The sequence below is a fragment of the Magnolia sinica genome, chromosome 12, assembly GCF_029962835.1.
Source record: "Magnolia sinica isolate HGM2019 chromosome 12, MsV1, whole genome shotgun sequence".
Classification (NCBI taxonomy): domain Eukaryota; kingdom Viridiplantae; phylum Streptophyta; class Magnoliopsida; order Magnoliales; family Magnoliaceae; genus Magnolia; species Magnolia sinica.
Window position 1 is genome coordinate 83,154,785 of NC_080584.1, and position 72,089 is coordinate 83,226,873.

At 38.5% G+C, this 72,089-nt stretch overlaps 3 protein-coding genes and 1 long non-coding RNA gene across 4 annotated transcripts in view; 2 read left to right on the forward strand and 2 right to left on the reverse strand.

Annotated features, from left to right (window-relative positions):
- LOC131221924 (uncharacterized) overlaps positions 1-7,419 on the forward strand; it is a 10,316-nt gene extending 2,897 nt beyond the window's left edge. Inside the window, exons 3-4 of the mRNA XM_058217229.1 lie at positions 3,041-3,130; positions 7,163-7,419. Coding sequence (XP_058073212.1) covers positions 3,041-3,130; positions 7,163-7,186 — 114 coding nt within the window. The 3' untranslated portion in view covers positions 7,187-7,419. The remainder of the gene's footprint in view (positions 1-3,040; positions 3,131-7,162) is intronic.
- A 3,696-nt stretch (positions 7,420-11,115) lies between these two features.
- Positions 11,116-20,618, forward strand: LOC131221925 (uncharacterized). The gene is made up of 7 exons (XM_058217230.1): positions 11,116-11,726; positions 12,880-12,957; positions 13,882-13,916; positions 16,002-16,057; positions 17,187-17,288; positions 18,940-19,025; positions 20,129-20,618. Exons 1-6 carry the CDS (start codon positions 11,322-11,324, stop codon positions 18,996-18,998), a joined length of 735 nt encoding a protein of 244 aa, XP_058073213.1. The 5' UTR covers positions 11,116-11,321; the 3' UTR covers positions 18,999-19,025; positions 20,129-20,618.
- Positions 20,619-28,663: 8,045 nt separating this feature from the next.
- LOC131221928 (uncharacterized) lies at positions 28,664-51,260 on the reverse strand. Its single transcript, XM_058217234.1, has 5 exons — positions 51,105-51,260; positions 45,177-45,486; positions 44,941-45,063; positions 43,889-44,179; positions 28,664-29,188 (listed from the first exon to the last, which is right to left on the reverse strand). Exons 2-5 carry the CDS (start codon positions 45,453-45,455, stop codon positions 28,982-28,984), a joined length of 900 nt encoding a protein of 299 aa, XP_058073217.1. The 5' UTR covers positions 45,456-45,486; positions 51,105-51,260; the 3' UTR covers positions 28,664-28,981.
- On the reverse strand, positions 34,242-40,771 carry LOC131221929 (uncharacterized). The gene is made up of 2 exons (XR_009159669.1): positions 36,968-40,771; positions 34,242-36,838 (listed from the first exon to the last, which is right to left on the reverse strand). It is a non-coding gene; the product is annotated as an uncharacterized LOC131221929 (long non-coding RNA).
- Positions 51,261-72,089: the final 20,829 nt, after the last annotated feature.

The following is a 72,089-nucleotide window of genomic DNA, read 5'->3' on the forward strand; positions in this document are numbered from 1 at the left end:
CTAATTTTTTAGAATTTTTCCTTTTTTTCCTTTTTTTCCCTTTTTTTTTTTTTTTTTGTTTTTAAATATGCAGTTATGCGAACAACATTTGTTGATCGCATGCAATCGCATATGCAATTTGACAACATTGCTATGAAGTTATATAGCATGCAACTGTTCTTTGGTTGTAGTTTGGAGATGAGACGTTTGTGGCATGGATACTTCCATCAACTCAAAATAATTTCCATGTAAGTAGGATGGATGTAAACATTAATCAATCCTGGTATTAGGGCAAAATTTTACCATTTATTTACCTAAGTTACTAATGCTCATTTGGATGTACTCATGAATCCAATTGATTTGGCAATTTTGGAAATGCATTGTGCTTAGGTTTGGGGTGGTGCAGAAAAGTGAAATTTCAGTACGTTGGCATGCATATCATGTTTTCTCCACCTAATTTGGAGACAACACATCCCATCCTCCTTGGAACATCCAAACAAATCCCAACTATATAGTTTGGCTATATATATCTACTAAACCAGGCATTCTAATTATGTATTTCAACAGACCTTAATTATGGATAGGGTTGTTGAGAAAATGGAGAGGAAGTTGTCAAGGTAGAAGAGTAGACACCTTTCGATGGGAGGTAGGATTACGCTCATCAAATCTACCTTATCAAATCTGCCTATCTACTTCGTGTCTTTATTTTGATGTCTTAAGTCGGTTCTTCCATGATTGGAGAAGATTCAGAGGGATTTCCTTTGGCAAGGGGCTGTAAAAAATCATACGTTCCACTTGTTGGAGTGAGGTGAAGTGTGCAAACCTTTCGAAGGAGGGGCAAGTATTAGGAGTCTGGAGCTTGTGAACCTCGCCTTGCTCGGCAAATGGCTGTGGAGGTTCAAAACAAGAGAGTGATGCTTGTGGGGGGAGGTTGTTGCTAGTAAGTATGGTGCTGCTCGTGGATTAGATAATTCTTTTTAAGGGCATCTGGATTGTGGAAGTTAGTGGCCAGCTTGGCGAGCAAATTTATGGAGGGCATCACTCTTTCTGTAGGATGATGTGTAGCTTGGAGATGTCCCACTATGAGTTAAATAGCCAAAACTAGCTAGGCTCTCTCCAATGTCGGATATCCGCATAGTTTGTTGTTGTTCGTCCTCTGGGTCGCATGCCGTGTGGTCCCCTCCTTATCAAAGGAATCTAAAGGATGAGGAGGTGGATGATGCCTCGATATTCACATCTCGGTTTGTGAAGATGATGCTATGATATGGTGTAGGAAGAATTCTGGTTCTTTCTCAATTTGTTCCTTCTATGTGTTGATCTCTTCTTCCTAGAGTGGTGTGAATGGTGGCCATACTGCCTTTGTGTGGCACTATGGTGCTCTGCCCAAGGTTGCAGCCTTCGCTTGGTTGGTCAAAAGGAACAGGGTGTGTACCGTTGATAATCTCCATAAAAGGTTGATGACCATAACCAATATGTGCAGGTTGTGCCTTCGAAATGAAGAGACGGTTGATCACCTATTCATCAATTGTCCCTTTGCCAGAATCATTGGGAAGGTTTTCTTGGCTTTGGTGATTCCGGGTAATATCAAGGTATTCTTTCTCATGTTGCATTAGGGAGGCTTAGCGAAGGAAGACAGTAGGAGTTTAGCTTTGGTAGCTGGCCTTTGGAATCTATGGGGTGAACGAAACAATTGATGCTTCAGGAATCGAAGCGGGTGAGCATTGGAGACTTTCAGAAGGCTGGAATTTGATATGCTGGAGTGGCTTCCTGATCGCATGTCTTCATAAATTCTCTTGGTTGGGTCATTTCCTTTTTTAAAAAAAGTAAATTCTCTTGGGTTTTCTTTGAGCTTGAGTTGGGCTGAGGTTGTTGGAATTTTGTGTCACAGCTTCGGCCTGGTGGCTGTGTTCCTTGTTTTTTTGTTTTGGTTTTTGAATAAAAATGTCATCATCTATTTATCTCTCTTACCAAAAAAAAAAAAAAAGAACAAAGAAAAAGAAGAAGATACAGGAGAAGGGATCAGCTGCTATCAGTTATATCTTAGTTATCAGTCCCTCTATCAACTATAAGCGTCACACAAGTACAAGATTGATCAGGGGGCATTTCAGAAATAAAGGTCTGGCTGTTAATTTGCTGGCCTCTACTGTGGATGGGCCATGCCCTAAAATCATGCTCATTAGATGTTTACAAGTGGAAGGGACAATAGCTCAATTGATGATTGGCATTCAACAGGAAAAATCCTTCAATCAAGGGCTTGTATCATCCAACCACTATGATTTGCTTTATGGCCCATCCACAATAGTGGCCAAGACAGGAGTGATCCAGATCTGGTAAATGCGTGCCATGCGGATGGATCTGGATTGCTTGATAAATTGATTACTGACTTAGCGACATGTTTTTACGGTTCATGTCCTTTGATTAGCTTGTACTTGTGATGGCTTTGCACGCCCCTAGGTCGAAGGTTTGAGGAGTCACTGCCAACATCATTAAAAAAAAAAAAAAATCTTTCATCAGATATGAGTAATGGCAATATTTGGATCAGTTCATTAAAGTTCAATACAGTTCTTTCCAAATGGTACAAGAAGAAGATGTCTGGTTATCAAGGCCTTAAAAAAAAACACAACAATGTCTGGTTGTCAAGACTGTATACTTTTAAGGGCAATGTCTTTACCTTCAGCTCGATGCATCTCCATAGGAGGGAGGGAGGGAGGGAGGGGAAAAAGGAAAAAATAAAATAAAATAAAACACTCTGCATTTTCTCAAGGATTTCAATAATTTGATTCACATGTGGTTTTGGTCTTATGTCATCGGTTCTTGCATGGTGTAGGAACTTGTGACAGAGTCTTGTGAATGTTCCAATTACTGTGAATTTCTTATTCAGTTCCATATTGAATTGAAAAAGGTTCACTCCCTTGGGGTTTTCTAGTTTTTGGAGGCTTATGTCTGGTTCTTGTTTTTGAGATGTTTTTCTTTTATTTATTTATTATTTTTTTAATGGGATTTTTTTTGTGGGGTACTGTCAATGGCACGGAATTCATGCTTCCTTTTTAATCTTTTGCAGTTTGTTATTGTCTCTTTAACTGGATGGGGGTTGCTCATATATGGAGGCTTCAAGGCCTTCTCTGGAGGCAAGAAAGACAAAAAAGAAGAGGTGATTCTTTATACTTGATGACTGCAAGGCTATGATCTATATTTCCGAACATGCTATGTTCTGATGTTAGTTATTAAAAATGCAGCCTCTCTGATTGTAAGGAGCAGATTTAGTTTATCGCTTCTATTAGCTCATCTAACTCATTGTTTGTGCTCATTAGACTTGCTGAAACAACCTAATAGATCTGTACTTGGGTTGAGTTAGTTGGCCATTCATTTTTTTTATTTTTCCTATAATCCGGAGAAAACCTGTTTTAGCATTTAGACACATGGGTCATAACTTGATTAGATGGTGCTGTGTTGCAAGTTGGACGCTGTGTTGCAAGTTGGACTGTAAGGTTGTGGTTTTGATCCCAGCTTAGGATGCTTTTCAGAGTTACTAGATTTACATTGAGTGCAGTGACCGTTGGGGGAAATTACTCGTGCTCAATTTAGCTGCTTGCAGCGTTCAGCTCTCTTGCCATTTCAAGCTGGCTTGATGGACTTTCTCCATTTAACTCGATGCAGAATTGGGTTTTGGCAAGCATATGAAAATGCAAGTTGGCGCCATTTAAATAGCATCAAAGGCACATTTCCATTTTCCACTCTTTCCAAACTGGGCACTTACCAAAATTAATGAATTTGAAATACTAAATTAGGTTTCATGAAATCTCTCTCTCTTCTTTTCTTTTTCTTCTTTTTGTTTTTTGAAAACCTTGAATGGGTATTAAGAGCATCGAATGAAGTTTTTGGTTTCTGAACTTGAAAACGTTGACTAAGTCGGGTGGTTACCTCTGGAAAACTTGTCTGGGTAATAGAAAACATCAGACCATGTCATAGGCTTTTCATCTAAAAAGTCTTGACGAATGCTTTATCGAGTTATGAGTCAATACCAATTCAAGCAATTATCGAGTTTGAGTTTAGAGTTTTTAACCTTGAATCCTCACAGCCATGTGTCAAGGACACCTTTGTTAATGTGCTGATAGGTCCTTCTAATGATGTCCTGCCCCTGATTTTCAATCGCGCTCCCACTTCCTTGCGTTTAATCTTTGCTAAAATTTTAAAACAGGCATTTCCCCGCTCCCCCACCTGGATTGTTGCCACTCTGCTTCACGCTTCATGCAACCATACGTCCAGTGTATATCAAATATGCATGCAGGGTGCTTCTTCATAGCTATGTGTTCTAACGTGGATTCGATCCGTTTCATATTATTTATTGAGTTGCATTCACCTATGACCTGTTGTAGGTTATCTTAACATACGAATGTGCCATGGCTGTAGGATTTTTGAACCTGCAAAAGGTGGACGTCACCATGAACACCGCCTGGCATAATTCAGGTGAGTCCAGTAGTCTGCTCGTCAGACATGCCACTCTGTATGAAAACAATGGGCGGTTTAAATGTGTGGCATTTCTGGACGGTTTTGATTTTTGGGCTAGGTGATATTCCTACTGGGACCCATCTTTTGCAAGGCTCAGTTGTCCCACATGTTATGCATTGGCATACGAGACAGGTTCAATGTTAGGATAATATACATCGGCTGTAGGTGGCCGTTTCCCTAATACATTGTTTTCTACAATTAACATGAATCCATTTATCTTAGATGCATTTTTTTTTTCTATAGGCTGCTGTGGTAGGAAAGGGTTGTGCCATGTATTTCCCTAGGTATAAAAGAAAGGTGCATGTGTCGAAAAGAGAGGCTATGAATATCAAGTTCTTTTTTCCACGTCTCATGCTCATATGAATTAGAATCCGGTTGAAAATATCTGTAAGTATCCTACAAGTATATGGTACTAGTATTCGAATCGTGTCATATTGGACATGATGTGCTAGCCATATAGATGGATAACATTGACATGCAAAGAAGAGTTTATTTTATTTTAAGGAAGAAGGAAAATGGATTTCTCAAGAGTTAACCCAAATATGCCACTATCCATCTTCAATCGCCCCACATGTGCCATATGAGCTAGTGTCTATCTTCAATTGTGCTCCACATGCGCCACTATGCCACACATGCTAATGTGCATCTTCTCTTATGTGGTTATGCCTCACATGTGCAGTGTCCCACATGTGCTAATGTGCCATGTGCCACCATCCATCTTCTCTTTCTCCCACATGTGCAAAGCGTCCCACACGGGCCATTGTGCCACGTGCCATTGCCATCTTCAACTGCTCCATATATGCCACGTGCCAATGTGCAAGTGTGCAACCATGTATTTTCGGTGTCCACGTGTCAAATGTGCTAATATATCTCTCGTCCACATGTGCCACCATCATTGTTCAGAGTATCCTTGATGATCCTTGATATTATCAAAATATCCTCGATATTATTGAAATATCCCCAATATTATCCGTGTCTCCAGCTCGATGATACTAATAACATTGGCAGTATTAGAAATTCTAGGTATTGACAATATATCGCCAAGTATCGCCAATGTATTGATATCGCCAATATTTTATACGGTGTAAATTCCAAGTGTCTCTTGTATCACCAATGTATCGATATCACCAATATTTTCGATTGTTTAAATTCCAGGCATCACTTATATCGCCAGTGTATTGGTGATATGTCAATAGTGTCGCCAATGTATCATCAATATATCGCTATCTCCAAAAATCTGTTTATTAAAAAATCATTTCAAATTTTTTTATGGGCGCATGATGAAGTGCATGTTTGTATGTCTGTATATGGATGGATGGATGCGCGTGTGCACATGCATGCGTGGATGGATGGATGGATCATGCATGTGTTTGTATGTATGTATGTACGTGCTGTCAATGATACGTGCTTTTAGGCCCCATTAAAAGGAAACTTATTATTTGATTCCTAAATATGTAAATATATGTTTTTTTTGCTATTATTTGATTCTTAAGTTTGCAAATTTGTATTTTAGCATCTCCTAAAGTTTCACTTAAAAATTCCACCGTTTTCCCATGTTTCCCCAAAGTTTCCTGGCATTTCTTGGAATCGGCGATAACGATATTGTTTCCATATCCTTGGCCAGTGAAACTTAGAGCGATACCAATACTTTGAATACTGGCCACCGTACAACTTCGAGCACCCGACATTCCACTGTTCAGCTTCAAGCACCTGCATGTGCCACTGTCCATCTTCCCTTGTGCCCCACATGTGCAAAGTGTCCTGTGGCCATCTTCAATCACTCCATATATGCCACATCTGCCAATGTGCCAATGCGTCAATGTGCATATGCGCTGCAGCTTGAAGTTCCCACTGGCTATGTGTCTCTTGTGCCACGTACAATTTCAAGCACCCCACATTGGCCACGTGCACCATGATTCAGCTTCAAGCGCATATGCATGCCACGAGCTATTATCCATCTTAAGCGTCTCATGGTACTAGGAAATTTTTCCAAAGAAAATGTTTTTGTTTTGTGAAACAAAATAATTTGGAAACATGCTCCAAAATTCTAGGATAATCTTGTTCAAAAACAAAGAAGGTAAACAACATTCTCTCACATTTTCCTAGAAATAAGGTTTCCCAAAAACACTTTCCTTTCCAATATTTTCCCTGAATCCAAATCGGCGCCAAGGGTCTTTTTGGATATACCATCAAATTGAATTGCAATAACTAGTCTAATAAACTGGAAACAACCAAACTGTAATTTACTTCCTCAGCATTCATAATGAGCGTATGGCTTCCAAATTGTGATTAAGTTTTTTGTTTGATAATATGAAAGACACACAAAAGCAATTTGAGGGCGACTTCCACACTATGATCCCTACTGTCACTGAAGGGTCTTTTACACCGTCCATGGCGACCTGGGCTAAGCAAAGTCAAGCTATTGCACGCTAAAGCTTGAATTTAACCCTGGCATGGCCTTAGGCCAAGTTTAGGTGCCTGAGCCCTGGTCCTACAGGGCTGGGCCAGGCAGCTTGACTCATTGCCACCCGAAGCTGCTCAACCCAATGCATTCACTGGGAAAGGCCATTGTTTCATGCTGTTGAATAGTTTTGTTTGTAATCTTTATGTCAGCATGGTTTAATAGTTAGAGGAATTTTTTGTAATTAGAGGATCTATTTGTTGTCTTGTGCAGAAAGTTACAGAAGCGGCCCACTAGACTTGATGGGGTTGCATGACTGGTTTTAGTTCATCATTCTCACCTGGAAATAAAGCGTTTGGCTGGGACATGGCAATCTCTTGGAAATGTTATTTCTTAGATTTTACAAGACATCAGTTTTGGGTTAGCTTATAACTTGCTCTTGGATTAAGGGCGATAAATGCTGAGATCTGTTTTTTGTTTTGCATTTCTGATATGAGAACTTTGGTGCATTGTATTTGGTTTTCTTTCAATCTTCTGAGCTGTGTTGGCAGTCTGTTTTCTTTGCTCCAATTCTCAAGTATTAGATACCCTGGGATTTGCTAGCTTCACATGCACTTATGTAACAAAAAATCAGAATGGTATGCTCATCAGGTGGGCCGTCCCTGTACAAAAAGAATAGACAGTTTAAAATAGAAATAATCAAAAGTGTTCATCCAATGTATTGGTGTGGTCGGCCTGACCTGAGGAGTAGATCATCCAGACTGTCTGCAGCCGTCCTCATAGTCTCACACATACTTGACAGGTTGGCATGTAGGGTTGCAATAACGGTGCTTGTTGGGCTAGCAAACCTTCTGATGTCCTTTTCTGTCGGCAGGGCAGGATGTTATTGGGCTGGGTCGCCTGATAGGGTATTCATTCTACGAAAGGCATGTTTTGGGCTGGATTTCTAGCTTCAGTCAAATCATGCTAGAGTTTAGGCCTGAAGCTTAGCATGCAAAAATGAGTGTTTGATTGAATGTAGAAATGGAAAACCCATGTGGAATTCTGACAAGGTGTTAAAAGGAAGGAAAGGAAGGGGGGAAATTTTTTTGAGATTTGCTATTCCATAGCCACAGCTTTGTAATCGGTTCCCATCGATTGCAGTACTCTGTGAAGGGATGCCTATGAAGTTCCTATGCCTATGCAGTTCCTGCATTGGAATGCTAGTTAGGGCTTACTGTGATGTTTGTGAGAAATCCATCCATTTTTAGAGCTCATTTTAGGCCATGCGTCCAAAATGAGGTGGATCCAAAACTCAAGTGGGCCAGTACAAGTGGGAAAACTGTGGAAAGAGTTTCTGTCGTTGAAACCTTCCTGGCATCTACCTTGATGTTTATATGCCATCCAAACCTTCCTGGCATGTACCTTGATTTTTATATGCCATCCATACTGTTTATAAGGTCATTCCCACTGGGTTGAAGTGAAAACACCAAAAACTCGGCTTGATATGAAACTTTGGGTCATGCCAATGTTTCAAACGGTGGTCGCTGAATCCCCCAGTTTCCTCCCGTGCAGCCCACTTGAGTTTTGGATCCACCTCACTTTTGGTCATGTCCTAAGATGATCTCTCAAAACAGATGCACAGTGTGGATTTCTTATAAACATAATGGTAGGCCTCACTTAGCATCCCAATGCAGGAACTTTCTGCGAAAGGCTTTCGTGGTTCTCTGCAAAGTTGGCAGTGGCTATTCGGTACCAATGAAAAAGCGTCAGATGCGCGTGTACTAGCGCGAGATCCACACAAAAAATGGGTGAAATTGTCATTTCATGGAGTCTTCACACTTCTTTTTTTTAATTATTTTTTGCTATAGGTTGTGTAGGTGGATTTTGGATTGTAAGTTACTTGTGCCTTAGTAGTATTATCTTTTTTTTTTATTATTAAATTGAAGTTATCATAAACAAACACTATCTTAAATAAGTTATATATCTATCGATGTAAGTAGAAAGAACAACTAATTTGGTGGTACCAAAACATGGAAATCTTTGAAATCCAGTTTTCTGAAAAAAAATTGAATGCCTCAGCATAAGAAGAGTTATGGAAAAAAATCGTTGTCCTCTCTTCAGCAAATGTAGGATACTAGGATTACTTACAATGGAGGGAATACGGTTTTTTATTTCCATGTGATTGGATCGTAGGCTTCTCTCTGTTCAACTACACGCCCACTTTTATTTTCGCATATGCTCAACCTTCCGGCCGGAACGGATTGGCTACTCCCCCTGCCACCAGCCAATGGCTGATGGTGGGTGCTCTGTGGGCCCCACCATGATGTATGTGTTTCATCCGTTCCGTCCATTTATTTTTCTAGATCATTTTATGGTGTGAGACCAAAAATGAGGTATATCCCAATCTCAAGTGGACCACATTACAGGAAACAGTGTTGAATGAACATCAACCATTAAAAACCTTTTGGGGGGCCATAAAAGTTTTGGATCAAGATGATCTTTGTTTTTTCCCTTCGTCTGGGTCTGTAAGACCTAATCAACATATTGGATGTCAAATAAACAGTACAGTGGGCCTTAGGAGGATTTAAATGGTGGATATCAAATCACTATTGTTTTCCTGTGGTGTGGTCCACCTGAGATTTATATCCTTATAATTTTTGGGATCAAGCCTAAAATGATCCATAAAAATGGATGAATGGAATGGATGAAACACATACATCATGGTGGGGCCTGGTGGTTGATGTTTGATTGGGCAGATCCAAATCTGAGGCAGACCGCACCACATGAAACAGTGGTGATTGAAAGCCCACCATGAGAAACTTCCCAGGGCTAACACTAATCAGATCTGCCATCCAACCCATTAGTAAGGTCAAATCAGGCCTGGATGAAGGGAAAACGCAGAGATGAGGTTGATACAAAGCTTTTGTAGCCTACAAAATGTTTTTAGTGGTCATTCACCACTTTTTCCAGTGGTGTGGCCCATTGGAGATTTGGGTCTACTTAAGTAATTGAATTGAGATCATTGATATACAACACATTCATCAAGGTGGGCCCCACATGGTAAGGGCAACATCCCCTACCCAATCTGTTTCCATATAAATGATGGGTGGTCTGAGTGAGTGAGCCAAAATTGGAGATGAATTGTAGAATTGAGTAAAATTGATGATCAATGGTCCAATTGGAAAACCATATGGTTGAATTAACATTAAAGTTCAACGGTCCAATTTAAATGATATTAAAGACCAACAATCTAATTAGGCAAAAGTTGAAGATAAGTGGTCTGATTGGACTAATATTTAAAAGCCAATGGCCTAATTGAGCTGAAATAGGAGATGAATGGTTTGATTGTTCAAGATCAACTGTGTAATTGAGTCATTGTTGAAGATTAATAACTAGAGTAGACCAATATAAATGAACAAGTCGATTGCGCTAAAATTGGAGATGAACGGTCCAATTTGGGAAATGTTGATGATTAATAAGCTATTTGGACTAATATTGAAGCTAAATGGTTGGATTGGGCTAATGATATTAAACATCAATGATCCAAGTAAGCTAAAATTGAAGATCAATGTTCTAATCGGACCAACATCAAAGGTCAACAATCTGATTGGGTTGAAATTGGAGATAAATGGTTTGATTGGATTGATATTTAAGATCAATGGTCTAATTAAGTTGAAATTGATAATCAATGGTTAGAATGAGCTGATATCAAAGATGAATGGTGTGATTAGGCTGAAATTGGAGATGAATGGTTCAATTGAGCCAATGTTGATGATCAACGGTCCCATTGGGCCGTGGGCTGGAAGAGATGGCCTTTGGTACTCATATATAATGTGACTCTCTGTACACATACACATGCAGCTAGAACTTGTACGCCTGGAATACATTTACCTCAAATGAAGCTGACCATGGACCCAAACATAAATGGGTCATGGCCCACATATCCACTGAACATACAATCATAGCCGTCCGGTTGGTGGATTTCTAATGGATGGTTAAAAGAAAATTGATTAACGGTTCAAATTCAACAAACCAATGTCCACTAATCCAATAGAAGGATCATCCAATAAATCTATTTTTAGGGACCTGCTCTCAATAAACTGAATCCCACTAATTGGACGGTTTATTTTTGGATATTAGTTACGCCACGTGTATAATATCTGTGTGCGTGGTAATGGAGCATCGTGCTCCGCCAGAGTATCAAATAACGACTCTCAGCGAAATGCATGGATGAAATGAAAATCGATGGCCTCAGCCCAAGAAAAATCAGAACGGACTCTCAAGACTCAAGAGCTCTTCCTATTGCAGAACTTAGCTACAGAAAACAGAAAATCAAACACCTAAGCTACAGAAAATCAAATCCTCTGCAGAAACCATCTGCCATGAGCTCCCCAAAACCACCCCCAAAAACCCAGTTTTGAAATTTTGTTTTCCCACTGCAATAGCTGCCATGTCTACTGCCTTTCAAATCTCCATCCACTTCTCTGTTCTCAACACCATCTCTGATGACCCCACCAAGAGAAAATCCTTTTTTGGGCTAAAATCCCAGCAACCCATCAACGGTTTCTCTCCCCCAAGAATCAAGTTGAAAGCTTTGGGAGGAAGATGCTCTTTATGGAGGGAGAGCATTGAGAAAGATGGGTTTTTGATGGGGAAGGAGAAAAATCAGAAGAGGGTGGTTTTGGTTAGAGTAAACCGAGGGTTTGGATTTGGTGGTGGTGGTGGTGGTGGTGGTGGGAGAGATAACAGCAACACTGCAAGGGTGTTGGGGAATCTTGCTTTGGCTATTGGGCTTACCTATCTTTCAATGACAGGGCAGCTTGGTTGGGTTTTGGATGCAATTGTTTCTATTTGGGTAAGCTTTTCTATAGGGAAATGATATGTACACCCCCTTGTTTTTTTTTTTTTTTTTATAATGTACAGGTCCCTTTTTTTTTTCTATCTTTTGGTATGATGGTATCGGATAGATTTGCCTTTTGTGCTCTAATTATACCAAAACTAGAAGAAAGGGTTATTTGCATATAAAGAGAGGGTATCACTATCAGTTCCCATTTTAATGTATCTGGTTTTTTTTTTTGGTTGGCTGTTTGGATGTACGATCGAATAGAATTGCAATTTATTAGTCTAATGAAGAGGCACTGACCAAATTGTGATTACCGTTGCTAGTATCCACGTTGAGGCACTGAGATTCAAATTGCAATTACATTCTTTCAAGTTGGACTTGAAAGGAGTGCATCTGCAATTTGAGGACTGCTTCCTCTTTATCAATACCAGGAAATGTCAGTAGTTCTGTCACTTCCCCTTGATTGGACTGAATGCCAACAATTCAATTTCATGTGCATCCAAATGCACTGTTATAGATTTGATAGATATTTCTTGTTGTAATTCATATAGTGGATATGAAATTCTTCTTCTTTTAATTTGTGTTTCTTCATGTATTGCAATACATGATTTGGATACACCTTTTCCTGCACATACAACAGATTTTCTTCTTCAAGTTCTTATTCTGCATATATATGTACACCTCTTTTTCTATATGTTTTGTAATGCGTTCTTTACAGGAAATTGATGTTTGCACCCACCCTTATGGATATCTTTTCGCCCCATCCATTCTACTTTTCGGAATAAAACAGCACAACTTTATACAAATGTAGTACCAAGAGTAGAGATCATGTAGTAGTAAGGGTGCATGCAAATAGTAGCTACTACTTCTTATAGTCATTGCTCTTGATTTGCTGCTATTTATGCTTGTTCCAGTCAAATTCCCAGCCTTTTTGAAAAACCAAATCCAGGGTTTTTTGTTTCAGTGATAAATGCTTGAGTTTGTGCATGTATCTGGATAAAGTTGCATACCTCTCCTTTATTATTATTTTTTGTGTGATTCGTATACCATGTACATGACTATATCTCATGGTTGTTTGATTCATTAAACTCTTGAATTTGATGTGAATTTTATTATACGTTGGTATCCAAGCTTGCCTGATTACTTACATGTTGTATGCAAACAGCTTCTTGCAGTGCTTCTACCAATTGCAGGGTTGGGTGCTTTCTTGTGGTTTGCAGGACGAGATATTGTTCAAGGAAGTGTAAGGACTCTTTTGTCCTTTCTTTTTTTTTTTTTTTACTTTGTCTTTTCTTTTTCTTGTAAGGACTCGTTTTGTTGTTGTTCTCTCCAAGCACTTCAAGGATGCTCAATGCATGTGATTAAGATCCATGAATTATTCTAATTTATACTTTATTTTATTTTATTATTACATTTATTTCAGCCAACCATAGAATTGCAGTTCACCCTTTAAAGTACGGTTTGGTGCACATGATTTCTATGCCTTCCTTTCCTTTATATGACCACTTTATGTACCTCTCTCAATGTATCATACTTGCTGCACTGCTAAAAGGTGTTAGATCATGCATATACATATATGACATGGATATGTTTTCTAGATTTACATGCGTTAATGTGTTTCTCCTAAGAGAGGGCAGATTTGAAAAAAATACCCCTAAAAAATCATCGAGAACATTCAAATTTTAATGATTTCTTAAGTAAAATATATGGACGCTTGTGTATATCCATCTACATGAGGATGCATGGTGACTAAACACTTCCCATCTTAAGGACTCTCTAATTAATGGAACCTAAACAACCATCATCAAGATTACAGGACCTGCACTGTTAGTTCAGTATCCGTTTGGGTCCATAATAACTTACAACTTTGTAAATTATCACTTCTTTTGCTTTATCTGGTCATGCTTCATTCACAATTCACAACTAACATTTTTGAAGGTTCTATTGATTTCTAGTAAATGGTATTAGTAGTGGTTCTTTTGGAACTTGGGAGTTTCATGTAGATGTCATATGGACAATTACATGTTTAAGTTGTAAGCATATGTGCTCATACCTCAGACATTTACCTATTGTATGGTATGTTAGCGATGGTAGCACTTAGTTTCATCCTCGTGATCATCATAGATTGATTGATTAGTTTTCTTTACTCTCTATGGTGTATGTGCAGTGTCCGAACTGTGGAAACGATTTCCAGATTTTCAAGTAAGTTGTTTAATAGCTGAATTCCTTTATGATGCAAAACTAGATTTCAATGCCGTCTCTTCTTTCTAACATGAACACTAGGGACTGGTTATTTTGGCCAAAATCTTGCAACAGTGTCCATGTTTTCTTTCATCCTCATCCTCCGAGGATTGCAGTGTCGTACATATGTAGCCACTTTTTTTGGATAAAACATTAATTTTTCTTCAAAGCGATGGAAATTTCTAGAGCTTTGCTAAGCCCAGACGCATGTACAAGTTAGTTAATGCACACATCACCACATATGCCAGTGTAGCAGACAGGTGAAATATCCAAGCCATCCATCAGGTGGACCTCACTTTGTAGATCTTACTGCCCGAAGATAAAGGTGGTCCACTCAGTAGGTGTGCCAGTGATATCAGAAACAGTGTTTTAAATAGCGTTAGCGTGTTGCGTAGCATTCAACCCTTTGTAGGGTGTAGCATAAGCTACATGATACTTCTATTTTTTAAATTTAAATATATAAAAAAAATATGATAAATAATAAGAAAAAAGCAAAAAATATAAAAATATGTAAAAGATGATTCATTTTTCAAGTATAAGCATATTCTAGTAAGTTATTAATTATCATTTATCAAAAGCCAATCCACATATAAAGTCATAAACCAAATCAAATAATTATCACATCAACAACTTTCTAAGCAAACTACTTTAATTTTTTCGAATCAAACCACTTTAATTAATAATGTCTAATTGAAACCACAAGTCACAACTCACAAGTATGAAAACAAATAAAAATCCCACAGGTCAAGAGCATTAAGTACGATACAGATGTCATTTATACAAAGAGGGGTTTTCAAAAAACCCCTTTCGAAACCTCTTTTTTTTTTTTTTTTTTAAAGTTTAGTTTTAAAGGTTTTTTGCGTGTGAGTTCTACACCAACTTTAACAAAGGATCACCACAATTTAAAGTGAAATAAACAAAGAAAGGTTTGTTTTTAACTTTACATTTTAAGTTTTTTATTTTTATTTTTATTTTATATAATATGAGTTCTACACTATTTTTAACAAAAAAATGTTATCATCATTCTTAGAATAAAAAAAAACATTGCAGCATACGTTGCAAACATCACCACATTTTAATGCACAACCCCTGTAGCATACACTACAGGGGATTTATGTTATTTAGTTACGCTACGTAGCACTATGGCTACACTACGCTACGAGCGCTATTTGAAACACTGATCAGAAATAAGCTGAAAGGGTTGAAAACTTTGGCCAATTTTTTTGCAACCTTACATTTGTTAGGTTGATTTTGGCCCACCTGACTAGTGGACCAACTTGATTCTTGGGATGGGGAATCTACATAAGGCTACCTTTTTGATGGATGGGTTGGATATTGCACTTGTCCGCTACTCTAGCATATGCAGTGGTGTGTGCATTAGCCAACTTGTACATGCATGTGGGCTTAGCAAAGCTCAAAATTTTAATATTTCTTCTATCAATAGCTATAGTCTATTGAGATCTTCTAGCTCCACATGCACTACACGTGCATGTGTGCAAGACATCAAGCTGTGTATCAGGTGTGACCCTCCATGTAGATGTACTGGCGCAAAATCGGGTTGGTCAAACATCAGTTATGCAACAGATGTACAAGAAAAGGACAGTCAAGCCCCTTTAAATCGTCAGTTGTTTTCATAAACATGTGTGGCAACTTGATGGTTGACCAGCCTTATTTTTGGGCCAGGTCATCTATGCAGCAGGTCCCACTTGATGCATGGCAACTGCCTTAGACATGCCATATTTGGACATGTGGCCATGTGTAAAGTGTTTGTGGGGCTAGGAAACCTCCAATATCTATATATGCGGTACTATTTATATGGTGTATAGTATGCTTTATGAACTAATATTCATATAATAACGTGTATTTCAGTGTTATCAATTAACTGTATGGATCTATGGGCATGCCAGTTTGCCAGGGTCACCGTATTTGACAACTCACCTCATGTCTACTTTTGAGAACAGTACATGTGTCAATCTCTAAGTTACATGTCTCATATGCATGGTTTTTTTCCCCCTTCTAAAATTTTGACCTAACCACATGTTGCAGATCTTCTTTAAAGGATGGAGTGCAGTTCTGCCCATTTTGTACTCAACCTTTCTCAGGTTACCACTAATCTCAACTCAGAAAAAAAATGTTTTGTTTGTGTTTCGGGATGCCTGTCTCCGTTCTGCTTCTTCTCTTCAGTTCTCTTTCTTCTTTTTTATTTTCTCATATTTACTACAATTGGTAATAGAAAGTTGTAATCCCATAGACAGACCTACATGCAAGTGAATGTCTCCTGTGTCACATCCAACCTACTCATCATGATCAGTAAAACCTCACTGTGTGACCTTGCCCCAAAATCAGGCATGCCACTCGTCAGGTGGCCCCAAGTTTATAAAAGAAATGGACTGTAAAAGGACCCATGGTCCATAGTCAAAGTACAGTTGTGGGCTAGCTGATGGTTGAACCTGCCTATTTTTTGGTCAGGGCATCTATATGGTAGCACCTACCTGAGCTGCTTGGATGTCATGCATATTGGTTCCTGCACCTATGTGTAGTCATGATGGGAGGTGCATGTGGTAGTAGGAAACCTAATCTGATTGGTGGAAGCTCAAGGTTTGTGAGTGCAATGCGTTTATTGGGTTTACAAATGAACAGCCATAGACTAATGTGATATGAGAATTGTGGTGGGCCATGGTTGCCAGATTGCATTGCTGAACATTGGTGGATGTGTTCCCTGATCGTTGGCACCTAGGTGGCACCCAAGACTAAAAACAGTACGGAAATGAGGTGATAGTATGGAGAGATTGCTTAGTTAGTAGTAGTACTAGTAGAAATGTAATGTGTCATCATTAAGAATCTCTTAATTATCTTAGGAATCTGAGCTTGTGTTTGGTTCGAGCTGCGAGAAAAATAATTAGAGATTTTTGGGATTTCTGTTGTTAGTAGAATTTCCAAAATGCATGAATCTTTACTTGTGTGGATGTAAAAAGCTCCTTTCCAATAGTATGCAACCGAGCTCCAATTCTTGCTTTTTGGAAATTTTAAGAGAAGAAATTTCAAAATCACAAATTATTATGTAGCCCAAGCAATTTGTTGATTGGAGAACAGTGTACAAGTTTATGCATGTGGGCTTAGGCTCTCTTGTTGGGAAAAGATTTATCGGGCATTCCAAGTACTGTTTGAAGGCTAACTTGTTTAAATATCTACCATGTCCCCAAGTTCTAAGTTGATCTGATTGAATTCCAGTTCAGGACGACAAATTTGTTAGAGAATCTGCTAAGTTTTCTTCCGAGCCGTCTCCGACGTTTGGACAGGCCTTTAATGGTTTTTCACGCCGCACTGAGAAAGGTATCTCCAGCATGGTTGGTTGTTCGAATTGTCTTTATGTTAGCTATTTATATCACTAGCTTTTTCCACAGCAGCAAAGATCTCAAAATAATTCACATTATATTTGCAAGCAAATTTTAAAAGACATCATCCAAGGGGTCGTTTGGATTCAAGCAAAGTTGTGTCGGGACGAGCTGTTTTAGGACAGATGGCTAGCCCATAGTTTCCATTTATGCACAGGAACTGCGCAGAAACCTAGGAAAATAAAGACAATGTGTCCCTAACATATGACCGTTAGCAAGGATTGCTTCCTTGACTTTGCTAAAATAATAATAGTAAAGGTGGAATAACTTGTTTGGTGCATGTGAGGAAGACAATGTTCCGTGCACATGCCGAATGTGTCCCATGCGACCGTCCAAGTTCAAGCGCCCCATGTGCACATGTGCGACCATCAATCTTCAAGTGCCCAACATGTGGCACATGTGTCAATGTGCACATGCACTATAAATGTTGCATATGTGACCATTGACGTTAAGCTCTCCAACAGAATAACTAGTCCCGATAGCATGACTTGGATAACTTTTGCTAACACAACTAGTCCTGACAGCCTGTGCCGACTCAACTTGGCTTGCATCAAAACAGCCCTAAGTCCATCTGGTTTGCCATATGGTTTGGGTAGCCTTGCTAAGCCAACATGTATTGTAAGGTAGCTCATGTACCTGCCACCAAACAAGCCATCAAGGCACTTGGGTATGCATCCGAACTGTCCACCAGGCAAGTCCCATTGTATAGATGCACTAGCTTGAAAAGCAGGCTGGTGCACATGGTTCAGGAAAAATATATGGCAGAGAAAACTCAGCCAACGTTCTGAGCTCTCCCTCTAACATTGTCACCAACCTGTTGAGACAGCCAGCCATACATTTGGTTCAGATCATCTATATGGTGGGTCTCACCTGATGGATTCTTGCACCCACATGTCATGCTGGCAGATCTGGTCATGTGCGGATGGGATAAGCTGACTTATGTGGGCCTGTGGAGCTTAGCAAATGCCTCATTTCAGAAGGATATGTTTATTTTAATATATATATATATATATATATATATATATATATATATATATATATATATATATAGATATATATATATATATATATATATATATATATATATAATTATTTCTTTAGAGAGGCAGAGATCCAGTGTTAGCAGATGCTCTTTCCTTCCTATGTGGCAATCATGTATGAGATCAATATCATTCATCTGTTTGGCCTTCTGTGTATGGGTCAAACACTGCTAATCAAACCAGTTGGATGATCCTAGCTGCTTATTGGATGACTTTCCATTGAGAATGTATTTTCTTCTTCTTCTGGTTGTGATCATAAAAGAAATCTTCCAAATGGTAGGTTAACTGCAGTATCATTTTTGGTATATGGTGAACAAAGTAGGACCCATCAGATGATCTAGATCCCTTATATTTGAATCACATGTATGGAGATAAAGTACTAGCTAACTTATCGAAAATCGATAATACTGGACCCTTTCTGATCTCTTTTTATTGCTGTTGCCTTGATTACTTAAAATTGGAGTTCCATTTCCTGAGTTTTAATTGCCAGGAGATTGTTAGCCTTGTTCCTCCCCATGTTCTATATTACATGTCTAATGGTATCTGCAGGAAAATCTTCTTCAGTGACAGTTGTGGACATTGAAGCTGAAGTGAAGGACATCGACTAATCGCGTCTATCATGTCCAAAATACCTAGTAAGTGGAAACGGAGCCTTGAAGTTTTGTTTTCACTGGCAACCTATGTTCCACGAAACAATATGAAGTTCCATATTTTATAGATTCAGGCTATGTTACAAGTGCCCTTCATATTATTAAATAGATATTGTAAATGCTCGGGCTGAGAGATTTTACAGTACTTTCGGGCTTCCAGTTCGTAAAAAGAAGAGAAAAGAAGAAGGGAAAAAAAAAAAGGAGTTCGTACAAGTGGGGCCATTGTCCACTGATCGTAAACGTTGATATGATGAGATTCATCATGGATAGCCAATGCCAAAATCCCACAGGTTGGATGATCATAGCTGTAGAATATGTGGCGTTTTTATTGGTAAAATGGGAACTTCTTCCGTATTTTGTTTTCTAACCATTTCTTTGTTGGCTATCTATTGAGAGGTAGGGTGTTTTTTTTTCCCCCTTATTTGATTCCACTGGGAGATTTCTAATGCATGGGCCACACAGCAGTTTGGATCACCAAACAATTGACCCTATGCATACAAGCTGAAAACCATAATGTTGCTGCACAATCTCTCTGCCCGAGCATTGAATAATACCTTAGCATTAAAAGGTACATGTTGACACAGCTATTGGGCAAAAATCTTAATGAAGTTTTATATTTTATTCATCCAGATTCTAGCTACCGTTTTTTATGATCTTTTTTTTTTTCAAGAGGTCTGCTTATCCTACATGCACACTTACAGCACAGGTGGGGAAGTGTGCTAGATCCAATCCATTGATCAGGTGGATCCCACTTTAGCCTGTCCAAAATCAGGCAGTCCACTCACTAGGTGAGCCACATACTGGATCGTTAGATAAGGCCAACAGTTAAATTCAATGTACACAAGTAGCCCACCTGATGAGTGGACCAGCCTGATTTATCGGCCTGGTCATCTACATGGTAGGGCCTGCTTGATGCACTGATTAGATTTCACTTAGGTGGGACACGTCCATGTGTATGTGTCAGTGTAGAATAAGCAAAAGTCATTAGCTTTCGCCATTATCATAAAACTATGTGAATATGGAGTGAATTGGGTTTAAAGGCCATCATGTCCAACTCTAACACACCTCTGTGCCTATGTCACACTCAGGTATGTGCATTACAAGGAAAAATACTAAATGGAGGAAACACAGTTTTATAGGAGGTGAGCAACAGTCCCGCATTTCTATGTAAATGCTCAGGAATCTGGGTTTTCTTCTAGCATGCTGCTGTAGAGAATAGAGGGAGGAAAGACGTGCATTTTTACTTGTGAAAAGTTACGCAACATGGGTTTTCTATATGGCATGCTACTGTATATTATCCATCTATTTGTTCTGCAGGATCTGCTTCTTGCAACAAATTTATTTATTTTTGGCCTTTATTGATTGAACTTTCGAAAAACATTTATGATGAAAATAAATTTGTAATTAGTTAATGCAAAGGAGGTATTATCAAATCAGCTTCTGAAATGTGGCGAGCAAAAGACGGTTTTGGATTACGTTTTCTTTTTAACCATGTCTTGAGGGTTGAATGCAAAGGTAATCATCCAATTTTAATTATGCTACATGTCTATGTTGAAGACAAACCATGGATTTCTTTTTCTTCTGACCATCCAATTTTCTTGAACGTGCATGTGCCACTGACTGATTTTGGGTCTAGCATGTTAACATGGGTCCTGCCTGATGAATGACTTGGATATCATGCATGTGTGCAAGTTCAGTACTTGTACTGAACTAGCTCTCCAATCAAATCACCTTAGCATCTCTCATAGAAGTATGGAAAAGTGTCAAAGAATTCTGCCTCGTAGACCCAGTTTATGATAGGTGAAAGCAGCATGAAAGAATACCCTGTTGTTGCACAAGACGACGGTCTATATATATATATATATATATTGAAAGATGAATATTATTAAAACAAGGCCAGGAGGCCGAAAAAACAAAAGCTAAAAGAGCAGAAACAAAGAAACAAAAAACAGAAAAACCAACAGAGAAATCCAACCAAAAGTGATATAAGAACAAGAGCTGAACCCCAAACCCAAACCTGGAGCCCACTCCTTTATAAAGTGAAACGCCCTGCTGAGGACCCTGCTATCTGAACTCTTTACATTATTGAAACAGTAGTTGTTTCTCTCCAACCAAATGGACCACATGGCTGCAAGCAATGCAAGCCTCCCGTCTCTTTTTTTCCTAGCTTACCTCTACCTCCAACATCCTATGATCTGATATGGGCCTTGATAGACTGAGGGAACACCCAGGATACCTTCACATGTGATAAAATCTCATTCTAGACTTCCAAGGCAAAGGTATAGTGTAGGAGAAGATGAGAGACTGATTCCGCATATTGCATGCACAAGAAGGATTTCATTGTGGCTTCCTAGGAGCCTAAGAGATAGGAGTCCGCGACATCATGGTGTATCACGAAGTGGGGGCGTCATAAGACCAAAGAGGGCCAATGTGACTAGAAGGAGCTGAATCCCCAGGAGAGGAGAGAACTTTGAAGAAGGCACCAGGCTTCGAGTCCAAGAGATGGAAGTCTGTGACATCAGGGTACAACACGAAGCTCTGCACATGAGAAAGAAGCTCTAATAACTCATCAAACTCCTCGTCTTTAAGGTCTCTTCAAAAGGAAGGAGTCCATACTCCACCCTAACTAGAGTTGGAGTAACAATCTGAAACTAGCATTTGCTTATTGGGGCATAATGTAGCTAAAGCTGGGAAGGAGACTGAAAGAGGAGGAATACCATGCAAAGTATCCATCTAGAATCTGATTCTGTCACCATTTCTCACCATGAAAGTAATGTTCCTGAAGACCATCACAGACACCTTATCTGTTTTCTTGCAAAGGTAAGAAGATATGTTATGTTCTAGATAGACGATGACCATCAACAATTAAAGAAGAGATAGCATTGCACCTTGCTCTAGCATTAGCAACCCCCATGGAAATAGTTGGTATTGTCACCTTTCTTGAGCCACACAGATCTAAATCGTTGACACCATTTTATTTATTCTTTAACTTTTGCAGTATGGTCTAAACACATCTTATCCTTGAGAGGAACCTTCTTTTGAAAGGGGCCCTCCTTATCTAGCGCTTGTATCCTATCTAGAATGGAAGACATCTTAATGCAATGGCATTTTCACACTAGGCTCGAGTGGGGTGGCCTATGGGATGCAGGGGCACACTCGGGGTGGGCGGCCTATGTGAGGTGGAACCCATGTGATTTGGGGCTCACGAGGGAGTGGAACCCATGAATTTAGGGCCCACAAGGAGGGTTCGGCTTAGTACCTAACTCAAGGATGTGAGGCCTGGGCTATGAGATAAAGGGATTAATTCACCATGCTCTATTAGTTCGAGCTTTTAGAGCAAGTAGTTAATTGTCTTGCATCAAATTGGTATTTGAGCAGAAGCTAAATCGTAAATTCTCCCTTTAGCATTTGCATTTTCTTAAAGAGAATAAAGCCTGGTTTCCCTTGGACCGACTAGTTAGCTCAAACCCAAAGGATTTCAAACCCTAACTAACTTTGTCTACTTGATGGAGAATCAATCAAACCCAACGGATTTCAGACCCTAACTAAGGCCCCGTTTGTTAAATCTGAAGTCTAAAGCCTAAATCTGAAATCTGAATCTGAAATCTGAAGTCAAAAAACTTGTTTGGTAATTATGGTTGAAGTCTGAAAATCAAGTACTGAATTTGAAACAATCTGTTTGTTAACAAAAATCTGAAATGTCTTAAATGTGTTAATTTGACACATTTACCCCTATTTCCTCTTTGAAAATATTTTACATTATAAAGAAATTATTTTTTATTAAATGAAAATAAAATTATTCTATTTAATTCAAATAAACTACGGTATGGTACCATAAATCCTCTTGTGTGTGTAAGTAGCATCAATCAGATCATATTTATCTACAAAAAAACAAATGACATTTTAGCAAAATTTCAAGTTATAATTTTACCAAGCTATATATATATATATATATATATATATATATATATAATATTACTAGGAGGAGGCAGTACAAGTATCTTTGTTGGATCAAGCTCAGCATCTATAAGTACCCTTGAATCATGTGTCACCCCTTCCCATCTAGTTATGACATATATAAAAATCATATTAAAATCGCATATGGCTATAAACTATAACATTTTGAGCACATTCACCCCTTCCTCTTCCTCTATAAGGTATTTGTTTATCTGTCGGGATACGTGCATGAAACAATGTTGAATGAACTTTGTCCATTGAAAACATTTTGGGGGCCATAAAAGTTTTGAATCAAGCTTATTTTTATTTTTTCACTTCATCTGAGCATGTATGACCTAATCTACATTTTGGATGTCAAATAAACAGTACAGTGGGCCCTAAGAGGATTTTAACGGTGGATATCCAATCACTATTGTTTTCCTGTGGTGGGGTCCACCTGAGATTTATACCCATCTTATTTTTGGGATAGAACAAAAATGATATCTAAAAATAGAAGAAATACATCCATAATGGGGCCACATAGCACTGACCATCACCCACCAGGCTGGGGAGTAGCCAATCCGTTTCCGTATCACACACCAGCTATATCGCTGGTGTAGATACGTGTCGTGCGCAAGACGCCCCTCGAGATCCCAGTTTTAGGAATCAAAGGAGATCAAAGTTACATGGGCCCCACAATAATGTATTTATAATATCTACACCGTTTATAAATTTTTTAAGATTATTTTAGAGCATTTTCCAAAAAAATGAATCATATCCAAAACTCAAATGGACCACACCAAAAATAGCAGCGGGATAATGATTTTCACCCTTAAAAAATTTGCAGGCCCACTGTAACGTTTATTTTGCACCTAATCCATTCATAAGGTCAAAAATATCTAAATAAAGAGGAAAAACAAATTTCATATTGATCCGAAACTTTTGTGACCCCAAAAGGGTTTCAATGGTAGATGTTCAATCCCCTGCTGCTTTTTGCAGTGTGGTCCAGTTTATCTTTAGATCTATTTTATTTTTTGGCTCAAGTCTTATGACAAGCTCGCAAGATGAATGGACGGTTTGGATATAACAAATGCATCATGATGAACCCACGTAACTTGCTGACGTCAATACACCAGCCAATCCACTTCCAATCCCGTCCCTTACTCGGAGACGGATTGGCTACTCCACCTGACACTAGCCGGCTGGTGGGTGGTGCTTTTTGGGCCCCACTATGATATACTTGTTTCATCCATAGGGCTTGTTACAAAAAATGATAGGGATATAAATCTTAGGTGGGCTACACCAGAGGAAAAAAAAAATGAATGGATATCCACCATTAAAATCCTTCTAAGGCCCACTGTACTGTTTATTTGACATCCAATCTGTTGATTAGTTCATAAAGACCCAGACGAAGGGAAACAATAAATATCAATCTTATCCAAAACTTTTATGGCCCCTAAAACGTTTTTAATGGTCAATGTTCATTCAACACTGTTTCTTGTAGTGTGGTCCACCTGAGATTGATATATGGTTCATTTTTTTGTTAATACCATAACATGATATATAAAAATAGATGGACGGCATGGATGAAACACATACATCATGGTGGGGCTCACATAGCACCGACCAGCAGCCATTGGCCGGTGGCAGTGGGAGTAGCCAATCCGTTCCCGTCTTCTGTCCAGGACGCGGACTGCGTACTGCCCCCACCCGGCCCTGGCTCCGAACGGGCAGTTCTGTGGGTGGGCCCACCGTGATGTATCTATACATCCAAACCATCAATCCATTTTCTCAGATTATTTTAAGGCATGAACACAAAAAATGATGCAGATCCAATGCTCAAGTGGACCACACCAAAAATAGCAGCGGGCTAATGATTTTCACCATTAAAAATTTCATGTATACATCCATTGTTGAAACCTTTTTAAGGGCCACTGTGATGTTTTTTTACCATCCAACCTATGCATTAGGTCATGTATACATGGATGAAGTGAAAACACAAATATCAGCTTGATCTGAAACTTCTCCAGGTCTCAAGAAGTTTTTAACGGTAGATGTTCAATCCCCACCTTATGGTCCAATTAATCATTGGACCTGTTTCTTTTATTGGATCACACTTTAAATTATCAGAAAAAGTTGATTGACAATGTGGATCAAACACATAAATCATGGTGGGGCATAAAGAAATTTCACAGGTTAAAGGTTTATTTTGTACTGCGCGAATAATTTAAAAGAAAAAATTTACATAATAACTTGAAAAGTGGTACTTTTAGAAGCAAAAAATTTTTGTTTAAAGAAAAATCACGGAACGCATTCCGTGTTCACTATTAAGCCAGACTCCTATCACGGAAAGAATTCATTGAAAAATCACTTAGCGCTTTCTGAAAATTTTCCCCTTCCGTGATAAGTGCAAAAAATCAGCGTTAACAAACACGGCCTAACTTTGTCTACTTCATGGAGAATCTATCAAACCCAAAGGATTTCAGACCCTACCTAACTTTTTCGACTTCATGGAGAATCAACCAGTGGTTGGAGGTCGGCTGCATCCAAGGAAAATCGGGAATCTATCTAACAGAGATGCGCTGGCCATTGGTTGGAGAAGCTCGACCATTAAACCATGTAAATTTGACACCACCTAAGGGAAGATCAATAAGTTTATGATTTGAGATCCAATTGGAGAAACTCCTCATGCTAGCCAAAACTTTAGATGCTCTGAGTTTTTTGTTAATGAATCGCATTACATTGAAGTCCCCACCAATGCATCACAGAAGCATCCATCTGTCCCAGACGGAGGATAATTCCAACCATAAGGATGCCCGGAGAAGGTGACGAGAAGGGCCATACAGCCCCGAGAACACCCAACGGAAATCCAAGCCAGCTTATTTAAAAACTAAGTTTACCGAAAACATACCTATCTTCCTTCCTCCAAGACGTCAGATCCCAGAAGATCAAGATACCTCCTAAGGATCTGACAGCATCAAGAACTTCCCATTTGATACCTTTCCCACTCCAGATGGAGCGAACAATCGTCCTATCTACTAACTACTGTTTAGTTTCATGAAGAACAATTAGCTTTCCTTTCGATTTAGAACACATCTTGACGATGGATTGCTTTTGGGGAAAACCCAACCTACGAACATTCCAGGATAAAATCTTCATGGTAATACAATTTCGCCTCTTCTTCCCCGTCTTTCAACACGCAGGATAGCGCCATCCACCCCATCTCTAGCAACCACCAAACTTCTCAGCGGACTTTTAGGACAACTAAATGAAGGGATTCCTATACCCTTTTCAGCCATCAAACAGAATAATGCAATATAATCTTTTGTCCCTTTCCCCAAAGACTAACCCAAGCAACTGACCCACGTAACGGATCATATCTTTGACTAAACCCTTTTCTTTGATAAGGGCAAGGAGCTTATCAATCTGGTCTTGGGATAGTCCTGGCAGAAGGGAGTAACCAACGGTCTTTGAAAAGAGCTTAAATATATTGTTTAGATCCAAGTTATTTTACATAAGCTAACTTATACCTCAACGAGCTTATCTTGGTTTCTACTTACTCAACCGAATAAGTATATTTGATAACCAATATAAGTAGAAAAGTGTGTTTGGTTTCCATCACTAAGTACTTATTCCTTGAGTTAGTTTGGTCCACCCTTAATATCCATCGTCCATCATGTGGGGCCAACCTTTAATGTGGATTGTTCATTATGTTGGGCCCACCTTGGCCTATTTTATTGTAAACCATCAATCATGTGGGGCCTACCTTCAATGTGAACCATCCACCTTGTGGGGCCTACCGTGGATGTGGGCTGCCCATCATGCGGGGCTCACCTTGGATGTGGGTTGGTCATCCATCATGTGGGGCCCACCACCTTTAATGTAGACCATCCATCATCCAGGGCCCAACTTTCAAGCGGTCTGTCCATTATGCGAAGCCTATCTTGGATGTGGGTTATAGGGGATGTGGGTTATTCATCATTAGGGGCCAACTTTTGATATTGACCATTGACAACCCACTCAATCCCATCAAGAAAATCCCGTATTTTTTACTTTTGCTCGTTGGACAATTTTTGGGTCCAAATTGATATGATCGAAGGTGCCTTCGATCTCATCGATGGGATGTCGATGGCAATCGATATGATCGAAGCTCCCATCAACCTGACTTGTGCAATTTTATAGAATTGCAGGTTTTGTTTCCTATTTTGGATTTATTCCTTTTTAAGGGTTCGTAATCTGTGATTAGGGTATTGAAACATGCTTAGGGTGTTTTTGGTGGGCAAGGAAAGTTCAAAGCTAGTGTTTTTTTTTTTTTTTGGTGTTCATGGTGTATTATTGAATCGGCAAACTCTTACGTCTCTTTTAAACCTTGATTATCATAATGGATTTGTTGTCACTTTGTGCAGTTATTTTTGGTTGTTTGATTCTAACTCGGAATTGCTTCGGTATGTCCCCCCAACATGGCCCACCATGAATCTATAATGGTGGGCTCCGCCAAGAATTCATATGCATCTATTTGTCATGTGTAATGCACAACCAACTTCCATAGTCAAGAATTCAAGGTCTTCTAGTACAAAGTAATTGCTTTGCCATCAATAGATCTTGACCATTCATCAGGTAGAGTACAATGTGAGCGAGGCAGCTCAAACATGTATGGAAATTTGGCAGTTAGGAAAAAAAAAAAAAAAAAGAAGTCCAAGACAACGTGAGCTGCCATGTATAAAAAATATTTTGTTACATGACATGTATGCAGTGTACACTACCTGATGAATGGCCTGGATTTCTTACATGTGTGCCATTCACCTAGATCCTGACTCGTTTCTGCCCCATCACATGTTTTGAGTCAGATCATTGGCCAACCATTCATTTCAACAGTGGGACCTTCCTGATGAGCAAATCAGCCCGATTTTCTTGCCAAGTGATGTTCATGGCCCCGATCATACTCACGTGTCTTTAAACCGTCCATCTTTACAAAAATGGTGGCCCAGCTGATTGGACCACGCAAACAGGCTAAGCTGGGCCATTCATCATTGGCCCAGAACCGCCCAGTATAGACACCAGTCTAGAATGCAAGCCTCGGCCTGGCCTTGAGTCCTCACGGACCAGTTCATTGTGAAAGGTGTCTCAAAAGATCAGAGCCTTCAGATTCTCAGTTTGTCAGATCAGAATCTGTATGTTTAAATTTCAGTTTTTACAAGGTAAGCCCACGATTTAGTTATCCAACTGGTAAATGATGGGCCCCACTGAGGATGCCAATGCAAAATAATGAATTAAATAAATAAATAAAGATTGGAAGACTAGCCATTTTTTCCCTTTTTTGGTTGAACATGGCCTCTGTTTATTTGTCGGGCCACCTTTTCAAGGGCTAGGATTATTCCATGTGTGAGATTTTTGGCACCTGGGACATCACACCATCTGCATCACCTTTCTGGAAAGACATTAGGTTCGGTCCACTCCTCTTCCAGATCTGTGCAAACATCAGAGCAATCCAATGGTCGTATACATCCGTCACTGGACCTAACCTTCAAGGAATGAGTCCAAATGCAGCTAGTTGCAGGGCAAGGGCCCATATACTTAGCCACCAGATGGTTTCACAACAGTATACAAGGCTAGCTATCATGAAAGTATCCAAATGTTACCTAGAGTTCTATAGAGATAGCATGCCACTTTTCTCTAAATGCATATCATACGATAAGGTAACGATGCCTCGTTTTTCAACTATTACAAGCTCTGATAAAGCACAAATGTCCACCGCTTCTGCTTAATAAAACAGCTGCAGAATCCCGCTTACTACACCGAAACAGCCTACCTGGAAAAACCACATATTCATCTGCGTAGACCCTAATAATAACGATACACATCGAAATCTGGAATGCAAGTTCAGTAAAGCCGGGTTTCAAACGATAATAGCACAAGCATTACAAATACAAGGGGAGAAAAAAAGGATGTCGGGATTCATAACTGCAGATGATCGCTGAAGATTCAGCTTCAAATTCTTATATGGATCATTCGGATTTTCCCATTTTCATCTTCGCTGCAATATCACCACTGTAAGGTGCGACGTGATATGCATACTGCTGCATGACGGAGAAAATGACCATCTCCACGCAGACTAGGACATTCTGCAGGGCTTCTTGGATATGCTCCACGTCTAACCAAAAGTGATGAGATTTGATTACCCCCGCGGAGGCTAAGATATTAAGCACAATCCCCTGCCATCAGTGAGAAAAGGTGATAAGTGAAATGGTTTTAATTTAGAGACCTATATCATTCTATGGAATAAAGGATATTTGTCGTAAAGGATTGTTCGAGTCCAAGATGTCAGTCTCATAGACGTGTGGATGCCGAAAAGCCAAAGAGAATTTATGATTGTTCCCGAAGAATATTTGGTATGTTGCAAAGTTTTGATGTGTTTCTATCATAGTTTAAAAACTCGACTCAATGTCTATCCAGGTTGAGTCGACTCAAATGAGTCTTTACTTGACTCGATATTTAATAATTTAATTAAAAATTATTTATAAATATTTTAAACAGTTACATTTTGGTAAAATATAAACAGATATGGAACAATAAACAAACAAATGATGCTTGGCTTGTTGGCTAGATTGTTGCTACTGCTTGAGGGCTTGGGTTTGAAACCCAGTTCTTGTCGAGGCATTCAAGTGAGGAGACGTCTCTCTCTTGGACGTATGATGCTCTCCTCTTTGCGTATGTCTATCCATCCGTACGCATGGTGCAGGTGAAGCCTAGTTACTTTGGGCTTTGTCATATGCTCTCTCATGTGGTGGTCTATATAAAGAGGCCACAGTTAGAGAGATGTATTCCATTGGATCATCTTCTGGGTATTCCTTGTACGGGTGAGAGAGATGTAAGCCTTGTATTTCTTTTCTTTTTTCTTTTTCTTTTTTATGAAGCTGTATTACTACCCCGTGGAGTAGGCATACTGCCGAACCACGTAAATTCGTCTCTTGTATGTTGTTTTTGGTTTGGCTCTTTTGGCTTTTTGTTCAACCTTTTTCATTGTGATTTTGGCTTTGCCTACATTAATCACATGCGGGTCTTTTTTCGCAACAATTGGTATTCAGAGCCAACAGTTGAAAATCCTTTTAGCACAATATCAGTGTTGGCATTTGTGTTGCAATTGTGTTTTAGATGGATGAACCGAGTTTTATCAGATTTGAAGTGCCGAAGTTCGACGAATCCAATAATGTGTTGTAGAAAAGAAGATAAATGCAGTGTTAGTGAAGTAAGGATGTGCAATTGCGACTCAAGAAAAAGAAAAGAAGACGAGGAGTTTGAGGAGAAAAATCAATTAGCCATGGTGGAACTTCTTCTTGCACTGAATGATTCAGTTTTATTAAATGTGTCCAATCAAAGCAATGTAAAAGGTTTGTAAGACAAATTGTGAAACCTATATGAAAGGAAATTGTAACGACCCTAAATTTTCATACACTTAGAATTGCGATTAGTGGTTAAAATTTTATTTTTTAAATTAAGAACAAAAATAAGTCAATAACTAAGTTGGTAGAGACACTCCTGGTTGAGAGAGAGGTTGAGGGATTGACTCTTACTGCTGCTGCCGCTACTCTCAGTTGTGGGCGAGGTTAGAGGATCCATTCCTAGGACAGTAATAATAACCTTTTGCCAAATGCCACAAAGATAAGGAGTATGGAAGAGGGTTTTTCCTGCAAGAGAAAAACCCTAGAGAGAGGGAGTTCTCGGAGGGCTTGATCAGGTAAGTCACAACCCTTGGATCTCTTTTATTTTAATCTATTTGGCTTATTTTTGCCGATCTATGCAATGGACGATGTGGATTGGCCACACGATCATTGCATAGGTGTATAGAGAAATCTCAGGAAGAGATGGTTTGGAAATCCATATATGAGCAATAGTATTTTGTTGAATGGATTAAATTGCTTGTATCCGGTTGTCTTTGGATGGATCTGAATGGTTCATTTAATCCTAAGGTCCAAAAGATATCAGAGCCCAAATTTTCAGATCGATCTGATCAATGGATGAACCATTTTTATCATATCTAATCATAGACATTAAATTGTATATTAAGTTGTGTATATATATATATATATATATGATCGGATCATATGATGGCCCAAGTCGATCAAATCTAACCGTAGGAATCATTTTATACCTTCGATTCTAAGATGGTGATTAGATGAATTAGATCTGACCCCCACCATTTATGCTTACACTGGGATAGATATAACTTGTTACCTAAAAAGTATGGATGGATCTGACTGTCTGATAGATCATAAAGTTGAAAGGGTAGAAACGTACATATTAAGACTTTGAATTAGAAGTTTGAAAGCATCGGTGGTATGAATTTAAACGATCTGTTGACCCATTCCCAATTTGGGATTTAGTGAATTAATGGATGGTTCAGATAGGTCCCACATGATTAGAGAAGCACTTAAAATAAAAAATTAGGGAAAACCATAAAGTTTTAAAGATTCAGATCGTCTGCATTTGGTGCAACATAGCTGGATCGATTGATCGAAGGTGATAAAAATAGTCCAGAGACTTAAACATGAAAATTTCAATTTTGTTCGATCGATCGAAAGTAGCACAAAACTGTCCAGTGACCAAAGTCCATAATTCGAAATTCAGATTGACCAATCGACAAGATGGTTCGATCGATCGAAGGTACATTTGGATCGATCGAGCAAGCATTTTCAACCGATCGAAAGGGACAAAAAGTGTCCAGAGAGTTATGTTAGAAATTTGAATTTATCTCAATCGATCGAAGTTGATGTTGACTGAATCTTGATCGATCAAGGGAATTGTCAATCGATCTCGATCGGTCGAAAATCCACCGAAATGTTTGGTTTGATTTGAACTTTGATGTTTTAATTAAAGTAAATTGGTAGCAACCCTTAATCATTTGAAAACATTGGGATGATTATATTACTTTGGTTAGTCAAAGGGATCCAACATTGAAAGATGACTAATTATATGTATTGTGGGTGAGATCAAAGAGAATTCAAAATCTAACGGTTGAATTCTCCGTGTGGGCTATCTCGAGTTAAAAAATTATTAACCAAAGGTGAACTAATCAAATAGGTTTAGATAGATGCAAATAGAGCTATTTGAGCTATGTAATTAGGTAATTGTCAACCGATTGATCTCGAGGTAACATATCAGAATCCACATCACCAGATTTCATGTGAGTGATCCCAACATGTTTCCTCTCTGTTGTGATTAAAATAGTTGATTGATTGGTTGTCTTGCTGGTTGTGATTCTTTGTATTGAGTGCTTTGTTGAATTTGCTTCGAATAGAAAAGCCATATATTGTTACATGTGACAATTGTTAATATAATGCATTAGTCATTCTCATGCATTCATATCATACATCGCATAAATGCGTTGAATACCTGGGGGCACTCCTTGGATGACCTATAGGTACTTGCAGTACTGGGTGACTTAGGGGACCATCCCTGGATGCCCACAATATGTGGAAGCCTGCCAAGATGGTGGAAGCCTACCTCAAAAGGGGAGATGCGGGTTGATGGAATCTAACTCAAGCAAGTGGACTAATCAATCCACTTGATGCATTCACGCATCAATGCATCTCATTACATTCATTCATTCCTATTTTAATTATGATGTACATGAACCATGATGGGTTCACTCACTGGCCCTAGCAAGCTGACGTTATATTGATGGAAAAACCGTATGGATTTAGTTGACGATGAAATAGTCGCTCTAGTTTCAGGACAAGAAGGTGAACCAGTGGACAATCCATAAGGGCATTGGCCCTATCTTGAAGAAGATGAGCTGAATATGTTAACTCACTAGCATCCCTAGTTGAAATTTATGTTATTTCTTTAGTTATGTTTCTAAACTGATTTTGATAGAGTAGATGAAAATTTTGAATGATTAAAGTATTTGTTAGTCAATGGTTTAATAAAACCCCAAATGGGTGGGCTGTAGTAAAATGCTTAGCTTTTATTAATGATATAAACATGTGAACCGAATGCCTATAAATTATCTTCGTGGTGGATATGTGTGTGATTGGAGTAAATGAATGTGAGATATCTTGTTGAATGTTTGTGATTGTGAACTTAGTGTACATTTTAACTAAGCTTTTGAAAAATAGTATGAATATATGGTCTTAGTACACTCGATGTACAAGTTATAGTCCGTAACTCAGGTCTGAGGGTGCACACTCTATATCCGAATTGCTGGGCATGACAGGAAATCGATGTCAAACAAGAGCTTTCTTTGACGAAAATTGTATAACTTGGAGATAAAGGAAGGTCTTCTTTGCAAAAACACTTAAATGGGTTCAATACACTGATGGCAAATTGACAGTGGTCGATGTGAAGATTGACAATGAAGTAAAGGTCACACTTCTACTTTGTTTGATGCCAGATATACATGATGGTTTGATTATGAATCTCACCAACGGTCCAAATCTCAGTATGGTGTGAGCCATGTCCACGTTGCTTACCGAAGAGTCTCGTAGAAAAGCACATGGTGAATTTGTCGACGATGCTATGATGTTTAGAGGAAGGTCTATTGAGAAAGGCACTATTAAGAGAGATCAGAAGAGATCTAAGTTAATAAGGCACAAAACAAGTGTTAGAACTGTGGAAAGAAGAGTTATGCAAAAATTGTAAACTCAGAAAAGCAAACCAAGAAAATTACAGACTTGATTCGCATGATAAGCATTGGATTTGAAGGGTTCCTAAGGAAATCTAGTTGAGAAAAACAATTCATCCAAGGAATTGGAAGTGTTATCGACAGTGATTTCGCGAGAGAACCTGAACCATCAGAGATTGTTATATATATATATATATATATGATGGCGACACAGTTTACATGAGTGATGATAACACGTGAAATATTGGAGATGCAAGAATAACTATGTTTGATGGTATCACACATATAGTTTCTGGTGTGCGGCACATACTAGACATGAGGAAGTCTTCTTTCTTCGAGAAAGTTCGATGAAGATAGCTATGAGTTTTCTAGTGAAAAAAGTCGATTGAAAATTGTAAAATGGGCAATGGTGGTGGCGAACAGAGAGTTAATGGGTGGATTATATCGTTTGGATGGAGATACTGTGGTTGGTGATGCTATTGTTACGTATGCCATGATAGATTTTGCTACAATTAGCCATCAAGGTATTCTGTAATGGTAACGGTGGCCATAATGTTTGTCACCGTTACCTTTACGATACAGGTTGTAACAGCTACTCCGGCCGGCCCACATAATGGCTGTTATAGTCTCTCTTTTTTAAAATAAAAAATTAAAAAAAAAAAACCCAAAAACTTATATCTGCCCTGTAACGTTGAAAAAAAATCGAAAAACCTATATATGTCATGTAACAGACCATTACGGGGCTATTATGGACTTTAAAGGAAGCGTAATTGGCCGTTAACGATAGCTACAGATCATTTTTTTCCATGATGATTGTCATAGTCGTTATGGCCCAGTAACGTGTAATGACTACCATTGTCACCTTCAGGAACGGCCTTTACGACCCAATAATGGCCTTTATGGCATATCATGTCTGTCACAGGTGGTTGGGCTATAATAGAAAGCAATGACTAAAGGTACTTCTTAATCGAAATTTATTTCCTAGTTTAAAGCACTTAATTTAGATTTTACTTTATTATTTTTTTTTACAATTGCCTATTTAGAAAGCTACATGGAACTCATTTATCCTCATCCACTACAAAAAGTAAGGATGTTTTAAATCTAATTCATTCTAATGCTTAGGAGCCTCAGCCTCTTGTTGATTCCCTAGGAGGTTTGAAGTATTCTGTTTTTTTGTTGATGATTTCTTCATGAAAATATGGGTTTACATGTTGAAAAGGAAGAGTAGTTTTTTTCTTGTTTTATCAAGTTCAAAACATTAGTTGAAAATTATAAGGGAAAAAAAATTAAGTGTTTAAGAACAGATAATAGTGGATGAAGCGATTAAACCATCACCGACTACTTGATGCAATTAAACCACTGCCCAAGCAACACGCTACCAAAATCAAACGCCCCTTTGATTCTAATAGCATGCAAAATATGCGAGGATTGTGTGCAATAAATAGAAAGAAGATAATGAAGAAAAACCCAAAACCACAACCACACAAGAACACACAATATACATGGTTCACCGCTTGGGTTACATTCACGAGCAATTCAGCAAAGAAAATTCACTATGGCAAGGAGAGATTACAAAGAAATAAGGAACATAGTACATTTTTCAAGAATACAACAAAACCCTCTTGATTCCAAGCTCAAAAGAAAAGTCATCCACCATTGCAATGCTAGCAATAGATCTTCTCACCCTCGAAACCTCGAGTAGAAATCCTTGGGAGCACCTCTTGAAAAACCTTAAAGCCTTGAATATAGCCTTTAAGAAGAAAACCCATTTCTTGAAACGCTCATGCAAGAGAAAACCCTCTTTCACTCTCTAAAAGTCATAACTCTATTAACTCCAATACAACTTACCCTAAAAGCCCCCTTTTGACAAGTTAAATGTCAAAAATACCCATTCAAGGGTCTACTAACAATTGGACCTTGTTAGCATATGAAACATGGGTCATATGGGCTCAAGAAAGTGGCTAAACCCATAGTGATTTTGGTGTAACTATTTTAACAATTGGTAATAGCAAAATCACTTCCTTGCCTTGCCAAACCACCATCATTACCTAGACTTGAAGCCTAGAGAAGTCAAGCTCCAATCTAACTTCTCCACTTGAATAGTCTTTGAAAGCATATCTGCTACATTCTCCTTCATTCCTAGTTCAACAAATGAATTTGTCCATCTTCAATGACCTGACTAATGAAATGGTGTCTACTTGCAATGTACTTGCTTCTCTTGCGATTAATCGGATTCTTCGCCAAATAAATGGTGCTCATATTGTCACAAAACAAATCCATAGGTTTACAAACAAAACCTATCTCTCCCATAAGTTCTTCAATCCAAACTGCCTCCTTACAAGCTTCCGTTGCTGCCATGTACTCAGCATCCGTAGTCGACAATGCTACGATTCCTTGAAGCTTTGACATCCAACCTATAAGACCATTTGCATAACGAAATACATATTCCGTAGTCGATCTTCGCTTATCAAGATCACTGGCAAAATTTGCATCAACAAAAACATGCATCACCTTTGCCCCTTTGCTATATGTAAGCACATGATTACTTGTACCTCTCAAGTATCATATACCCATTTCGTTGCCTCCCAATATGGTTTCCCCAGATTTTCCATAAGACGACTAAGCACCCCAACCGCACAAGCTATGTCCGGCCTAATACATACCATAGCAAACATCAAACTTCCAACAACACTTGCATATAGAACCCGAGCTATATATTCTTTTTCCTCCTCCGACTCTGGACTTTGTTTAGAAGATAACATGAAATGAATGGCTAATGGAGTCTTTACCAGCTTTGCATTGCTCATGCTAAACTTGTTGAGCACCTTTTCAATAAACCTCATTTGATAACGTGACAAGGTTCCACTTTGTCTATCCCGTTCTATCTCCATTCCAAGGATTTGACGTGCCATCCTTAAATCCTTCATTTTAAATTTTCTACTTACTTGAGCCTTCAACTCATCAATCCTTCCCTTATCTTTGCATTGCAAAAGCATATCATCAATATAGAAAATCAAGATAAGAAAATTTTTATCTCCTAAAAACTTGAAATGCAGGTAATGGTTATAATCACTTTCTTTTATATTCAAGACTTAACATAAAATAGTCAAACTTTTTATACCATTCCCCTGATACTTGCTTGAGGCTATATAATGATTTATTCAACTTGCATACGAGATTCTCCTTACCCTTTACAACAAACCCTTCTAAATGTTGTATGTATACTTCTTCCTCAAGGTCCCTGTGTAAAAAAAGGCCATTTTTACATCCATTTGTTCAAGTTCCAAGTCTAGCAAAGCTACAAGTGCAAGAACAAATCGAATCGAAACAAGTTTCACAACCGGTGCAAAAAACTCCATAAAATCAATACCTTCCTTTTGTGTAAAGCCCTTGGCAACTAGTCTTGCCTTATCTTTCAATTTTACAGCTTGCACTTTCCTTGATTTTATAAACTCACTTGCAACCAACCACCTTACGACCCTTTGACAATTCCACCAAAACCCATGTATGATTTATTTTTTTTTAAGTGCAAACATTTCTTCTTGCATGGCCTTCTTTCAATTTTTTTGAATCTTCACCCCGCATAGCTTTTTCAAAAGAGCTTGGTTCTTGATCTTCGGTGATTAGAGTCCTCAATGTTGTAGGATCCACATAATCTTTGAAATATGTCGGTTGACGGCTTTCATGACATAGACGTTTCGTCATAGGTTGTGCCTCTTCTTCACCATCTTCTTCAATTCCTTTAGTTTCATCTTGATCATCTTTCTTGATTCATGGGATTTGCAATATTCGGCACCAAACATTACAGTGCATCTTCAAAACATTGAACATCATATTGTCGCGGACCTTCTTTCTCCTCATTTTGACCTTTTGAACCTCATAAAAGCACATGAGACTCATCAAAATGAACGTCCTGGCTAATGATAATTTTCTTGCTCATCGGATCCCACAAACGATAGGCCTTTTGCTCATTTGCATAACCAACAAAAACACATTTCTTGGATTTAGGTTCTAATTTGTTTCTTTGACAACTAAGAATTAAAGTAAATGCATCATAGCCTAATATCTTTAATTCATAATAATCACAAGGAGTTCTAGAGCATACCTCTTGTGGTGTTTTCTCCTCTGGGGCCATAAATGGTGATCGGTTGATGAGATAGCAAGCCATTGATACAACTTCCGCCCACATTTCTTCCTTAAGCCTGGCCAACATGCTTACGATTCATTCTTTCAGCCACGCCATTTTGTTGAGGAGTGCAGACAATTGTGAAGTGTCACTTGATTCCTTCGTCCTTGCAAAACTTGAGGAATTCATTTAAAGTAAATTCTTTCCCATTATCCATCCTAAGAGTCTTGATGTAGGGCCCTGTTTGCTTCTCCACCTCTGCCTTGACATGCTTGAAAGCTGTAAATACATCACTCTTGGACCTTAATGTTTTCACCCATACTTTTCTTGAGAAATCATCAATGAATGAGACGAAGTATAAAGAACCGCCATGAGAAGCGGTCGGTGACGGCCCCCACACATCTGTGTGTATGCAATCAAGGACAACTTTGCTTGTGTGACTATTTTTTAAGAACTTCCGCCTATGTTGTTTCCCATGGAGACAGTATCCACAAAATTCCATTTCACCAAACTTCATCATGGGTATTAAATTCCTTTTCACCAACACTTCCACAGCTCTCTCACTCATGTGACCCAACCTCATATGCCATAACTGCAATGGAAGTTCACCATTCTCCACAACCACATTTTCCATGTCATTTGTCACTGTGCTTCCTAGCAACTTGTACAAATTTTTAACCTAGATGCCTTTCATTATGACGCGAGCTTCTTTGGAGACTTTGAGTACTCCCGCCTGCCCTGTAAATTTACAACCATCCGAATCTAATTCCGAGAGGGAAGATCAAGCTTCTTTTCAATCCCAACACATGCCTCATGTTTTCAAGTCTAATGGTCATTCCATTAAATATCTTCAATGCGACCGAACTAATCCCAACCGTTTTGCTAGTTGAGTCATTTCTCATCAATATAATACTGCCCTCATGCGATTCATACGAGCTAAACTACAAGTGATTAGGACATATATAATGAGGGCACCACTATCCAGTATCCAATTTTGATAAAATGTCGGATTAGAACCTGCCACCAACACTTCATCTTCAATACACGCCAATGTTGACATCTCTACTTGATTGGCCTCATTCTTGGATTCGGAATGTTGCTTGTCATTGTTTGAATCAGATTCTTTTGAATTTTTGTTTTTCCTTTTCCAACAATCTTTCTTTAAGTGACCAGTCATGCCACATACCCAACAAGCGCCTTTGTCACCCTTTGATGTTGATCAGCCCCGAGACTTGCTTCTTGAAGAATTCTTCGATTTGCTACCATGGTCATTCGACCTTCCTATTGTCATAAGAGCTTCCACTTTCGACCCACTTGAACTTTTCAAAGATAAGGGTCTACTAATATATGGGCTCAAGAAAGTGACTAAACCCCCGGTGATTTTGGTGTCTCTATTTTAACAGAGGAGAATACACCTCAAAATAATTTAAGAATTTTTACAGTAAGCATGGCATTGAGAGGCACTACATGGTCCTTAGTACTCCATAGCGTAACGGAGTTGTTGAATGTATAAACTATACACTTATGGATCGTGCTAAGAGCGTGCGTAGTTCAGTTAGGCTGGAGCAATGTTTTTTGGACGGAAGTCGTTAACACGACTTGTTACTTGATAAATCGTTCACTGATGACTGCACTAGATTGCAATATATATGAAGAAGTATGGTTCGAAAAACCTGTTAATTATCCATTCCTTTGTGCTTTTGGTTGTGACGTTTATGTGTGGATTCCCAAAGAACACATGACTAAGCTAGATGCAAGGTCTAAAAAGAGTATTTTTCTTGGCAATGCAGATAGAACATGGGTATAGATTGTGAGACCATACTGTTCACAAGTTGGTGATTAGCCGATATATGATTTTTAATGAGTATTCGCTACAGAAAAACATAAAATCGCCAAGCTCAGAATCATGAGAGATAGTTGAATAGGAATCTCCAAACGATGTTCAAAATCAGCATGTTGATTAAGAAGATCAACAAGTTGATGATGTTAAAGATGAAGATGATGAAGAGCATGCGGATAAGATATTAGGTGGTGAAATTCAAAATAAACAAGGTTGACCGAAGAGAGTTACAAAATCTTTTGTTTGGCTCAAAGATTATGCTACGGCTACACTTGAATGACAGATAAGCACGAGCCTTATTCATAGTAAGAGGCATATGAATATGTACATGTTAGCCAATGAAAAGTGTCCACAGAGGAAGAGATGAAAGTTTTGCATAAAAACAGGACTTGAGAATTAGTTGAATTACCTAATAGGCGGAAAGCTATTGATGGTAGATGGGTTTACAAGCTGAAAAAATATACTAATAGAAATGTTGAAAGATACAAAGCTCAATTAGTGGTAAAAGGGTATGCTTAGAAATCAGATATTAACTTTAATGAAACTTTATTTCATGTTGTCTGATTAAGTACTATTCATACTATGTTGACTATGACACTGGTGCTTGACTTACAGCTTAAGCAGTTGGATGTAAAAACTAGTTTTCTACATGAAATCTTAATAAAGAAATTTATATAACTCAACCCGAAGGCTTTATTGAAAAAACAAGAAGAATCTAATTTGTCGACTACACAAATCGCTTTACGGTTTAAAGCAGGCGTTAAGGTGCTAGTATAGGCGGCTTGATTCCTTCATTGTGAGATTGGGATTTCATAGTTGTGAGGCAAACTATTGTGCCTATGCTTGTAGCTATGGTAATGGCAACATTATTATCTTGTTATTATATGTAAATGACATGCTAATTGCAGGTACTAGTATAGATACTATTGCAGCATTAAAAGCTCATTTGACTAGAAAATGAGATATGAAGGATTTAGGTGTCGTTAATCATATTCTTGGGATAATCATACTTAAAAACAAGAAGAAGAAGAAAATCTAGATAACCTAGAAGAGTTATGTTGAAAAAGTTCTACACCGCTTCAACATACAAAATTCTAACCCAGTCAGTACTCCATTTCATCTTGGTTGTAAGTTGCCTTCAGAATAATGTCCTAGCACAAAAGTGGAAAAGGCATATATGTCTCAAGTACCATATTTATCAGCGATAGGAAGCCACCAACCAGACATTGCACAAGTGGTGACAATCAGTACATACATGGCAAAACTTGATAGAGATTATTAGACTACTGTGAAATGAATCCTTTGTTACTTGAAGGGTACTTCTGAGGTGGTTATTTATTATAAAGGCCAAATTTTAGAATTGGTCAAGTTCGTGGATGCAGATTATGTAGAACATCGTGATAAAAGAAGATCTTATATAGGTTATGTTTTCTCTTTAGCCGATAGTGCGGTTAGTTAGATGTTGAGTTTGGAGTCAGTGGTGGCCCTGTCCACTATAGAAACAGAGTATATGTTAGCTACACAAGCATGCAAAGAAGGTATTTAGTTGAAAATGTTGCTAAAAGAATTGAAATTAAAGCAAAAATTGGTGTGATTCATTGTGACAATTAGATCGCATCACAATTAGCTAAGAATCTGGTATTTCATGCTCAGACCAGGCACATCAATGTTTAGTTTCACTTGTTCATGACATGGTGAAAGATTGTTAGATTTCATTGCAGAAGATTCACACCAACGGCAATGTAACAGATATGTTGACAAAGCCTATTGCGAAGGAGAAGTTTGGTTAGTGTAGGACTTCTCTCGGGCTTGTTACCTGATGACATTTGGGTAGCTGTTATTGGGAGCATGTTTCGCACTATTAGATAAATTAGTCTTCAAGTGGGAGAATGTTGTGATGATAAAAACTCCACCGTCCCGAGGCATGTAAGTGGCATCTCCTTGCATGTATGTTCTCCTCCCAGTGTACGTCCATACGTAGGTACAGTGCAGGTGAAGCCTAGTTCCTCTGGGCTTTTTCATATGCTCGCTCATGTAGTGGTATATATAAAGACGACCACAGCTAGAGAGAGGTATTCCATTGGATCATCTTCTGGGTATTGCTTGGTGTGGGATTGCTTGTGCAGGTGGAAGAGAGGTAAGCATTGTAATTATATTTTTCTTGTTTTAATGAAGACGAAAGGTTTGTGTTACTGCCCCATGGAGTAGGCATATTGCTGAACCACGTAAATTCATGTGTCTCTTATTTCTTATTTTTGGTTTGGCCCTTTTGGCTTTTTGTTTGGCCATTTTCTTTATGGTTTTGGCTTTGCCAACTTTGATCACGTGCAAGTGTTTTTCCACAATAGTTCTTACCTTTTTGTTTGAAATGCTTTGCAAGCGAGTAACTTGCTTTGGGTCATGTTGAGTCGAGTCAAATCGACCGGGTCAACAAGTTGACTCGACGAGTCATGCAGAGTCAGGATTAAAATCAAGTTTCACGAGGACTTGGCTCAAAATCTTGCCTAGTCGAGTTGACTTGGCCAAGTTCCAAGTCGATTTTCTAAGTTTTCAAACTATGGTTTATATTTCATTTGGATGGGATGTCTACACATGTACGCATGAATTAATGTTTAGATGAAGTTCACATCTTATCATATGGCTATACAGAGCAGTGTTCAGAGTATCAGTGTCATTTTAAAAAAAGAAAAGAAAAAAGAAAAAAGCAATTCCTATGAACTTTTCATCACTTTTGAAGTTTAGTCCATCTTTGTTTCGACTTGAGATTTTTCTTGAAATTCAAACTTTAATGTAATAAAAACCAAGAGTGATAGAAATCACCTAATGAATAAATTTCTTTTTTAAAAATCCCCCCCCGCCAAAAAAAAAAAAGACACAGATTTTTTAGTTTTTGAAATTCTTCCATACTTTCTGTCAATTTTCAACTATTTATGGATGCTTCCCTGATATTAGGGATATTATTGCTGGTCTAAGGGAGATTATAGCTGGTATTGCCGATGCCAAGGAACTTTTATGAGGGATTCTTCTCAAGATATTGTTTACTTTGATAATAATGCCGATATTATTCAAAATATCGGTGATATTTTGAAATTTTTAAACTTCTAACAATTTCAGTATTGCTGACTTGACAAAATGATAATATTAGCAATATTGTCAATAATATCACCAATATTTGGAACATGACCAATGTTTAAAATCATAGAATGTAAAGCCCAACTCAACGAAACTTGATTTTGTTTGTTTATTTATTTTCTTTTATTCAATCAATTTTTTGTAAGTGTGGCATGCAAGCTGTTAAGAATTCTTTAGCAATATCACTAGAGAAGTAGACGGTACTGAACTTCGGACGGTAGCAGTGTATATAACAAAGAACAATTCCTTAGAAAATTTCCATGTCAACACACAGGTTGCACACAATCAAATATTTTTTTTCTTTTCAGATGTTACTCAAATAATATTTACAATCGTACTCTGCAAATAATTATCTGGGTACATTTTTTATTAATATTCCGTGCCTCTATGAAATAATGTAATTTCCAACATTATCAATTAGCCAGGCAGATGCATTGGCATATCTAGTTTGGGAGAGTTGTCATGCATGATACAGATGAATAATTCTAGGCCTGAGGTATCACTGCTTGAATAGTATCTTGATGCAGCCATTTCGTACAAGTGAGGCCCATGGTTCATTAATCCAGACTGTTGACATTCTGAGACCCACCCCATGGTTCATTAATCCAGACTGTCGACATTCTGAGACCCACTTGAATGTAGGGGATGACCCAAAACTCTTCCAGATTGGAAGATCTAGCCATCCACAGTACGGTCCATAAAAGAAACAGTCTGGATAACTGAACCATGGGTGCCATTCATGTAGACTGGTGCATCAGGACACCATTCAGGTTTTGGTACATGAAGATTCTGTAACTCCTCAACACAGATAAAACCTACATCTAAGTTTGATATGTAATTGGTTAACGTTTAATAATAATAAAATTTCTTTAGGGGCTGTTTGGGTAGGGGATCCTGCAAACCCTCCATGTAGGATTCACCATACCAAAGCAGCGCCTTCCGCCACATAAATGCAATTAAGGTTTTTTTTTTTTTAACTTAATTGCATATATTCAGAGGAAAGCACAGCTTTAGTGTTGTGAATCCTATGTGGAGGACATAGGGATGACCCAAAATCAGGATTAGACTTAATCCTGATGTTGCCGGATCCCCTACACAAACGGGCCTTCAGTTTTGCATTTAATGCACTCAAAGGGGTTCTTAAACTAAGCTAATTAATACAGAAATGAGATTTGAGTTTCATGAGAACTCACCTGCCAGAAGCAGAAGAAAACAATCCCTTTGATGCACAAGAACTTAGACAGAGGCTTGTGGGGTGCCAACTCCTTGGCAAACACATGGTAAAAGATAACAAGAGAATAAAGAGCCAGGGAAACAGAAACGTTCAATATCATGGTGAAAGTCCAACTGATCCAGTTGGTGTACCACCCGAGGAGCTGAAGTGCTATCATCAAAACAGAGCAGACGGGCCGGATGATGACAAACTGCCATGTCCAGTGCTTAAGGAGCTTCAGTGTATGATGGTCCAGACGAACAGTGTGAGGCTGTAGTTGCAAAAGCAAACATATGTCATCTACACATTAAATCGACAATTTCGGGCACAACACTAGCTGGAGTACCCAAGGGGTAAATGCAAATATTGACAATGATGTGGTGATTATAGAAAGAACTAAAATTAAGTGTTGAACTTCTGCTTTCTCCCTTCGCCACTGTCTGAATTCTTGGTAAGGATGTCTTGCCTCCGTGCTCGGTCTGGATTTGAACCAGTCTGTCCAGGCCTGTTGGGCTTGCCCTATTTAAAATTCCTACTTTGTTTAGCCTGGGCCCAGCCCATTGACAGCCCCATTTCTTGGAATTATGAGCAAGGACAAGTGATCCAAAATGCTCGCTTGGCTAAACAAATTCACAGAATTATACTTGTGTTGGTGTAAACGATAATAAACAGAAACTAATGAACATGCAAATGAGTGAATGAACCAAAAGGGAAAAAACAAGGTGTGTGTGTGTGTGTGTGTGTGTGTGTGTGTGTAGAGAAAGAGAGACAGAGGGAGGAATTGAGATGTTGGTGTAAATGCCAAACATCAAAAGACACTTCCTATCTCAACAACTGACGGAGACATGTTCCCAAGAAAGGTAAACCATATTTGAAAGCATAGTCATTTAAATCAAGGAATTGAGATAAAGTTCTACTGCTATTATTACATATATCATTATCTATTTCCAGCAGCAATTCTAACAAAATTACAAGAACAAACGACAGCAGAGGAAGTGGTTAATGCTATAAGTTCCAAACATGAAGTCAAACCTGAAAAAGAGTCATGGGGAAGGAATGGTGAATCTCTCTTCCTTTAATCCCATCTGGGACTATGTTTTTACTAATAGATATATTTAAGTAACTGTACATCAAAGCCAAGAACTTAGCAATCACCTGCAAATGAAAACAGAAATTTAGTAAAGAAATGAGGTCGAGAAGCAGGTATGTTCCAAAGCAATTTCATCATTTACGACAAGGTGAAGCTTACTCCTAAGCAACAGACTTACCAGGGCTTCATAGCATTCCTTAATCGAATCCAAGAACGTGAAGAAGACCTTGCTTCCCTTAATATCTAACAAACCGACAAAGGAGTCGATGGCATATAAAGGGGCCATAAGTATGATGATAAGTATGGCCTTTTGCTCCTTCGGATTTTTCCAATAGAATAGATGCTGCGATAGCAGCTGTAATGTGAAATGCAGCGAAAGTAACACACAGCACCCTGACCCTAGCAGAGTGAGTGTACCGCGATCCATTGTTGTAAAATCCACAGTTGGTATATCCATTGTCAATGAGAAGAGAATACAGAGGTAGAACCTGAAAACCAATGCAGTCTTCTTCAGGATCCAAAAGTAAATGTGACAGCTACCAAAGTTTCTACTTCTGAAATCACATTTCCCATCCAATCACACATGCCAAATGCCCAGATAAGGAGTCTAGAACACAAGATCTGAAGAAGAAATTGAATTTTTTTCCTAGACCGGTAAAGCTCTAAAAATTCCAAGATCTCCTCAACGGGAACATTGAAGCTATACTTGCACTCAAACACCATTGCAAAAATAAGGTATTCGGCAAACATCAAAGGTTGCGACTAATATGTGGGGCATGAAACGAAGCAATAAACCCTTATCATTATACTATAAACAACAATACTGGCAAGAGAACATCGGCTCAGATGTAATAGTCCAAAAGCTATCTATCCTTTTCTGAATGCTTTTCCCATGTCATTATAGTTGCAGGATTCATTACAAATATAGATTTCATTCTGTCACAAAAGCAAAACATGAAAATTGCATGACAATAGCCCGAACTTTAAACAACAATAGCAAGAGTGAGGATTTATCTTGTCAAATTCTCATTACAATTATGGAAGTTGAAAATTGTAGAAAAACTGACAAAACTGGCCAACAATCCTTCCTATTGAGTTAACACAAAAATATAAGAAATCTATGCAAACAATAAGAACCACAGAGAAGAATAATGATCAGCAAATAACACGATTAGAGTTGAAAATTAAATATTAATTAGAGTTGCAAACACAAATGCTTCAAATGTCTGGAAGAAGAAAAAAACAAAATTGAAGTAAAAAAGCAACAACATATACACAAATAGAAATACTTTGATGCTCTAGCAGATTGTGATGTTCCATGGGCGTGCAAATTAATTGTACAGATGGCAATATGGCATAAATCCAAAGGCATGCACATCAGTTGCATAGATGGCAATATGGCATAAATATACCTCAAATTAAATGTCCAAAATGAGGTGGCATTATAAGTGAATCATAACTTAAACATCACTCTAAATGTATGGCTCTAATTAGCTGATTAGTGAGCATCTAATGGATGGACCACATTAGACGTATGGCTCTAATTAGCTAAAGTTGAAGACCAAATGGCCCACATTCAACAAAGAAAATGTCCAAAGTCAATCTGGTTTTGGGGGCTATGCCGTATCTACATTGGGACCCATTGGCTAATAAGATGAGGTGAAGTAGACTCCAATGGTTTGGTTATGTGCAACAAAGACCAAAAACTGAGCTGGTTGAATGAGTGAGTAGGTAAAAGTTGAAGGCTAAAAGGGTAAGGAGGAGGCCTAAAGGATGTGGATGGAGGTAGTAGGAAAAGACTTGATAACCTATGGTCCAAATGAAGATATGGCCCTTGATAGAGTGGAATGGTGGAAAAGGATTCACGCAGCTGACCCCAATTAATCGGGATAAGGCTTATATGGTGATGATGATGAATTAAGCATCACCAGTTATGGCATAAGAACTAGCTCTTGTAAACACATTTAAAAAGAAAGATGAACATTTAATAACCTTCAATAGTGGATCATATACAAGCTAGATAGACTTCTTTCTACTTAGAAAGACAACAATGGGTATATAAAGATTGCAAGGTTATACCAAGAGATTTTGACTTCTCAACATTAGGGGTGGCAATGGGGGCCAGGTTTGGATTGGGCCAGGCTAGGCCCGGGCTTAGCCCAACACTTGAGACCCAAAGCTCAAACTCGACGTCGACGCAAGCCTTTCATGGGCCTAGCATAGCAGGCCCTAGCTTGAGGCCAAAATTTTTGGTTGGGCCTAGGCCTGGGCCCGGGCCCGACCCAACTCAACTACACCAGCCCAAAATTTGATAAAATCCCTATTTTCCACTTGAATATTTCTAATATATCTGATGATCAAGTGGGCCCACAAGCACAAGACATAGATATTTCAGAGAAATCAAAAGAATCGGATAAAATGACATGAGCCCAAGCTCGACCGAAAATTGATCGGGCCATGCAAGCAAGGCCCAATCCCAGCCTACATGCCAAGCAAATAGGTCCAAGCCTGGCCCAACATCAAATCAGGCTCATTGGGTCGGGTGGGCTAGCTACTGAGCTCATTGCCATCCTTACTCAACATAAATTAATGGTTATGGATACTTACATGAAGAGATGGAAGAGGAGTGAAATTTAATAAGTGTTCAAGAATGAGGTGGACTTTAAAAGGAGAGAAAACAACATTATTAGTAATAAATTGATGGAAGAAGAATGTATGTTGTGGAAGAAGTTAATGTTATGTGGGATGAGATGGCATATTGCATTGGGAAAGTGGCCAAAGAAGTTTGAGTATCTTGAGGGAAATGCCACTAATATAAGGAAACCTGGTGATGGAATTATGCAGTCCAAAACGCTATTAACAAGAAGCGATCATGTTTTTTGCCATAGTAAGAGACTAGAAACAAGGAAGATTTAGAAGAATATAGAAATGGAAGAAGAAAACTAAGTAATAAGTGAGGCTAAACTTAAGTCATATAATGATCTATAAAATAGATTGTGGACAAGAAAAATTGAGAAAGATGACTTCTAACTTGCAAATATGAGAGATGGGAATGGTAGGGACATTGATCGTCTTAAATGCATTAAGAGCGATAAAAAGAAGGTATTTTTTAAGGAAGACAAGATCAAGGAAAGGTGAAGAAACTATTTCTAGAACTTGTTAAATGGCGTTAACTCTGAGAGCTTAGGAATTGAAGGAATCATAAACTCAAATGAGGGCGAAAACCATAGACACTTTCATAGGATTGGGATATCTCAAGTGTGAAACAAGCTTTGAGAAAGATGAAGATAGGAAACACTGTTGGACCAAATGGTATACCCATGAAGGTTTGGAAGTGCACGGGAGAAATTGGTTTATTTCGGTTGATAAAGTTATTCAACAAGATTGTAAGATTGAAAAAAGAAAAAGAAAAGAAAAATGGAAGAAAAATACCATGGTCCCTATTTACAAGAACAAATGAGATGTACAGAGTTGCACTAACTATTGTGGGATTAAACTTATGACAAGAAGGTCAACCATTGAGGCTATTTTCTTACTTAGATAATTGTAGGAGAAATATATGAAGAAGAGGAAGGTTCTCCACGTGGTCTTTATTGGCTTGGAGAAAGCATTTGATAGGGTCCCTAGAGAGATAATTTGGTGGGTGTTGGAAAAGGATCATTGAGTGGACACATTGACATGATTAAGGTTATGTATGAGGAGCGATAACAAATATAAGGACTACGGTGCAAAGACAAGTGAGTTTTCTACTATTGTACGCTTACGCCAAGGTTCAGCATTAAGCTCATATCTTTTCGCATTGGTTATGGACGAGTTAATGAAGCACTTCCAAGAAGAGGTTCTATCGTGTATGTTGTTTGTACTGTGACAGTTTTGATTGGTGAGACCAGTGTTTCAAATAACGCCCGTAGCGTAGCGGTAGCGTACGCTACGTAGCATAGCATGGCCGTAGCGCTACGTAGCGTCCTAAATAGTGTAAATCCCCTATAGCATACGCTACAAGGGTCGTAGCGGACGCTATAACTACGTAGCGCGTAGCGTAAGCTACTATGTATTTTTTTTACTATTTTTTATTTTTTTCACGTTTTCTTTGTTTCTAATGTTGATGAATGTGACACTTGTATTGTACTTAGTACTTTTAACCTATAGGATTTTTATTTCTTTTCATAATTGTGACTTGTGGTTTCAATTAGACATTATTAATTAAAGTGGTTTGCTTAGAAAGTTGTTGATGTGATAATTATTTGATCTGGCTTATATATGTGGATTGACTTTTGATATATGATAACTAATAACTTTTTTGAACATGCTTATAATTAATAAAATTAATCATCTTTTAGGCATTTTTATATATTTTTTTCCTTTTTTTCACCATTTATTATATTTGTCGTATTTTTAAATTAAAAAATAGAAGTATTGTGTAGCTTACACTACACGCTTCGTATTTACGCTACACGCTATAAAGGGTTGAACGCTACGCATCACGCTACCGCTATTTAAAACACTGGGTGAGACAGAGGGGGGCGCAAACGCAGAGCTAGAACTATGGAGAAATGCTTTAGAATCTAAAGGTTTTAAAATCGGTCAAACTAAAACATAGTATATAGATTGCAATCTTAGTAACAATAGGAGTGGAAACAAGGAATTAGTTAAGATTGCTAACCAAAAAGTACCCCAAAATGACCATTTTCAATATCTTGGGTTGGTAATTCACGAGAGTGGAGAGATTGGGAAGGATGTTGTTCATCGAATTAGAGTTGTGTGGCTGAAGTGGAGATGTGCCTCCAGAGATTTACGTGATCCCAGCATACCAATCAAACTGAAGTGGCTATAAGACCAACTATGCTTTATGGGATGGAATCTTGGATAGTCAAGTATCCACATGTTCATAGGGTGAGGATAGCTGGTATGTGCACGTTGAGATGCATGACACGGAAGGATAGAATAAAAAATTATTGCATTTGGAGAAACTTAAGAGTAGCACCGATAGGTAAAACGATAAGGGAAAGTAGATTTAGATGGTGGAGCCATATGCAACAGGAACCAATAACTGCTCAAGTTAGGAGGTGTGAGTTGGTTCAAATTAAAGGTTCTAAAAGGGCACGGGGAAAGCCCAAAAGGACATGGGTTGACAATCAAACTTTCGGTAGGGGAAAGTGAAAAAAGTTGATGGATCAGATTGTCTAATATGTGTAATCTCTTTCTTAACTACAAGCCACCCATGATAGTGTCCACTAGATGAACAGATCCAATGGATATACCCACTGGCACATGTACCATGTAGAGATAGCTCTACCTTATCATCAGAAATAGGGGTCATTTGGATGCCCCTAAGTTTTTAAGTTGTAAGTGATTTTCGCCTGAAAAGTGACTTTCAGTTGTAAGTCATTTACAGGGAAGTGACTTCTCACCCAGCCCCGTAAAAGTTTCCTAGCAGTTTTGCCTATTAAGTGACTTGCAGGTGAATTTCCTCATCCAAACACCACATGTAAATGACTTATAAGTCACTTCCCACTTACAGAACTTACAGGCATCCAAACGACCCCAAGATTCTCACTTTCCAAAATCCTCCAACCCAAAAACCAAGATCATTATTTCTCCAGAAAGCCCGACCATCAAGATCAACAGTCTCTATCAATTAACATACAAATCTAGAAGCTTCTCCACCCATAACAGTTCATAATTACAAATCAAAAAATCAGAAGGAAACAAAAAAAAAAAAAAAACGAATTTTCAGCTCCACAAATCATGATTAAAATTCATCACAACTGCTAATCTTTCACAAAATAATTCATAATTTTCCGAATATTTCAACTGAGTAAACCACAGCTAAGATCACTAAAAAGTTCAATCATCTATCTTCACCGACTTCCTACAGATTCATGAAACAAGACAGGATCCGATCTCTTCTCTAAACCACAAAAAAGAGAGAAAGTCACGATTCATGAGCAAGCTACCAAAAGATTTCCAAGAACTACTCAAATCGAGCAAATTAGGTCAACGATCTGATCACTAATAGAACGCAAGATCCAAACCGTAGAATCCATCAATTGAAAGATTTCTTCAAAGAGATTGGAAGGAATGGGAATAGGAGAACAGATCTTACGGAGAACTCTTCGATCGCTGAGAGAAAGAAAGAGAGACGGAGAAAAGGAAGTGAGACTGCAATGGAAGGAGTATTTATAGGGAGAGAGGTCTCTGGTCTGCGTGTGTTCTTCTGCAATGGGAGGGACGAATGAAGGAGGGAGGCTAGCCGTCTCTGAATGGAAGATAAAATTACCATTGTGAATGCTACCTTTTATCCAACGTCTTTTATGAAAAGTCCAAAACTTATCTTTCCAAATTGGACCTTTCACGTACGGACAGAGCATTTCAAGACGAAAATACCCCTGCTTTCACAGCATTGCACATACGGATAGGGGTATTTTTATCCTCAAATGCTCTGTCCGTACGTACAAGGTCTAATTTTTGAAGGTAAGTTTTTCACTGTTCATAAAGACGCTGGATAAAAGGTATCATTCACAGTGATAATTTTCTCCTGAATGGAAGAGAAATTTACGACTGTAGACCCCACCTTTTATCCATTGGATATTCTTGAAACAATACAAACTTAGAATACGCAGTTGGACCTCCTCGTACGGAGGACAAATTCCAGGACGAAAATACCCCTCCTTTTCACGGAAACGGATTGGGTACGCCTCCTGCCACCCGCCCATGGCGGATAGTCAGTGGTACGTGGGCCTCACCATGATGTTTGCTTTTCATCCATGCCGTCCATATATTTTTTCAGATCATTTTATGGTATGAGACCAAAATTGAGGTATATCCAAGTCTCAAGTGTACCACATTACAGGAAACAATGTTGAATGAGCGTCAACCATTGGAAACTCAGGTGGAGCCCACTGTGATGTTTGCAAGAAATCATCCCCATCTAAGTTAATTCATAGGGTCACAAAGACCTGGATGAAGAGGAAAAACAAATTTCAGAATGATCAAAAACTTTTGTAACCCCTGAAAGGGTTTCAATGGTAGACGTTCAATTCCCCACTGCCTTTTACAGTGTGGTCCACTTGATAGCTAGATCTATCTTATTTTTCGTCTCAAGCCTTAATATGAGCTCGCCAAATAGATGAACGGTTTGGATATAACACAAACCTTATGATTGGACCCACACATGCAACACAGTAAAAAAAAAAACCACAGACTGATTATTTTTTTATTTTTTTTACTGGGAGAACTTTTTCTCCCTTACATTTTTCTCTAATACATAATTATATAAATATGTATATATAAGTATATAAAAATATTTTTTATCTTTTAATTCATTTCTTTGTTCATGTATTCAACAAACATATCTCCTAAATTAAAATGATTTTTTTTTTTTTTTTTTACACACCCCCACACACTCACACTAGTGGAATTTTACCACCTATGGATACTCAAACGCTTGACCGGGTGTTGAAACTCCTAAGAGTCTACAACCCGAGGGAGAGTAAGGATCCAAACTAGAATGATATGTTTCACGTATTATATATGATTTTGGGGTAGGAGAAGTTAATTTAGCGGGGCAAGCATGAAGTTCAGTGGGGCAAACATGAAATTCAACGGGGCAAACATGAAAATGAGAGGGCAAGCATGAAAATTAGCGAGGCAAACATGAAAATGAGAGGGCCAAACATGAAAATGAGCGAGGCAAGCATGAAAAAGAGCAGGGCAAACATGAAAAAGAGCGGGGTAAACTAGAAAATCAGCGGGGGAAACATGAAAAGCAGCGGGGCAAACTAGAAAAATGGCGAGGCAAACTAAAATATGAGCGGGGCAAACTAGAAAATCAATGAGACAAACTGAAGCGGGGGAAACATGAAATGCAATGGGGCAAACTAGAAAATCAATGGGAAAAATATGAAATTCAACTGGGCAAACTAGAAAATCAATGGGGAAACATGAAAAGCAATGGGCAAACCGAAATATGAGCGGGCAAACTAGAAAAACAATAGGGAAACTAGAAAATCAAATAGGGAAACATGAAAAGTAGTGAGCAAACTAGAAAATCAATGGGAAACATGAAAAGCAATGGGCAAACTAGAAAAACAATGGGCCAAACTGAAATAGCGGGGCAAACTAAAAATCAGCGAGGAAACATGAAAAGCAGTGGGGCAAACCGAAATATGAGCGGGCAAACTAGAAAATCAGAGTTACGAATAAATTATAAATGAGTGTGGATTGTTTGTGTAGAATGTACACTAGTGACGTTGGGTCTCATTTGTCCACGTCATTTCCAAGGACTCAAGCTAACAAGATATGTCGGATTTCTCTCTCCCAAATAGATTACGTTCTATGCTACATGACTTTTTAAAGGGGTAGTCCTATATTTTAGCTTAGTTTTTTAAAGAAAAAAAATGAAGTTCTTTATAATGAATAATCACGTATATAATTAATAAAATCATAGATACAAAAAATAAGTCCTATATTGAAATATAATAAACTAATATAATAATGAAAATATTAGCATGCATACACCCGACCAACCCAATCAACCCGTCAAGCTCTCTTATGTTGGGCTTGGGTTGAGAATTCCCAACCTAAGATTGGGTTGGGTTAGGTCAAGGTTTAGGTATAGGAACCTTGGGTTGGGTTAGGGTTGAGCACCAACCCGAACCAACCGGCCCGACTTTCAGCCCTAATTTCATGTTTGCCCTGCTCAATTTCATGTTTTACCCGCTAAGTGATTGAAAATGACCACGAACTGAATGAAATGGATTTTCGACCATCGACCCGATGGAATCTTGGAAAATAACTAGGTTGGTTGGCTAAATTAGCTTCTCCTACCCCAAAATCATATGTGGTACGCGAAGTGATTGAAAATGACCACGAACTGAATGAAATGGATTTTCGACCAGTTTGACCGCGAAGTGATTGAAAATGACCACGAACTGAATGAAATGGATTTTCGACCATCGACCCGATGGAATCTTGGAAAATAACTAGGTTGGTTGGCTAAATTAGCTTCTCCTACCCCAAAATCATATGTGGTACGTTAAGTAAATCATATGTGGTACGTTAAGTAAATCATATGGGCCCATCATGATAGATGTGTTTTATCCATGCTAGGTGGCTGTCCATTTTACCAGCTCATTTTAGAGTATGAGCACGAAAGTGATGCAGGTCTAAACAAGTGCAGCTCAACATTTTTGGGGGCCTTAGGCAAGTCATAAAAATAAGGCTTAGAATTTAATTTTTTGAGAACTTAATTAACAATAAAGTAGGTAGTTGTGGTCCTAGGTTTTAGGAGAAGAATTTATTGAGAATGATGTTATTATTTTGAAAAGAGACGATAGAGTTGGACTATTATTATTGATAGTGCTAGTTTCTAGGATTTATTTTTACCAGGAGTTGGAAACATGAGCTCCGCTGTTTTTCATGTTTCTCCCGTTGTTTTTCATGTTTCCCCCACTGTTTTTCATGTTTTTCATGTTTTCTCCGCTGTTTTTCATGTTTCCCACTCTGTTTTTCTAGTTTGCCCCGCTGTTTTTCATGTTTCCCCCACTGTTTTTCATGTTTCCCTCGTTGTTTTTCATGTTTCCCCCGCTGTTTTTCTAGTTTGCCCCGCTGTTTTTCATGTTTCCCCCGCTGTTTTTCTAGTTTCCCCCGCTGTTTTTCATGTTTTCCCCGCTGTTTTTCTAGTTTGCCCCGCTGTTTTTCATGTTTCCCCCACTGCTTTTCTAGTTTGCCCCGCTGTTTTTTAGTTTGCCCCGCTCATACTTCAGTTTGCTCCGCTGTTTTTCTAGTTTGCCCCGCTCATATTTCATGCTTACCTTGCTCATTTTTATGTTTGCCCCGCTCTTTTTCATGCTTGCCCCGCTCTTAGGATCGATACCAAGACCTCAAGTGTTAAAATGAGGTATTTCCACTCAGTCTACCAGTTGAGCTATGGATCTAGGTGATAGCTAGATCTGTCTTATTTTTCGTCTCAAGCCTTAATACGAGCTCGTCAAATAGATGGACGGTTTGGATATAACACGTACCTTATAATGGGACCCACAAAATGCCGTAGGAATTATAACGAAAAAAGAAAAGGAAAAAGAAGCTAGTGAATTAAGGTCAGTGGAACCCTATAGCTAATGGTGAAAATAGGTGTTTTGACCTGATAGAGGGAGGTGGTTTTACACATACTGCATAGTGGGCTATATAATTAAGTAAATATGTATATATAAGTATATAAAAATATTTTTCTATCTTTCAATTCATTTCTTTGTCTATTTATTTAACAAGCATATCTCCTAAACTAGAATGATTTACTTAACGTACCACATATGATTTTAGGGTAGGAGAAGCTAATTTAGCCAACCAACCCGTTGTTTTTCTTATTTTTCATGTTTTTCATATTTTTCCCACTGTTTTTCATGTTTCCTCCATTGATTTTCTATAGTTTGCCCTACTGCTTTTTATGTTTCCCATTGCTTTTCTAGTTTGTCTTGCTTTTTCATGTTTCCTCATGCTTTTCTAGTTTGCCCAACTTTTTCATGTTTCCCCCTTTTTTTTCTCTGCTCCTTTTTTCATATTTTTCCACTGTTTTTCATGTTTTCCGCTACTTTTCTAGTTTGCCCAAATGTTTTTCTAGTTTGCCCGCTCATACTTTAGTTTGCCTCGCTGTTTTTCTAGTTTCCTCATATTTCAGTTTGCCCCGCCATTTTTCTAGTTTGCTCGCTATTTTTCACGGAAATACCCCTCCTTTTCACATAAACGGATTGGGTACTCCTCCCGCCACCCGCCAATGGCGGTGGTCAGTGCTTTGGGGCCCCATCATGATGTATGATTTTCATCCATGCCATCCATATATTTTTCCAAATCATTTTATGGTATGATACCAAAAATGAGGTATATCCAAATCTCAACTATACCACATTATAGGAAACAATGTTGAATGAGCGTCAACCATTAGAAACTCAGGTGGGGCCAACTGTGATGTTTGTGAGAAACCCGATAAAACTTAGGTTGGGCTTGGGTTGAGGTCTCAGGTTATCCGACCTAACCCGAACTCGATCAATATATTAGTTACTGATAAATTATAATTGAGTGTGGATTGTTTGTGTAGAAGGTACACTAGTGATGTCGGGTCTCATTTGTCCACGTCATTTCCAAGGGATCTTGTGTAGAAGGTACACTATTTTATAGTTTCCTTCGCTCAATTTCATGTTTGCCCCTCTTAATTTCTAGTTTGCCCCCCTTAATTTCATGTACGACTGAAAGTTGGGCGGGTTCAACCCGACCGACCTGTGATCGACCCGACATTGGGTTAGGCTCGGGAAGGATATATCAGGTCCGATCTCAAGCTTGGGCTATACAAACACCAACCCGATAAAACTTAGGTTAGGTTTGGGTTGAGGTCTCAAGTTGCCTGACCCAAACTGAACCCAATCAATATATTAGTTACTTATAAATTATAATTGAGTGTGGATTGTATGTGTAGAAGGTTCACTAGTGATGTCGGGTCTCATTTGTCCATGTCATTTCCAAGGACTTAAGCTAATAAGATATATCGGATTTCTCTCTCCCAAATAGACATGTATACACTCGACCAACCTAATCAACCCGTCGAGCTCTCTTGGGTTGGGCTTGGGTTAAGAATTCCCAACCCAAGATTAGGTTGGGTTAGGTCAAGGTTTAGGTATAGGAACCTTGGGTTGGGTTAGGGTTGAGCACCAACCCGAACCAACCGGCCCGACTTTCAGCCCTAATTTCATGTTTGCCCTGCTCAATTTCATGTTTGCTTTGCTTAATTTCATGTTTGCCCCGCTGAATTTTCGGTTTGACTGCGAAGTGATTGAAAATGACCACGAACTGAATGAAATGGATTTTCGACCATCGACACGATGGAATCTTGGAAAATAACTAGGTTGGTTGGCTTAATTAGCTTCTCCTACCCTAAAATCATATGTGGTACATTAAGTAAATCATTTTAGTTTAGGAGATATGCTTGTTAAATAAATAGACAAAGAAATGAATTGAAACAGAGAAATGTTTATAAGTAAATCATTTTCGCTAGAATCAACCAAGAGGTGAGATCCGACCCTTGACCCAAATCCTAGGTTAATTAGATTTTCTCTTTCCAACTATCCTTATAAACTTCGTGTGTTGGATAGGTTCTAACGACCCTTGACCCAAACCCTAGGTTGAAGCATTTAATCGGGTTTTCTCTTTCCAAATATCCGTAAAAATGTTATACATATGTTATATTTGAGGATTATATAAATATGCAAACCCACTGATGTGTATTGTGTTCGACGAAATGCCTGTGTGGGCCTGATAATAACATTACTTGCTAAGTATGGTTGACAAAATGAGTTCAAACTTGGTTTTCCTAAGTGAGGTTGACAAAAAAGAAAAATGCCATTAGGATTATTGTGAAGGAAAAAAACTAAAAACACAAGTGTTGTAACCTGACCCGGTCGACCGGGTAGACCCGGTCGACCCCATCTGGCTGTAATGGCCATTGACCCGGTCGACCCCAACTCACTTTGTGACCTGACCCGGTCGACCCCATCTGGCTGTAATGGCCGTTGTGTAATGGGTGACCCGGTACCTATGGCTACGGATTTAGCGGCCTCTATGGCTACGGATATAATCCGTAGCCATAGAGGCCGCTAAATCCGTAACCATAGGCTGCCTTACTTAAAAACAAAACCAGCGGGTTGGGACCCCGGTCGACCTGGTCAAAGCTTGGCCTATGGCTACGGATTATAACCGTAGCCATAACTGTAGTGCTATATACTTTTTTCTCTTTTTTATTTTTATTTTTATTTTTTTTTATTTTTTACATGGAGAACATTTTCTCCCTTACATTTTTCTATAATACATAATTATATAAATATGTATATATAAGTATATAAAAATATTTTTCTATCTTTTAATTCATTTCTTTGTCTATTTATTTAACAAGCATATCTCCTAAATTAGAATGATTTACTTAACTTACCACATAAGATTTTGGGGTAGGAGTAGCAAATATAGCCAACCAACCTAGTTATTTTCCAAGATTCCATCGGGTCGATGGTCGAAAATCCATTTCATTTAGTTTGTGGTCAATTTCCCTTAGGCAATGTTTGGCCCTAGTGATATGGCAACCCCCAAATACGGGTTGATTCAAATTGAATTTTGACGGCTCAGTCAATGTCTCAAACAATCATTACAGAATGGGAGATTTAGTCACAAATAGCTTGGAAGCCTGTATTGCAGCATTTAGGAAGCACCTCAGTGTCTCTATAATTGTGGTGGCAGAGGCCATGGGTCTTCTTATCTGTCAAAGACTGGTGATGAAATTGGAAATTCAGAACATTGAAATTGAAGAAGACTTCGGACCTTGTCAGGCTCTGTTTTGATGCAATCTCAAAAGGGGCTTTTGACGCCTAGCTGACGTTTTGAGCCAAACCTCTTCTCGTGATGTGCATTTGGATGCACTTTTGCAAACCCCATTTTATCCTGCCACTTGTCGAAATCGACGCCAAAAAAAGCCCACTTGCCAAAAACCCATTGGCTTGCTTTTGCGGGAAAACCTCTTTTGAAAGTTGCATCCAAACAGGCCTCAAGTTGAAACCTTCGTGGTTAAATACTCAGTTTTCATCACAGTGAATTCCCTGTTCGTTGAGAATTTCCTGATTAAATCTTCAATGTTTTCCTTATCTAGATGGTCATGATTTTCTGCATTGTTGATTGATTCCAGATAGATTGAATGGTAGGGATATTCCAATTTTTGTCCTTTATGATGAGATCAGAAACAATCGTGGGATAACTTCTCAGTCTAATTGATAGATGAATATTTTCATCAATTTTTATTTGAACACGTATCTTGGTAATGCTCAATGTAGTTGCTTTATCAGTCTACATTACTCCATCAAGTTCCTTTCTGGTATTTAAAACCATTCTACCAGTTTAGCTCAACCCGAGACTCAATGAGGTGAGTCGACTCAGACAGTATCTAGTGTTCTATCAAGTTTCTGAACACCGGCATGAAGATGAGCTGATATAGTTGCATGTTGTGGAAGTATTCTAAGATGCCGGATGTTTCAAGATATGCCACGCAGGCTGCTAAGAGGCCAACACTGAAGTCATGGATTCAATCCCATCTTCTTTTGAGAAGGAGAAAAACCAAATCGGTGATTTTCATCGTGATGTTGGAAGGGAATTCATTTGATTCTGGATCAGGCTTGATTTTGTAGCTAGTAGTAGTTTGAAAGGAGAGCTTGTGCCCTCAGCTTGTTCCTCTCTCTCTCTCATGGCCACAACTTCACTAGGAATTGGTTTCTATCTAATCTTCTTTCCATCCGTCTTCATCAAGGATGGGTGTGTGTTTGAGATCAGTGTTTTTCATCAGGTAAGCCCCACTATATATGGTCTTGTGACCCAAAAATCAGGCCAGTATGATCCTCATGTAGGCTAGACATCTACTCGAAATGGACGATCCAGTGGTCCAAATTTGACATATGTGTGGTCCACCTGAGGACTGGTCTAGGCTGATCATTGGGCCATGAGATATGCATTGGGGCTTGTCTGATTAATGACGGTATGAATTTCTTGCACGTGTTCCCCATTGTCACATTGCATGTGCTGAGTCTCAAGAAAGTAGTAACTCCAACCCGATGGAATCTTGGAAAATAACTAGGTTGGTTGGCTCATTTGTTTTTTTATATTTCGACCATCGCCGCACTTGTTTTTTTAGATTTGTCTCATTTTTTATCTTATATCATAATGAGAGTAGTCAATTCATTTTTTTAGATTTGTCTCATTTTTTGTCTTATATCATAACGGGGCAAACATGAAAATCAGCGGGGTAAACCAGAAAATCAGCGGGGGAAACATGAAAATCAGCGGGGCAAACTAGAATATCAGCGGGGGTTACTAGAAAATCAGCGGGGCAAACTAGAATATCAACGGGGGATACTAGAAAATCAGCGGGGCAAACTAGAAAATCAGCGGGGCAAGCATGAAAATCAGCGGGGCAAACTAGAAAATCAGCGGGGGAAACATGAAAATCAGCGGGGCAAACTAGAAAATCAGCGGGGGAAACTGAAAAATCAGCGGGGCAAACTAGAAAATCAGCGGGGTAAACTAGAAAATCAGTGGGGGATACTAGAAAATCAGCGGGGCAAACTACAAAATCAGCGGAGGAAACTGAAAAATCATCGGGGCAAACTAGAAAATCAGCGGGGCAAACTAGAAAATCAGCAAAGCAAACAGTGATTTTGATGGGGACATGTAACTAGGTATAAATCATATATATCTAGAGAGTGTCATTGGAAATTCTTAATATGTTATTTTCTTTTCAACTAAAGGGCGCAATCATTGGCAGATGAGATGACGAATAGTGATTTTGATGGGGACATGTGCTGGGTGTCAAGAAATCGAGGGGTTCGTTTGTGAGATGGCTACCACTATACTCGGTTTGAATTGTAAAAGTATAAATATAAAACATCGGGGCAAACTAGAAAATCAGCAGGCCAATCTCAAGCATTGAGTTCCATGTACATTGAATTTGATCGACGAGTATAGCGAGGGAAATGGAAAATATAGTGGGACAAAGTATAAAGTTCATTTCATCATCCACAAAAATTACAAAGTATGTTATACATCATAACTTACAATTTCGACGAATATGCAAACAATTTTCAAAGTATGCTATCCACCAAAATTACAAAATATGCTATACATCAAACTAGAAAAACAACGGGGCAAACTAGAGAAACAACGGGGCAAACTGAATTATGAGCAGGGCAAACTAGAAAAACAGCGGAACAAACTGAAATATGAGCGGGGTTTGTTAGGAATGCTGTTGTAACAGCTCGTGCAAGTGCTAAGGTGGTGGATTTGAATAAGGAGTCTTTGGGATTTTGTGTTGAGAAGGTGAAAGAAGCAATAGAGATGGTGACAGATGAGTATGTGAAATCAGTAGTGGATTGGTTAGAGGTTTGTAGAGGGGTCCCTTCCATTTTAGATGAGAATTTTTATGTGTCAGCTTAGTGGAAGTTGCCCTTCCATGAGTTGGATTTTGGGTATGGGAGGCCCACCTATGGTGGCCCAGTTGTGAGTGGAATGGATTAGTTTGTGTTGTTGCTCTCTGATGGTATTGGGGTGAGGAGAGGTGAAGGTGACAATATATGGATGACCTTAGAACAAGAGAAGATAGAGAAATTCATGATGCATGTGTTCGAGATATAGTCCTTTCCTTACATATTAGATGTTGGTATACACGTGAAATAGGTACTGTCCTTATCATGTGTATGAGTTGTACTGTAGTGAAAAGAGTACAAACTATAGTGTTTGACTATCTATTTTGTTGGTGTCCTTGTACAATGGTTTGATTACAGTGGTCCACATCTTTGTACAGAATGCATAGTTTTTAATTTTCACAAGTGGGAGACATTTTTGGGTGATGCAGAACAATTCATTGGTCGGTTGACTTCCACTGAAGATGTATCAAGGCACAAAGCAACATATATTCACTATAAAAGAATAAAATTACAGGAGATAGAGATTACCCGGTTCGAACAAGTCTTGAATCACCTAAGCTATAAGCTTGAAACCCTACGAACGAATTAGAAAGCTCCTGATACCCCATATTCTTAATTACACCCATATATATATATATATATATATATATATATATATATATATATATATATATATATATATATATATATATATATATGGCATGTAAAATGAATGAATATTGGTGGCTAATCTCTGCACGATTGTTCAATGAAACATTCGATGATACTTCGATGGCATCGAACATCTTCGATGTTATTGAACTAACCAAAATGTTCTAGCGACTAAACATGTATTTTTCGGATTTTCTCGATGGGACTTTGATGTCATCGACGGTTCGTCGATGGCATTAAACCTCTTTTAATAGCTTTGAGCAGGACACCAAAAGTGTCCAATAACAAATCGTGAGATTTTCGTATTTTAGTCAGTATTGCACTAAAAAAGGAGAGAAAATGGGCTTTATTGTTACACACTGTCAGCATGGCGATTCATATGTAAGTGTAGTAATTATATATGACACAGGCAAATAGCAAAATTGTGTTTACAAAAATGATGATTCATATGCTTGACCCGCTCATTTTCATGCTTGACTCACTCATTTTCATGCTTGCCCTACTGATTTTCATGTTTGCCCCGCTGATTTTCTAGTTTGCCCCGCTCATATTTCAGTTTGCCCCGCTGATTTTCTAGTTTGCCCCGCTGATTTTCATGCTTGCCCCGCTCATTTTCATGTTTTCCCCGCTCATTTTCTAGTTTCCCGCGCTCATTTTCATGTTTCCCCCGCTGATTTTCTTGTTTCCCCCGCTCATTTTCATTTTTCCCCACTAATTTTCTAGTTTGCCCCGCTCATATTTCAATTTGCCCCGCTGTTTTTCTAGTTTGCCCCGCTCATATTTTAGTTTGCCCTGCTGTTTTTCTAGTTTGCCCCACTCATACTTCAGTTTGCCCCACTGTTTTTCTAGTTTGTCCCGCTGTTTTTCATGCTTGCCCCGCTCATTTTCATGGGTGATTTCGTCATGTATAAACCACATAGTTTCCTTGTTTGGATGAAACTTTTATTTTGGAGTTTTTGGGGTCTGAATCTTTCTTTCTGCTCCCAATTGAAATAGGGTTTGAGAACACAAAAAATGACGCGTTCACAGCTTTTACTCGTAATCTTCATATGGTTAACTCTACTTGATAATCTCATAATCACTTTCATGACAAACTACATAAATAATTGTGTTCTTTAATTTTCTTCATTGCTTTCACATTTTTAATTAACTGCATGATTGTGAGTTCATAATGGTTTCCTACATATTCAAATAAATATGAAAATTAAAGCCAACAGTAAAACTTGGAGAGGAATGATATGATCGTTGACAAGATAATATGAATAGTACTCTCGGGTCTTAAGTTTATTCAACTGTGATGCATGGTTTGGTGATCCAGGCCAGTCGTCTAATGGGTCGCACCATGAATTAAATTTTTCCCAAAATTTTCCCCGTAAGTAAATCATTCTAGTTTAGGATTCTTATGCTTGCTCGGGTGGTAGACTCTTATGAGTTTCAACACCCGGTCAAGCATTCGAGTATTCATACGTGGTGAAATTCCACTAGTTTGAGTGCACGGGGGTGTGTGTGCATCTGTAAAAAAAAAAAAAAAAAAACATTCTAGTTTAGGAAATATGCTTGTTAAATAAATAGACAAAGAAATGAATTAAAAGATAGAAAAATATTTTTATATACTTATATATACATATTTACATAATTATGTATTAGAGAAAAATGTAAGGGAGAAAAAGTTCTTCATGTAAAAAATAATTAAAAAAAATAAATAAATAAAAAAGAGAAAAAGGTGCATTGCATTACAGTTATGGCTACGGTTATAATATAACCGTAGCTATAGCCCAGCTCGACCGCAACTCACTGGTTCCTTTTTTTTTTTTTTCCTTTCTTTCTTCCCTATTTTAATACTCACTGATTTTTGTGGGTCCCATTATAAGGTATGTGTTATATCCAAACCGTCCATCTATTTGGAGAACTCGCATTAATGCTTGAGATGAAAAATAAGACAAATCTAGCTATCAAGTGGACCACACTGTAAATGGCAGTGGGTAATTGAACGTCTACCATTGAAACCCATTTAGGGGTTACAGAAGTTTGGGATCATTATGAAATTTGTTTTTCCTCTTCATCCATGTCTTTGTGACCCTATGAATGAACTTAGACGGGGAGGATTTCTCACAAACATCACAGTGGGCCCCACCTGCGTTCCCATCGCCCAGACCGTCCGTCAGCGCTCGTCTCTGCACGCCAGCCAGAGGAAGGCAGGGGTATTTTCGTCCTCAAATTCGGTGGCCGTACGAGGAGGTCCAAGTGCGTATTCTAAGTTTGTATCGCTCCAATAAAACCGCTGGATAAAAGGTGGGTCCACAGTCGTAAATTTCTCTGAATGGAAAGGTATCGTATGGTACTGTGGCCAGCATCTTTCTATGGTTTACACGTGTTCTTAATATTACAAGTGGACCGTGTGATTTCATAATCTAGACCGTTAATTTATTGACTATGACCATGGATGGTGCATGAATCATAAATATTTTATATTGAAGGATGCTTGGGACCAATCTAGGCTGTTTTTGTCTTTTATCAACTGTCCATCTGTAGGTGAGGAATTGGAAGGTTCAGATGGTTCATTAGGAACATTTTTGAATGATAATATATAGAAATAGGGAAAAAAAACATTTTCAACGGTTCTGATTAACAAAAAATGGAACTCTCATATCAGAAATGGAAACGCATGTGTAATGAGAACAGAAGCGGGCAACGGATCAAAACGGGGATTGTATAGGGAGGAGTTCACCACGCTAGCGTGGTTTGGATTCTCTGTGGGGGCCCACAGTGATGTATATAGTTTATCCAAGCCGTCCATCCGTTTTTTCAGATCATTTTATATTATGAATAAAAATCCGAAACATATCTAAACCTCAAGTGGACCACACCATAGGAAATAGTGGGAATTGAATTCTTACCATTGAAACTTCTTGGGAGCCACATAAGTTTTAGATCAAGCTGATATTTGTGTTGTCCCTTCATCCAGGTCTTTTTGACCTTATGAACATTTTATATTATAAATAAATATTACTTTGGACCCTTGGAAGCTTTCGACGCCGACATCACTATTGCCACTATTTTTTGTAGTGTGGTCCACTTGTGCCATGGATATGTCTCGATTTTGGGCTCATCTCATAAAATGAACTGTAAAGATAATGGACGGCGTGGATGAAACACATACATCACGGTGGGTCCCACATAAAATCCACAAGCTTCATGGTGCACAATTCAAGCTAGCTAACCGGGCTAGCTCGATTAGCTCACTTGACTCAACTCAAAAAAGCTCAGTTCAACTCAGTTTGAAGTTGAGTTCAAGTTGAGTTGAGCTGATTTTTTGAGCTCGAAAATGAGTTCGAGCTGAGTTTGAGCAGGCCCCAGCTTGACTCGACTCAGATCGAATCCAGCTTGAATTGAACTCGGATCAAACCAGTTCGATGACTCGGTTACTTTGCCGTTAATATTGCTCACCAACTATTTGATAAAATAACTCAGCGAAATGTGGCCGGTGGCAAGGGAAGTATGTACATAGAATAAATGCATTTTTTCTTTTTGTTTTTATTAGTTTTTATATTGTTTAGAAGGTGTTTGATAAATTTTTAAAAAAACTTGTAAAACCTATGCTTCCATTTGTAAAATAGTGAGATTTTGAAGTTGCAGTTCAGGTGTTTGTGAAAATGCCTCAATGGCGAACTCGGCTCGAACTCAGCCCAAATTGTTAGCTAAACTGGGTTGAGCTAGCCAGTCAAGCTAGAGGACCAAATTGGGCCGACTTCAACCTAAGGTCAGCCAGTTGCCAAGCTGAGCTGAGCTGAGGCCAGCTCGACTCGTTTCGACTCCATGTACACCCCAAGGCCGGGATGGTTAGATTTGCATTTATGTCCTGGATTTGAGGAGACATTTATTATGAATGGCAGAAAAATCCAGTGGAGCCGCGTGGCCGGGTAATCCGTCAATCTGAACGGTCCAAATAATGGCCCTCATTAAGAAGAAAAGACCGTATCCATCCCTTATCTTTACTTTTCAGCACTTAATGCTGACCGTTAACTATTTCATTTCCCACCGGTGATTTGAGAGACACTTTTTTTATGGTTAGGATCATCCCTTCCATGCGTATCTTGAATTAACCTCCAGCTTTAATGGGTCCTAACAGAAGGGGAATCCTGTTTGAAACATAATCCTGACACGTGTAGCTTAGAAATATGGAAGGTTGAGATACTGGTCTTAGTACCAACGTAGGCTGTTGTTTTATTTCTCTTATTAACCGTATATCTGTAGGTCAGAAATTGAAAGGTTGAGATAGTCCATCGAGAATCCAAAGAGGGATACAATATTTCTATGGATCTGATTACCGAAAAATGACCCCACATGTCAGAAAGGCAAACACGGGTGTACGGTGAAAGAATGCAGGCCATAGATCATCTAAATCCTCCCCGGCTGTAAAAGCTGGATGTCTCGATTGGCTTTTACGAAGATGTCTGGCTACGAAGAGCTGGTGAAAAGGGGGTTATTTTATACTCCGGCAGAGCGCGATGATCAATGCTCAGGTACTTAGAAATTGTACAGGTGAATATATTAATTGGAATTAAACCATAAATATTTTAGAACATATCATGGATAGATTAAAAAAAAATTTTAAAATGTAAAAATTCATTTTGAACTTTGATTTATTTATATATGTTAGTTGAATTACGACCATTAAATTTTTTTAAATAATAGCCGTTCATTAAATCTCCATAAATGGAACATCTATCAGAGGAAATTAATGCATGACCAATCTAAAAGGGAAGCGGATTGCGTACTGAGTAACTCAGTTCGGTTAGCGTACTGAGTAAACTCCGTGGGCCCCTGTGTCATTCATGCATTGTATCCACTCCGTCCATCTCTTTTAACACATAATTTTATGGCTTTATGCCAAAAATGGATTATGTAAAATCCTCAAATGGACCACACCACTGGAAACTGTGTGAATTGAACATCTACTGTTGAAAAATTCTTGGGGACAACAGAGGTTTTAGATCAAGCTGATAGTTGTGATTTCCCTTCATCCATGTCCTTCTGATCTTATGAACAGGTTGGATGACAAATAAACATCACTGTGGGCCTTAGAAATTTTTCAACGGTTGAAATCAATCCTTCCACTTTTTCCATTGGTATGGCCCACTTGAGCTTTGTATATGCATCAATTTTGGGTTGAACCCATAAAATGATCTGGAAAAACGAATGGATGGCATGGATAAATCACATGCATTCGCGGTGGGCCCAACTGAGTTTACTCAGTACGATAAGAGCCTACTGAGTAACTCAGTACGCAATCCGATTTCATCTAAAAGGTCCTTGATTTTTTTTTAATTTGATATTTACAATTTCTTTGCTCCAGAGTATCAAACAACACCATGCCAGATTATCAAAGTCCTTTTCGCGATTGGAAGCGATCGTTACCCGGGTTACTCCCATGGAAAAGCTCTGTGGGCCCGGCCATAATATATCCATCTTATCCACACCGTTCATCCATTTTTTTAGCTCATTTTGGGGTATAACGAGAAAGATCTAAATCTCAGGTGGACGACACCATAGTAAACAGTGGTGATTAACGACCACCGTTAAAAACTTCATAGAAACCACTGTAATGTTTACTAGCCATCCAACTTCTTGATAAGGTCACACAGATTTTCGTAAAGGGAAAACACAAATATCAGCTTGATCCAGAACTGTTGTGGCCCCCAAATTTTTTTTTAACGGTGGTGTGGTCCACCTAAGATTTGGATCTGCATCAATTTTGTACCCATGCCCTAAAATGATATGTAACAATGGATGGACGGCGTAGATAAAGCACTTACATCATGGTAGGGCCCACAGAGATTTTTCAGTACCGATGTGTGGGTACTGGAGGGGTCACTACCGAATCGGAGTCAACACTGCCGACTTGTGTCAGATATATGGATTCCATCCAGTGAACTTCGACCGATGATTATATTGTCCTCCAGATCAGCCGTCCATTTTCATGTCACTAATCATACCGTTACCATGACCCGACCACCTTGATTTTTTTTTCATGGACCATCTACATGATGGCTTTCCATATCAACAGCTCCAATCACCATGCCCAAGTGCCACGTGTACAGTCCAGAATTTTTAGAGCAAAAACTTCATTGAATTCCACGTAGCACGGGCATATAATGGTTAGCAGTGGCAGTCTTAATGACGTTTATCACAAGGAGCTGTGGTTGTACCAGAGTCCATCCTGTGGGCCCCACCAGATTATAATAAACTTTTAAGAGAAAAACTTTGATACTCTGGAGTGGTGTGATGGATGATACGCAGGCACTTAGAGTTTACTTAGAAATTCCATAGGTGTCATACAAGTAATTCAAACTAAACCGTCCTAAGAACCGGTCCCGGTTTAGATATATCATGAACCAAAATTTTCTGATTATTTTATTTTCCGACGGTTCTGATTGGTGGACATTCAATGGACGGTTAAAATTGAAAAAAAATAAAAATCCAATGCTTCTGTTTCAATAAACAAGTGTCCACGAATAAGGGTTAGGATCGTTCAATCATCTCATTTTACTGTAACTTACAGCAGTAGGTTCCAAAATTTAATCGGTTTAATTTGAGATATGTTATGCCACCTGTGTAATTTATGAGTGCCTGCATATCAAGTGGCATTCGCAGCCAGAGCAACACCTACACCTAGCAATCCAACCTGTTACGCATGCCACGTGCCACGCTTGCGGGACATCTGATCCGTTCAAAATGTAAGATCCACCATGATGATTTATTAGCATGAAAATCAACCACATCTACTCTTTAGGTGGGCTACAAAGTTATGTTGGATCGGACCATCAGAATTTCTGGTTTTAATCAACCATTGTTTTCACACAGTGCAGCGTGCCTGATGAGTGGGCCAGGTTGATTTTGTACCACTAGATCTTCATTAGAGGGCCGTCCTTTTGCACCGATCAGATGTCCTCCAAACATGACAAATCGGCAATTGAGGATCTGAATGATGGTTGCATATGATTATTGCATTTCAACTAATGGGGCCTACAACTGGAATTTTAAAAGCTTCGGTTAATGTCGGGTGTTTTAAAAATAATTTAATTTTATAAAAGAAAAATTAGATAAGGGTTACGGCGTTTAGTGATTTTTGGTTGACACCTCTTGGTAAATCCAGCATCATTTAAATTAGAAAATGTGGATGGATGTCATTGTTGAAAAAATATTATCATTATTGAAAAGACATGAAAAAAAGATATATTTTCATGAAAAAGGTATTAAAGCATTTCTTGTGATTATATATAAATTTATTTTTAGGTTAATTCGAAAATCACAATTCCAATAATCTCTTCTCTATCTTATTCTTATTTACTATTTTCGATTTTGGATGGTTTTTGAAGAGTTATAGTTTTCAATCACTAAACTGTTAACAGTTTTTTAGGAAGTAAATCATGTAAACAACTTTCAATGGATAAATTGTAATAGCACAGAAGTCAGGGGTGTACGCTATAAATGTGTGTTTAGGGTGTAGTTTTTCAATTTTGTAAGCCAAAACTCACATTTTTCCTATCTTGAAGAAAAAGCTTATTGTATCATGAGGGCAGATTTATTATAAACCTCTTATAAATTAGTTTAATAACCAATAATGTACGAATATTGCCTTAAAATTGTTATGGTTAAGGGGGAAAGATAGAAAATTAATCACTTAAAAATAGCAACATCGTAACGCAACTTAATTTTATCTTTAAGTGATTAATTTTCTATATTTCCACTTCAACCCTAACAGTTAATGATCAAATGCATGATTGCCCCAATCATATTTAGGATAGTACCATGATAGGGCATTATCATCCATCCATGATTGTATGGTTAGCCATTTTAGTATTCTAAGATTACGTTTTATACCAAGTTATAAATATAGTTGATGTGTTATTCAATCCATCCAACAGGGTTCCCTTGGTCCATAAAAGTCAGGTTACTTGGAATTCATAGAAATGTTCTTGATGAATCTATTTCATCTATCTATTTTGGAAGACGATGGTAAAATAAGAGTCTAAAAATTAGTTAGATAAAAAATTTAAGTGGGCCACAAATTTGAGTGGAGATACCTCATTTCAACACTTAAGGTCTTCCTATGGATCCCTAGTGGGGGTGGCTAACATGGAGTGTGTGTACTGACATGGGTGTGAACTAACAACCTAACCCAAAAAAAAAAAAAAAAAAAGTAGGCCACACAAAACAAAACAATGAGAACAAAAACTGTTAAGATTTATAGGTCATAATCATCTTCATCCAGCCAACACTTTTGCTCAAAGATAATTTCATAAATTTATAAAAAGTTTTATATAAAAACTCAAATTATAAGAAATATATATTTTATCATGAAACATCGCCATCAATGGTTCTGAAAGTTACTTTTTCATTTTTGTCTTTTAACACAGTGGATCGGCATGATTGAGAGGCAACCATATGAATTTTGTTATTGTGATTTGCATCTTTTTAATATTTTCTTTTAATTTGCATGATTGAAAGGCAACCATATGAATTTTGTTCCTGTGATTTGCATCTCTTTAATATTTTCTTTTAATTTCAATATTATTGAAATCTTTCTAGAGCTGGCCATGATATTTATATCTCATCCAAATCATTCATTGGGTTATTACCGTTCAAATAAACTGTACCCACAAAATGTCATCATGAAACAAAACTTTTTTCACTCCCAGCAGTTCAATTCCCACCGTACGTGGTGTGGACCACATGAGTTTTGGATCTACTTGATTTTTAGAATTCTATCCTACTGTGATCTAATAAAACAGATGGACCGACGGGATTTGTAGAGGACATCTCTCTGGGCTCCACACAGCCCCGGGAATATATATATATATATATATATATATATATATATATATATATATATGCGCCTGTGGCAACTGCCAATCCACTTTCAAAGGAGAGGCTTCGACGACTAAAAGGGTATTTTGGTAAATTCCTTGGAGCCTTGACTGGCGCGTGGGAAACGGTTCGTTTAAAAAAATACTGAAATTTCTCACGTTACGTACGAATCTTCGTAAACCGACCCTCTTTCTGTACCCCACGTGAGGGATGCAGTTTTCTAGAAGCATCTCATGGGTATTTTAGTCATTTCAGGCAGAATTTAATGGGCGACAGGGCGAGGCTTGCTTGGATCCGGGTGGGCAGATCTCTGACTGTGGGGCCACCTTGATGAATTAAACTTACATCCACGCCGTCCATCTATTTTGAAAGCTCATTACAGGGCGTAATCCCAAATATTAAGAAGATCCAAATCTTAAGTGGGCCACACCACTTAAAACAGTGGTGATTGACTAACCACCATTCAAAACTTCTTATGGCCGACTGGAATGTTTATTTGCCATCCAACCGGTTGATAAGGTCACATGGATCTGGATGGACCACATGAAATTTTTAATGGAGAATCATCACTTTTTCTATGAAGTGGTCCACCTGAGATTTGGATCTGTTTTATTTCTTGGATGACGAACGAGCTGTCAAAATGGATGGGCAACGTCGATTTAAGGCATATACATCACGGTGGGCCCCACAGTCAAGGATAAACCGAAGCCAAGGCCGAATTTAATACATCCCATTTTCATGAAGGAATTCGGCGGATCGGAACCACAACCGCTACAGACCCCTTTGGATCCTTGCTCTTGCTCAGGTGGTAGATTTGTCGGGAGTTTCAACACCGGTCAAGGGTTCGAGTATCCATGGGTGGTGAAAGCACACAACGGCGTGAGTGTGCAGGGGTACTGTTAAAATTTTATTTATTTATTTTTTAAAAAAAGGGGGACCGAACAGACCCACTTGCCAAGCTCAAAACTCAGCACATTCAGCATTTCCTCGGATCGAGTATAATGTAATGTGGAAGCCTAAGGGCCGTTTAGCCGGGTGGATTGGAAGGGATTGAATGGTATTAGGGTGAATGGCATGGATTTCTATGTAATGATGGTGTTGTCAGTGGATTATCTTCAAATCCATGGGATTGCTATATCTCTAGATTGCTATATCCAGTCTGTTTGGCACGCCTGGCCAATCCCGGGATTAAACCTTCCCATTCCTTTCAATCCCTTGAAAACACATGCCAGGCAAATTTGAAGGGATTAGGGTAGATTGGATGGGATTTAAACATAATGATGGTGTTGTTAGCGGATTGTCTTAAGATCCATGGGATTGGGATCAGATTACGGACTCTATTTGGCACGCCCGGCCAATCTCGGGATTTAACTTCCAATCCCTTCCAATACCATCCAGTCCCTTCTAATCCGACCGGCCAAACGGGCCCTAAGGTTCCTGGCTTCAGCCCAAATTGCATGGATGGGGCTTGAAATTTCCATTCATGGCTCACAACAGGATGGTAAATGGGATAAAACAAAATTAATTTCACATACAACTGAAACAAATTAAAATATTATTTCAGG

Bases quoted from the DNA above. Each gene is read 5' to 3' on its own strand.
- LOC131221925 (XM_058217230.1), top strand. From the start codon at position 11,322: ATGTCTACTGCCTTTCAAATCTCCATCCACTTCTCTGTTCTCAACACC. The intron at 13,917-16,001 runs GTAAGTTGTTTA...CACATGTTGCAG, and splicing joins AACGATTTCCAGATTTTCAA to ATCTTCTTTAAAGGATGGAG. The intron at 16,058-17,186 runs GTTACCACTAAT...ATTGAATTCCAG, and splicing joins TTGTACTCAACCTTTCTCAG to TTCAGGACGACAAATTTGTT.
- LOC131221928 (XM_058217234.1), bottom strand. From the start codon at position 45,455: ATGGATATACCAACTGTGGATTTTACAACAATGGATCGCGGTACACTC. The intron at 45,064-45,176 runs GTAAGTCTGTTG...TTTCATTTGCAG, and splicing joins AGGAATGCTATGAAGCCCTG to GTGATTGCTAAGTTCTTGGC. The intron at 44,180-44,940 runs GTTTGACTTCAT...TTGCAACTACAG, and splicing joins TCCCCATGACTCTTTTTCAG to CCTCACACTGTTCGTCTGGA.